Source organism: Megalobrama amblycephala, linkage group LG3 (genome assembly GCF_018812025.1).
Source record: "Megalobrama amblycephala isolate DHTTF-2021 linkage group LG3, ASM1881202v1, whole genome shotgun sequence".
NCBI classification, from domain to species: Eukaryota; Metazoa; Chordata; class Actinopteri; order Cypriniformes; family Xenocyprididae; genus Megalobrama; species Megalobrama amblycephala.
The window spans coordinates 526,847-598,935 of NC_063046.1; the positions used below are offsets into that span (position 1 = coordinate 526,847).

The 72,089-nt window shown below is 37.7% G+C and overlaps 3 protein-coding genes and 1 long non-coding RNA gene across 4 annotated transcripts; 2 read left to right on the plus strand and 2 right to left on the minus strand.

Moving 5' to 3' along the window:
- Positions 1 to 10,490: 10,490 nt before the first annotated feature.
- LOC125264219 lies at positions 10,491 to 22,846 on the plus strand. Its single transcript, XR_007184034.1, has 4 exons — positions 10,491 to 11,174; positions 21,602 to 21,651; positions 22,420 to 22,460; positions 22,564 to 22,846. It is a non-coding gene; the product is annotated as an uncharacterized LOC125264219 (long non-coding RNA).
- Positions 22,847 to 32,993: 10,147 nt separating this feature from the next.
- Positions 32,994 to 39,190, plus strand: LOC125263937 (macrophage mannose receptor 1). Its single transcript, XM_048183137.1, has 6 exons — positions 32,994 to 33,110; positions 33,709 to 33,772; positions 33,936 to 34,310; positions 35,558 to 35,896; positions 38,327 to 38,415; positions 38,789 to 39,190. The coding sequence occupies exons 1-6, from the start codon at positions 32,994 to 32,996 to the stop codon at positions 38,900 to 38,902; spliced, it is 1,098 nt and encodes a 365-aa protein (XP_048039094.1). The 3' UTR covers positions 38,903 to 39,190.
- Positions 39,191 to 55,504: 16,314 nt separating this feature from the next.
- Positions 55,505 to 63,041, minus strand: LOC125264220 (C-type mannose receptor 2-like). Its single transcript, XM_048183427.1, has 5 exons — positions 62,160 to 63,041; positions 61,936 to 61,974; positions 61,489 to 61,845; positions 56,800 to 57,144; positions 55,505 to 56,635 (listed from the first exon to the last, which is right to left on the minus strand). The coding sequence occupies exons 2-5, from the start codon at positions 61,970 to 61,972 to the stop codon at positions 56,280 to 56,282; spliced, it is 1,095 nt and encodes a 364-aa protein (XP_048039384.1). The 5' UTR covers positions 61,973 to 61,974; positions 62,160 to 63,041; the 3' UTR covers positions 55,505 to 56,279.
- Positions 63,042 to 65,332: 2,291 nt separating this feature from the next.
- On the minus strand, positions 65,333 to 70,387 carry LOC125264221 (macrophage mannose receptor 1-like). Its single transcript, XM_048183428.1, has 5 exons — positions 70,283 to 70,387; positions 70,059 to 70,097; positions 69,610 to 69,966; positions 68,366 to 68,707; positions 65,333 to 68,201 (listed from the first exon to the last, which is right to left on the minus strand). The coding sequence occupies exons 2-5, from the start codon at positions 70,093 to 70,095 to the stop codon at positions 67,846 to 67,848; spliced, it is 1,092 nt and encodes a 363-aa protein (XP_048039385.1). The 5' UTR covers positions 70,096 to 70,097; positions 70,283 to 70,387; the 3' UTR covers positions 65,333 to 67,845.
- Between the last annotated feature and the right edge of the window lie 1,702 nt (positions 70,388 to 72,089).

A 72,089-nucleotide genomic window follows, 5' to 3' on the forward strand; every position in this document is an offset into this window, starting at 1 on the left:
CTAAACGTCCAGGTTTATCTGTAAATCTGCTTTCTTTTTTTTTGCCAGTTTTTGTGGGTTTTCATTTTCAGATTCCCCTAATGTTGCACAAAATGAGATCACAAATGAGATCTTTTTAATTGTTTCTCTTCGGTAAATGGAGGGCATAAGACAACATTCTTTACTCAAGAACTCTAACATTTCTCATCAGTTTGTTCCCAGATCTGCTATTCATATTCATTTTAGCTCAATACACAGCAAAATTACTTTCATCCTCAGTTTTTTAGTCTTGTTTTCCAGTACAAATATCAAAATATTCTTAAATTGAGATACATTTTCTAAGGAGCAAAACTACTTTAAGTTGATAAGTTGAAGACTTAATATGAAGTCTTGTTCACTGAAAATTATCAAAATAAATTGAGTTGAAGCTTAAAACAAAAACAAATATCTGCCTATGGGGTTAGAAAAATCAGCTTAATTTAAAGGGAAAACAAGTTTATTTTTCTGACTCCATTGGCAGATATTTGTTCCTGTTTAAAAAATCACTCATTTTGCTTATGTATCTTGATTTAAGAATGTTTAGATATTTGTACTGGAAAACAAGTAATTATTTATTTATTTATTTATTTTTATTTATTTTTTTTTCCCCTGAAGGAATTTTGTAAAGTTGATACTCAATGAATTCCTGAGATATATAAGAGCAATTCTACAGTTCTCTTGGCTCTTTTGTCTTTTTGTGACTTTATTGAAGTACCAAACACCAGCTGTCTTTACCCAGCCTGTCAGTATTTTCCATTGCATGACCTCATTTAATGTGTTTTGAATAATAGGCTTCATGTTTCAAGCAAATTAAGGATGAAAATCAGTCTGTCATTCAGAAGGGTCGTGAAGCAAACAAGAAGACCAGAAAGCAAGAAAAAGCAGAACCAAAGTAGTCAGAGTGCTTTAACAGATCTGAGTTCAGCACAACAGGTGAGTCAGAAACTTTTCTCAATTTTTTATCAACAGTTCACAAGTTGCTTTCTAGAAAAGATATCTGAACATGCTTCAAACAAGACACATTATTATTAAGGCTTGTCTTCATATTTTGATACTGCATTAAAAATCTTTCGATGATTACATTTATTCATTTAGCAGACGCTCTTATCCAAAGTGACTTACAAATGATGAATAAAAATTTCTAAACATTCTTAAATCAAGATGAGATGCAAATTGACAGAAGATAAAAGGTCTTGTTTTCTGAAAAATTTATTTAAAATTGAAGTGAGTTTGTGCTTTAAACCAGAACAAATATCTGCCAGTGAGGTCAGAAAAATCAACTTAAGATTATTTGTCTAACCTTGTTCTCATGAATCCGCTTAATTTATCAACTCACTTAATTTTGATCAATTCTCCAAAGAAATAGTTCTGTGTCATTGTGCTTCTCCAGTAAATATATCTTGATTTAAGAACATTAGGATATTTGTACTGGAAAACAAGACAAAAATACGGAGGAAGAACTTTTGCATGCGTAACCTATTATGTTTAGGCATTATTTGAGTTCTTAGTTTGTCGATATTTGCTGTTGACAGGACAGAGTCATGGAGCAGAGGCTTCTCCCATCCTCATGATCTGTGGCGTATACTGTGTTACAGGTGAGATAAAACTCTTCATGTAAACATACATCTGCTTTATGTTAGTAGCTCAGGGTATTTTATGCATCCTCATGCAGCAGGTATAGGGACCTACATAATATATATAGCATTTGCAATTGCATTTTAAATGGAAATTATAATAAGAAAAAATGCTATATTTTCAAGGCACTTTAAATCCCTCTAAACTCATCTGCTTCGTGAATCAACCCAAGACGTTTGATGAGGCTCAACAGTACTGCCGAGACAATTACATTGATCTGGTGACTCTGTCGGACCGGGCAGAATTGGAGGAGCTCTTTGCTCTTGAAAACTTCACGTACACTGAATACGCCTGGATCGGACTGAAGAAAACGAGTCACTATCAGTGGCGTTGGGCTCTGGCTGATCAAGAGTTTTACAAGGAAGGAGAAACTGAATACAGAAACTGGGGACCAGGAGAACCAACTAACTACGGTGGTGAATATTGTTCAGTAATGGATGATAATGGGAAGTTTCGTGACACACAGTGTGAGCCGTCCAGGACATTTGTGTGCTACAATGGTAATTACTGGCCAGCCGTCACTGGTATTGGATAATTTACATGTATGCATTTCTGTAGATGTGTATTATGGAGCCACTAATGGTGAAGGCAAATAAAAGAGATGGGAGGAAACATTATATCTCAATGCTTCTCTTGAAAAACTTTTGCGTACTCCGAGAAACTGTGTGTTTGCTCACAAAACTTTTTGCGATGGAAATAAAATGAGGTTGGAGGAAAAATTGGTGTAGAAAGAATTGCTAGTAAATTTCACAATTAATTACAAAGAAATAGATTTTTTTTCTTAGTGTGAATTAAACACTGAAATTTTTAAACACGGAGCCTTGCAAAACATTTGCATTTCCCTGAGAAACTTTGTGTTTGTGTTTGCGTTTTGCGTGCGAATGCAAATATTTTGTGGGCGAATGTTCTCGGAGGAATGCAAAATATTTACAAGGAAACGCAAAAGCATTTTTTTCCTCCCATCTGATATTTTTTTTCCATCATGTCCCTTTAGGGGCTCCATAGGCTGCAGTATTTTTGATTAAACTTACTCCAAATATCTATTGGCGCGTCCAAAATTGTATATTGTCTGAGTAGGTACTATATTTGATTTTGAACTCACTTGGCGATCACTAGGAAAGTACACTCTATTTAGTATGAATAAGGGTAGTATGAATGAAATTCAGACATATTATATACTTTATACTGTCATGTGACATACCAGCGTCAGTTGTGTCGCTTGACTGCCATCTTTCCCTCATGAGATACAAATGTTCGTCGAATGCGCACTTCAAAATCTCCTCAGAAGTACTTTTCGCCTACTGTTTTTCGAATATTATGTATTTGGACTTGCTACTCTTTTCACGTATTGTTTTTCGCGTACTATATAGTAGGGAAGTATTCGATTTCAGACGCAGCCTACAACTTCAAAATCATTTTCACAGTCAATCCCACTGCTTTTACAAGGGAACAACATGTTAATCAGGGGTGTTTATTTATGAGTGAACGCAAAAGCATTAAATGAGATATAATTTTTTTCTTCCATATTATTTTCAATCACCATCTCGTAGCTTTTATCCAAAACAACTTATGATAAATTGTGTCACAGACACGTCAGGCTCCACCTCCCGTCAATACCCACGCACCCAATCACCGGAATTCTAATCATCGCCACCTGCACATCATCAGCCACTTAACCCTCTGGAGTCTGAGGCTGATTTGGGGCCTGGAGAAGTTTTGACATGCCCTGACATTTGTGCTTTTTTCAGTTGTTCATAAACATATTAATGACACAAGTGTCATTACACTGTATTCAGCACAAACTAGGCTACCATAATATGTGAGGAATATGTGTGTACATGTTTGTGTTTTTGAAGGAATAACGTTTATGCGTGGTTACTGAAAAAACAAAAAACTTAAGTCACTTATATAAGGCCAATAAAAGTATATTAAATCTGTGTTCACAAGACTTTTGGGTATTGAAGGTTGTAGACTACAGTTTTTGCTTCAAAATTATGTAAAAATTATGCTGACTACTCTTTCATTTATAACAATATACTGATTTAGTTTTTGTAAGACACTTTTTGCCAAGAAACACGGTATGCGTGGAGGCGTGAATCTCCATGAATAATGGCTCATTCTCACCTGTGAAGACAAAAGAATTGAATAGTAATGACCTGAAAAGACTTGCATATTAATGAGGCATTTCAGTCAGGTAGGCTGTGAAAAAAAACTTCTGTGATGTCTCAAGCTCATCATGGTATATGAAACATACAGAAAAATTTTATTACAATATAAAATAATGGTTTTTATATTATACTTTAAAATATAATGTATTTCTGTGATGCAAAGAGTCTGAATATAGGCTTTTAGTTTAAAAGCATGCACATTTGGAGAAATATAGGATTCTCATATGTTTATGTCAATTTTCTATACAGAGGAGTTATTTTTTATTTAATATTCATTGTTATCTCTATGAGCGCTGGTGTTTGCAATTCATACTGCAGCCGGAGGGCGCTCTGTGCATTTTAGTCCACAAATTCACCTAAGAAGAAGACGATATTCCATGAATGGTGTTTACCAATTCATACTACAGCCGGAGGGCGCTAAAGAAACAAAAACTCACTTAAAACTTATCAATAGAAGAAAACAAACAGGAATTTACTGCATGTCTTCCAGAGATCGCTAACCATGGCTTTTTCATCCAGATAAACAATTTTCAAGGCAATAAATACACGATTGAGATGATGAATGCATGTGTTGTCTCTGAATTTGCGTCTGAATAGCGCTGGCTCCGTGGGCGTGGCCGCATTAGCGGATAATGAGCTGAATCACGGACTTCTGACATGGCTCTGTTTTCATACAGATTACATAAACACAGAAGGTTTGTTTTCGATTTGACTTACATGATTTAAAACCTGACATTTCAACGTTTTGTTAGACATAAGTATGATTTTTTTGTGATTAGTATTCACTAAGTTACACTTCATTTTCTGAGAACTATCAGATTGGACTTCGTTCAGAGGGAGATGAGAGATCACGCATCATGTTAGTTTTCTTTATTTTACAAAAAGCACAACATTTTGTTTTTACTCTGAGTGTATACAAATAAAAGGAGATATTCTATAGTTTCAATTGATGTATTACTTATGTCTCTATGACAAAAAATGACAGAGTATTTTAAGTCTGTTTTGCTGCAATGTGAAAAAAAACCTGCAAAACGCGCCGGCGTGTTTTTAGACCTCAGAGTGTTAATCACCAGCACTATTTAGCCCACACTCACACACACACCAGTTGTCCGGTCTCGTATGTAGTACAGACTCATGTATGCGAACCTCAAGGACTCTACCTGCTACTTACCTGCTACCAGCGATCCCTATCGCTCCGTTGTCTCCAGTTCCCCTCCTGTGTTCCTCCTTCCGTGTGTGTGAGTGTTCCTCGTCAGCCATTCTCCATCTCCTTGACTTCTACCTCCATCTGCAATCACAAGGACAGTATCAAACCTCTATCATCTCATTTGAATTCTCAATCTTCCATTTACTTACCTGCTCTTTGCTGTTTCTCAAATAAACCACCATACTTGCTTTTACCTCTGCCTCCGTGCCGTTTGTATCATAACAGAAGACCGGACCCGTAAAACACGGCTAGAGATCAGCATGAGCCAACAAGACCCGTTCCAGGAGCTCGTGAGCGCGCTGCGCCGAGCACTCACTCCACCACAACCACCGTCACCAGCACCTGCCGCCGCTTCCCCAGTCACTTCTTCATTGCACTTTCCAACCCAGCACGCCAGTCCCATGGCCAGGCCGGCGCCCTACTCAGGATCGGCGGAGGATTGCAGCGGATTCCTCCTGCAATGTGAGCTGGTCCTGGAGATGCAATCGCAACTTTACCCCACTGACACCTCTAAAGTCGCATTTATCATCTCGCAGCTACAAGGTAAAGCTCTCCGTTGGGCAGACGCACTCTGGATTCAAAAGAACCCCGTGGTGAAATCCTATTCAGCCTTCGTCTCTCACTTCCGCAAAGTCTTTGGAAAACCCCTTTCGGATTCATCTGTCGGTGAGAAACTCTATAAATTAAAGCAAGGATCTAACGCTGTGAGTGACTATGCTTTGCAGTTCCGTACCCTGGCTTCCAGTAGCGGATGGAATGAACAAGCCCTCATCACTTCCTTCCGCCAGGGGTTAGAACCAAAGTTGCGACTGCATCTCGCTGCATACGAGGACAACATCGGCCTCGAACGCTTCATCCAACTCGCCATCCTTGTGGGCACTCGTATGCAGTCGTGTCTTGAAAAGCACCAGGGCCAGCCACCTCTTCAACCTCTCCTCCGTCGGTCTGAACCCGTCAGCTCCCCAGAACCAGCCAGCGAACCTATGCAAGTTGAAAACTCCCGACTCACCCCTGCAGAACGACAATGCCGGCTGACCCTGAACTTATGCCTCTACTGCGCCTCTCCCGGGCATGTACTCTCCGCATGCCCAACACGCCCTCCAAGACCTCTGATGAGTGCCATCCTTCCCTCTTTAATCCAGATGAAACCACTCACCACCGTTGTAACCCTTACTGCTGCCAATATGTCTGTTCCAGTTGTTGCGCTCCTCGATTCAGGGTCAGCCGGGAACTTCATCTCCGGGTCCCTCTGCCGTCAACTCAAGTTCAAAACCTCGCCTTCGCCTAGTATCTATCAAGCCCACTCCATTACCGGAAAACCCCAAGGCCGCAAAAAGATCACCCGATGTGCTGGTCCTCTACAACTCCGCATAGGCCTCCTTCATGTCGAGGATATCCATCTGCTGGTTCTGGAGGAATCCACCGCTGACGTGGTTCTAGGGCGCCCGTGGCTCGAACTCCACAGCCCAACCATCTCCTGGCGCACGGGCGAGATCCTGAAGTGGGGCGAACACTGTTTCTCGACCTGCCTCTCCGGGTTTCCTGTTCCTCCATCTCCATGTTCCAAAGAAATCTCCATCTGTGCCACTTCCATTGAAAGCCCCATCGAGAAACGATCCATCGACATCCCAGCCTGTTACGCCCCCTTCAGCGATGTCTTTTGCCCACAACGAGCCTCTAAGTTACCTCCACACCGGCCATGGGACTGCGCCATAGATCTGCTACCGGGTGAACCAGTGCCACGGGGAAGGATCTACCCCCTATCTGTGCCGGAGGAGAAGGCCATGGAGGACTACATCGACGAGGCCCTCAAGCAAGGATACATCCGTCCGTCTACTTCCCCTGCTGCTTCCAGCTTCTTCTTCGTGGCCAAAAAGGACGGAGGCTTGCGGCCCTGTATTGATTACCGCTCACTCAACAAGATCACCATAAAGTTCCGTTACCCACTTCCCCTCGTCCCAGCGGCCCTGGAACATCTCCGTGGTGCCACTGTGTTCACTAAGCTGGACCTCCGCAGCGCGTACAACCTCATCCGGATACGCGAGGGGGACGAGTGGAAGACCGCCTTTGTCACGCCCACTGGCCATTATGAATACCTGGTCATGCCCTATGGACTAGTCAATGCCCACTCCGTATTCCAGGATTTCATTCATGAGGTGCTCCGGGAGTTTCTCCATAAGTTTGTGCTGGTGTACATCGATGATATCCTCATCTACTCCCGGAGCCTGGCCGAACATCGCCACTACGTTGCGGAGGTCCTCAAACGCTTACGGCAGTTCCAGCTGTTCCTCAAGGCGGAAAAATGCTCCTTCCACCAGTCGTCCGTCCACTTCCTTGGATACTACATTGACCACAGTGGCATCCGGATGGACGAGGGGAAGGTGGACGCCATCCGGTCCTGGCCCACTCCGACTACCATAAAAGAACTCCAACGCTTCTTAGGCTTCTCCAATTTCTACCGCCGTTTCATCAAGGGCTACAGTTCCATCGTCTACCCACTCACCAACCTTCTACGCCATCAGCCCAAGTCTCTGTCCTGGTCCGAAGAAGCCACACAAGCCTTTGAAGCCTTAAGGAAGCCTTCACCACCGCTCCCCTCCTCGTCCACCCTGATCCCAACCGGCCATTCATCGTAGAGGTAGACGCATCTACCACAGGAGTGGGAGCGGTACTTTCACAGCAGCAGGGGCAACCAAGTAGACTCCATCCATGCGCCTTCTTCTCCCGCAAGCTCAACCCGGCGGAGGTCAACTATGACATCGGTGACCGCGAACTCCTGGCCGTCAAGCTCGCGTTGGAGGAATGGAGGCATTGGCTGGAGGGAGCCAAACACCCCTTCCAAGTTCTAACTGACCATAAAAACCTGGAGTATCTTAAAGCTGCTAAAAGATTAAACCCCCGACAAGCCCGCTGGGCCATGTTCTTTTCAAGATTCGATTTCACCATCTCCTATCGTCCCGGCTCCAAGAACCTCAAGGCTGACGCCTTATCCCGTCTCCATGCTCCTGATGAGAAGTCTGAAGCTCCTGAAACCGTCCTCCCAGAAACCATCTTTGTGAGTCCCATCCAATGGTCTGAAAAGACTCTGCCCTCCTCCAATGCCTCCTCCAACACTCCGCCGGGTTGCCCTCAAGGTCTCCAGTACATCACCAGAGCACGACGCACTCAACTCATCCACGCAGCTCACTCATCACTTGGCACTGGTCACCCGGGGGTCAATGGAACCCTCTTGCTGCTTAAAGCACGCTTCTGGTGGCCCAACTTGGCCAGGGATGTCAGAAGGTACGTGCAGGGCTGCAGGGAGTGCGCCATCTCGAAGAGCTCTCGTCATCTGCCGGCCGGCAAGCTCCATCCTCTGTCCGTTCCTGAGCGACCATGGTCACACCTGGGAGTTGACTTTGTGACGGATCTCCCACCTTCTGATGGTCAAACCTGCATACTCGTGGTAGTGGATAGATTCTCCAAGGCCTGCCGGCTGATCCCTCTCCAAGGTCTACCTACCGCTCTCACTACTGCTGAATTAATGTTCAACCACATCTTCCGCTACTATGGAATCCCCGAGGACATTGTATCTGACAGGGGCCTCCAGTTCATCTCCCGAGTCTGGAAGGCCTTTTTGTCGCTCCTGGGTGTGACCGTCAGCCTATCGTCGGGATACCACCCTCAGACGAACGGGCAGACGGAACGGAAAATCCAAGAGATCGGCCGCTTCCTGCGTACCTTCTGTCACGGCCACCAGGACTCCTGGAACCAGTACCTGGGTTGGGCCGAGTACGCCCAGAACTCTCTCCGTCAACCTTCCACCGGATTAACACCTTTTCAATGCGTACTCGGCTACCAACCCCCATTGTTCCCCTGGGACGGGGAACCCTCCAACGTTCCTGCCGTTCGACTGGTTCCGGGAGAGCGAGAGGGTGTGGGACTCAGCCCACCATCAGTTGCAGAGGGCCCTGCGCAGACGCAGGATGACAGCCGACCTTCGTCGCTCCAACGCTCCCAACTACCAACCTGGGCAGAAGGTCTGGCTGTCGACAAGGGACATCAGACTGCGTCTGCCATGCAAGAAGCTGAGTCCCCGCTTCATTGGCCCGTTCACCATCCTTCAGCAGATCAACCCCGTCACGTATCGTCTTCAGCTTCCTCCTGAATATAAGATTCATCCCACTTACCACGTGTCTCTACTCAAACCTCACCACCCTTCCTTCTCTCCTTCCACAGAGCCTGACGTGACAGCCGCCGAGCCCCCCCTTCCACTTCTTCTGGAGGATGGGACTGCTTACGAGGTTCGGGAAATTCTGGACTCCCGGCGCCGTGGTGGTCTCCTGGAATACCTCGTCGACTGGGAGGGCTACGGGCCAGAGGAGCGGTCGTGGGTCCCGCGGAACGACATCCTTGATCCCAACCTGCTACAAGCCTTCCACTCCAGCCACCCGGACAGACCTGCCCCACGCCCTCGAGGTCGGCCACCACGACGTCGGGGTCCTCGGCCCTCAGGAGCGGGCCGTGGGAGGGGGGGTACTGTCACAGACACGTCAGGCTCCACCTCCCGTCAATACCCAATCACCGGAATTCTAATCATTGCCACCTGCACATCATCAGCCACTTAATCACCAGCACTATTTAGCCCACACTCACACACACACCAGTTGTCCGGTCTCGTTTGTAGTACAGACTCATGTATGCGAACCTCAAGGACTCTACCTGCTACTTACCTGCTACTTACCTGCTACCAGCGATCCCTATCGCTCCGTTGTCTCCAGTTCCCCTCCTGTGTTCCTCCTTCCGTGTGTGTGAGTGTTCCTCGTCAGCCATTCTCCATCTCCTCGATTTCTACCTCCATCTGCAATCACAAGGACAGTATCAAACCTCTATCATCTCATTTGAATTCTCCATCTTCCATTTACTTACCTGCTCTTTGCTGTTTCTCAAATAAACCACCATACTTGCTTTTACCTCTGCCTCCGTGCCGTCTGTATCATAACAAATTGCTTTCCATATTATTTGTTTGAATAAAAGAAGCTTTTGTGTAACTGCTTTGACTAATAACATCTGCTGACTACATTTAAACTTTGAGTTCATGAAATGGTGTTGTTAGCACTATGCAAATTCAACTCTACTCTTTTTTTTATCTTCAAGGTCAGAATTATAATGAACACAAATACAATTACATTAATGAGCCAAAGCCATGGAGAGAAGCTCAGAGATACTGCAGACAGTTTCACACAGATCTGGTCAGCGTGAGGAACCAGGACGAGAACCTTCAGGTCCAGCAGCTCATTCCTGCAGGACAAGTCACATATATCGGCCTGTTCCAAGACGCTTTCGCATGGTCCGATAACAGCACATCTTCCTTCAGAAACTGGGACTCTGCTCAACCGGATGGATCAGGAGAATGTGTGGCACAACATTTACAAGATCACAGACTGTGGGATGATCAGAACTGTGGCAGTCCAAGACTTTTCATCTGCTATGCGAGTGAGTGTGTTTTTCCATGTCTGATGTGTTGTGGCTGGTCTGTTAGGTACCGCGTCCAAACCAGTAGCTGTGCAACACCATACACCAACACCAACAGTAAAATACCACAGTAAAGATAGTTTGTGGTTTAAAATTCAGATATTATTTGGATGTCATACTTCATGATCTGTGAATTCAGGTGATGTGCTCCTCTGGTGAGAAATCTGCTTTATTCATAGCAACTCTTAATTTTTATAATAATAAGATGATATGATAATAATAATTCCTTACATTTATATAGCACTTTTCTGGGTACTCAAAGCGCTTTTACATATGGAAGCTAAACCTTGCTTGGGGTATTCTCCACGTGCCTGCCCATGTTATAGTTCTGTCTATGACTGCCTCCCAGGTTGTCCAATTGCCCCGACATTGCTGACTCACTGCTTTGATCTTATAGTTTTCCTTCTCCATCTTAATAACCTCTGAGATCACCAGGTTTCCCTTCTCCTTTTTTGTGGCTTTGGACCACAACTTGTGAGTCATTCCCCATCCAAGGCCAGCCCTGCCTGTCTGCACCCACCCAACAATCTCCTGATGTTTTAGCTGGTTGATGGCCCGATCTACTACTTTTGCTGCACTGCACTTTTGTCCAAAATGGAATTTAACCTTGGAGTTGTGGACAGTCGGGTCAGGTGAGTCTCTTAGCTTGTAGCCCAGGCTGATAGATTTCAGGGGAAGCTGAAAGGTGTTTCTTCCAAACAGTACTTTCACTTTTAGAACATATCTTCATTTTTATTGAAAATAAATGCCTTTCTGATGTGATATGTGATGGGAAAAGGGAGAAGAGAGAGCTTGCCAAAAGGCGGACTCAAAACCGGGTCACAAGTCAGTTCTATGCACCTTACGCACTACTGCCGTAATCACAAAACATTTTATCTTAGTTCTCCTAAATAGTAATAAAAGTTCTTAAGCTAAGCTAAGGGCAGGGTTGACCTCGTTGCCGTGGATGATGTCAACATGCTTACTAAGTATGCCCACAGTGATGGGCTGATGACTTTGGAAACTAGTATTTCCATTTTTAACTAGGAAACTAGTATTTACAATAATTATGACAGCATGTGAAGGCAGCACAAATCATAGAAACATTGTAGAACAAGGTATCATGTTGCCGTATTTAAATCAATATTTTAATATATAAATGTTGCCATATTTTAATAAAGATTTTAAAATTTAGGCTAAGTGCCACTAATTAAACAAATATATGCTCAGCTAATTGTCAGCCTCTTACATGTCTGCATCTCGAGAGATTGCAGAATTCAAGCAACAAATGATGTCAAATAGAAATAAAGAAAATAAGAACAAATAATCAAACTATAAGCAACAGCACAAATAAACACAATAGAGCAAAGCTTCAAATAAAATAATCAGTGCTTTTTTTTTAGATTTTTCAGGTATCTAACAGTAGTTTTCAGGTATAGAAAATGAAGAAATCAAATATAAAATAACACTGCATATTATCTTCACAGTATAAATTAAGATTAATCATTACTGAAGTTACAAAAACTCTGGGTTCGGGCCAAATACCGAGCTCGGAGCCCTCTCCCCAGACAGCACGCCAAATACGCATACCATTTATTATATCTGACTTATTTGTAAGTGTGAACTCGTGAAATAGGCAATATGTCAAAAAAAATGACCAATCAAGTTGTGAATGTGTCCCTATGCCTTTAGGTTCTGTATCTTTTGGTTCTTTGATAAAATTGCCAATCTTAACGCTAATCGGACCAGGTCTTTGGTCCGAACCAAACGAACCAAACTACAAGTGTGAATGTGCCCTCTTGACTACTTCTCACAGAATTATGAACTGGTTTTACCACTAAAATGCTTTGTGAAATACGCTTAGAGCAAAAATTTAGGAGTCTTAAAATTAGGACTGACACACCCATTATTTTTGAGAGTTTCTTCTAAATTTGCAAGTTAGGAGCTACTTTTATCCTTTAGATGTTTCTCTTCCATTGTAGAAAAGTGAAGCCACCATGTGTCTCAATCTTGCGCTGATTCAGGACCCGAGTCTGCGCAGTAGTGAGTGAAGTGGAGCTATGGTATCAAGGTCCCACCCACACTCCCGCAGAGTCAGCATATTGCAGTCGGGCAACAAGCCAGTACCATGGAGCTAAAGGCATACATCTGCCTTTCTCTTGATTATTAAAATCCCACATATTCCCCATAAATATTTTTAAGGTTGTTGTAATTATTTTTGCTAACAATCTATTAATCCTTTGATTAAGGTCATTCCTTCTTGTAATATAATCCATCCAACATTCATAACTTTATAAACTCTGGGATCTCTGTCTGCCTCATAATGTAATACTCTCCATAAACTCCTGGGGGCGTACATTACTGTTTGATAATCTAAGTCTCCATTCAAGTCATAGGATAATCTGTATTCAGATTTCATGATATTTTTACTATTATGATATTCTGGGATTTCTGTGGGTATCACCCAGAATATTCTTCCCGTTATATTAGGATGTCGTACCCTTACTAATAGGCATTGAGTAATACTCATACAGCCATCTATTTTCATATTGTATCCTCATAACATAATGACTGTCTTTCTTCAAGATGTTTTAACCATAAGTCCTTTTGATTCCCTCATTAATATTATCACTGATATTTCCAAGAATGTCCCACAGTCTAAATTGCAAGACCATCTGATCTGTTAAAATTTGTTTCTATAATTCTGGATTGTTCTCCATAATTTGTGATCTTAATCTTTGCCATGTAAGAATGATAACCAGTGTTTACTTTCTTTTTCCTTATCCCAGGTTAATCCTGCTCTGGCTCTATAATCATCTCCACAAATCCATTTGGACTCATTTCATTACATGGACAAGAAGTTACTTGATATTCTCCTCGACCTTTGATGAATTGTCCTTCATATCTGTTCATGGTTTTGCAATTTTGATCTTTCATAATCTGAAAATAACCATCTAAGGCCTTTTTTCGCTATATAGTGTGCAATTCCCACTTATACTATTCTCCTGTACATTTGTGTATCTTTTGCTCTGGGCATTTCTCCCAGTATTTTGTCATGCTCACACTTATTTGGTATAGGTTTTCTTTTGACCAGAATACATTCCAGGCCTGATAATCACTTTTGCTGTTCTGTTGGTCTTACTATGTCATTTTATCCATGGGAAAGGGTCTATTTTTTTGTAAAATATTTACGACATTCCCCTTCAAAAACTAATACAGGATTTGGAAGGTTTGTCATTAGTTTAATTCCTGTCTCTCTGGTTGTTATGCTCACTTGTGTTGGGTTGATTTGATATTCTTTGTTATCTATTTTTACTTGCTCTTGATGCGTTTGATAGCATCCATGTTTTTCTCCAGGACCTACATATTCTATCCCACTTTTCTTATGCCAAATCCATATTTTTCTTATTTGAGTAATGTTAACTATTTCTTTTCTCAGTCTACATTTTACCATTGTATAATTTCCAACTTTCAAGGTATTTAATATCTCTGAACATTTAGTATTTTTATACTATAGTACAATTTGTGACTTCATGTATGTAAATTTGGTCTACTACTATCAGTTGTGTAGCAAAATCAACTAAGGGCCAAATTCCTGCTAGGACTATGGTCCCTGTTATCAAAATTGCCAGTAATAGAGGTTTGGGCAGGCATGGTTCCTTCCATTTCTTCATTTTTCTTGCCCAGTCTTCACGTTTTTCTCCATCATCCAATTTCATAATTCCTGAAAAATAAAAACAAAACAATTAATGGGAGTTTTCTGGGGGCCCCTTCCATCCTCTTTATTTCCAATGGACATTCCTGACTCAAGAATAATCCTGCACGTTATTCCCGAGCCGGTTCCATTTCAACGGCGCAGGCGAGTACTTCAGGTTCTGATGTTGCGGTCAAATTCACAATCACTTTGATTTCCAAAGTAAATGCCGGTAGATCTTCAGTTTCACCTTCCATAATAGGTTTTCGCTGTGTACCAGCATTCTTTTTCTGAGGGCTTCCCTCCTGACAGAAGTCTATCTGCACACATCCGACCCTGGTAACTTTTTGTATTATTTCGTTCTGCCAACGTTCTTCGTCAATTTGTCCAAACTGGCAACTCATATTACTATTTTCCTCGTTACATTAGCCTCGTCTGGGACAATCAACTCTTGGTGACATTATTTGTTCTCCATCACCATTTTCCATTAGCAATGGTTACAATTGACCAGATAATTCCTTTTCCTTCCCTGGATCCACTAGCATCCATTTGCTTTGAACTTCCTCTATTCCTTGACGACATCTTGGCGTCCAGGAATAATCAATACTGCTGTTGCTTAGCTGTCTTAGATAATTGTCATTATCTAGGCCCACACTTGTTGCATTCCAACTACTGCATACTAAACCACAAGCTTTATGCCATGCCCACACCCTATGCCTTCCTATCACCAGTAATTCTCCTTTTTCCATATCACTAATGCATTTTATGCATTTCAAGCCTGTCCATACACACTCACAGCTATCCTTCGGATTTCCTGTTCTTTGAGTCATTATTACCTCTAGTTTGGATACTTTATTCTGCATTCCTCACATATGACACACAGTGCTCCCTTTATTGCTCCGGGATGCTCCTTATACTGACTGCTCTTAATTTTTGGTTCCTCTAGGGGCTTTTCCTTAAGATCCTTTTTACACCTAGGTTTATCTTTAGCTGGACCGTCCCGCCATATATATTCTCCAAAACATCCACATATTACACAGTTTCCTTCAGCCTGTTACACTTTAAACTCACAGCACTGCCTATTTTCTCTTTTTCATGTTGTGTGTAATATGTGGTTTCATGTTGTGTGTTTGTCACAATGTAATTCGTTCTGCTTTTTGAGACTAGTCATGTCTCTGCTCTTATCACTCCTCTCTGACTGTTGATTGTTATCAAGTATTTAAGCTTCAGTTCCTCTGTATCTTCCAAGTCTTGCTTTCGTAATGTTTTAGTCACCTTTGACCAAAGACCTTTTAGATCAAATTCCATTATTCTGTAATTCTACTGTGTGCTGGTCAATTATTTATACAATTTAATTAAATCTTTAAATGGTTTGATCTTGTCTTTATTCTCTAGTTTTATCCACACAGTGTCTCCTACCTAACACATATGTTCCTGCTTGATCGGACAGTCATTCTTTGTTCCTCTTTTTATATCTGTGATTTTATATCTGTGATATAATGTTTTATATCGTTTGCCTTCAGAACACAATTTAAGATATTTTGATGAAATCCAAGATGGATTTTTTTTATCCTCCATTGACAGCAAAGCAATTAACACTGTCAAGGCCCATAAAGGTAGTAAAAACATTGTTAAAACAGTCCATGTGACTATAGTGGTTCACCCTTTATGTTATGAAGCCACAAGAATTCTTTTTGTGTCCAAAAAAATAAAAGTAAAGAATTTATACAAGAACTTCTTCTCTTCCGTGTGGGACTCCAGCGCGCGTTCACGAGAGCGCCACGACACATGCGTGTGGTGCTGACGCAGGATCCGGCGTTCTGACGTCAAAACCTGGAAGCGCTCTTGTAGACACTTGTAACCAATTATCACGAAGCAATGACATTTTAAAAAAATACGGGGGTTGTATGCTAGATTACAACTGTTTAATACAGAAAGAAAACACTGGACAAATGGACAGAAGTTGCATGAATTGCATAAAAATGACTTGAGCTAGCTGTATTTTCTGTATTTTTCTTACCTCTATAGCACTACTGTCCTCCGCTGCAGCAGCTGAATTTAAACCCTTTGATAAGAGTTCGGTTAATTTTAGGCATTTGGTAGTGTCTGATTTAAGAGCCCTTTTTTTTTGCTTTCTCGAACCTTTTCTGCACCGCCCTTCTTTTTTTTTCTCTAACTTTTACTGACAATTTGCTCGTGTTGCGCTCTCTCTCTGATGACGTGCTTGATTTTGACTGAGTTTGATTGACAGGCGATCTAACCAATCATAACGCCGTATCCACATTTATGTCCGACAAAGAGGTTACATTAACATCGTGGACTTGAATTTGAAAAATGTGTAGTGTCACAGGCTGCATGAACTGAGGCGCTAAAGCAATTTGTCAAGACACATTAAAGAGCCAATAAACGCTATTTACTGTTTAAATTTCTCTTGTTTGGTGTCCTCTTTGCTGGAATGTATTTTTCACTCTGACAGAGCTGATGTGTGGCGTGAGAGCGCCATGGCTTGTCAGACATACATAGCAACAGTAACTAAAGGGGGCAGGTCGGTCGGCCCATCTCGAAACTGACCCGACCATTTAACAATGGTCTTTACCACCTGTAACGACTGGGAGACTCAGGCAGGGGATCCAAATGCAGCGTTTATTAAAGATAAGCGTCGTCGTACAAGCAGGGTAAACCAGGGGCAAACAGGAACAGCAGAGGGTAGACAGAATCGTAATCCAGGTACAGGCAGAGGTCAGAACGGGCAGATAACATTCACAGGTCGGTAAACAAAGCAAGGGTCAGAGGTAGGCAGCACAGGATCATGAAACAGACAACAGGCAGGAACGGTAACACAGGACAGGCAGACAAGGAATAACGCTTAGAAATGACACACTGGGTAATCAAGACTTCGCGATTAGATGGTGTGAGTGAGAGTCCTTTTATAGTCCAGGTAACAAGCTGCAGCTGGGTGTGGTGATTAGTGAGGAGTGTGTGCATGGCTGTATGTGGCGACAGGTGATTGGTGTGGAGTGAACATGTGACTGACAAGGAGAATTGTGGGAAGTGTAGTCCGGGGAGTGACAGGAACAGACGGTGATCATGACACCACCTTTATGGGCCTTGACAGTGTTAATTGCTTTGCTGTCAACGGAGGATAAAAAAAATATCTCGGATTTCATCAAAATATCTTAAATTGTGTTCCGAAGGCGAATGAAGGTCTTACGTGGTTGGAACTACATGAGGGTGAGTAATTAATGTCAGAAATTTCATTTTTGGGGGAACTAATCATTTAACTATTGTTTTTCCACTTGTTTCTTTCAAAGCTTTAGCCCAAATTTTTCCAGTGTAACCATCTGTTGCTACTACGATGTATCTATGTCCTAACTTTGTTTTAGGATTAAGGGGACCAGCTATGTACACTGACCATTCTTCATTAACTCTTTGTGGGGTTATGCATCCATAGTCATTTCTTAATGTTTTCCAGTATCCTTTTCTCATGCAGTTCTCACAATTTTTTCTTACCTCGATATTTTTTTCCTCCAATTTGGAACATGTATTTTATTATCACTTACGATTTTTCCCATTAAGTTTACACTAGGATGTTTCGTTTGATCATGGATTTTTCCTCTTATATTACTACTATTCTTTGAATTCTAAGTAATTTATCTACTTCGTTGTTTTTCCGTGCCGTTTCACTTTCGTCTTTGCTATGTCCCGGTTGATGGATTACAGTAAGATCCATTCCTTCTATATTCTGTTCTATCTCTTTCCAAATATCTGTGTGTTCTATTGGCTTCCCTTTACTCTTTGTATAATCATTTTCTTTCCAAATGTCCAAATTTTGGTTTATTCCTGTTTCAACATATTTACTGTCTGTAATTAATATCGCCTGTTCTATGTTTAGCTCTTTCAATTTTTTCCTTGCCTTTACGTTTTATTATGTAACCCCAAAGTGCCTGCTCATCTTTAAGAGTTTTTGAACCGTCAGTATAAACTACCGTAATTTTCACCAAGTCTAATTTTTTCTTCTGACACTTTTTCTGTTCTTTGTGTCTAAATTTCAGGTCTGAGTCTAACAGCATGTCTCCCCATCTTTCCCATCCCATCTCCCCATCTTTCCCATCTTCCCACCTTACTATCTTTCACTTTATTTTTACTCAAATGTGCCATTACTGGCTCGTCAGTGTTAATATAAATTAACTTCCCTCTGGCTAGGCCATTCAATTCTGGATATCTTTTACTTAAGGCTGTTAACTTCTTTTCAATTGGTGTAAACTTTTGGCCATATGTTAGACTGCGTCCTTCAATTATTTTTTGATCCTACTTCCGTTCTAATGATCTACCTCTCTCTCTGGTTGAGTTTTTATATTTTACTCCTTTGATGTTTACTTCAGGCCAATCGTTCTTTATCTGATGTAAGCTCAAGCTCAAGAGCTCAAGCTCTCCTGCCCTCTAATTATGTAACCTTACTTCTCTAAGATTGTTATCTGATGAGTCCCTACTTTGACTGTCGCTCTCTTCTTCTGTTGTGTCTTGCTCAATAGAGTCTGACAGTCATTCTTGTGACCCTTCTTGTGGGGTCACAAGAAGATCATTCTTGTGATCTTCTTCCTCTTGGGGTTCAAGATCTTCCTCCCAACGTGCAGTAGGTTTCAACTTACTTATGTTTTCTGCTAACCTTGGCTTTACTTTGTATTTCTCTTCTTGCAGTTTAATAATATTTTTATTTTCTCTTGATCTCTCTCTTTAACGAGGAAATTTATGGTTATTGAAATTTTTTGGGACATTTCTATTATTCCAGCTGCGATGTCTGTGTACTACTATCGGTTAGTACTATATGTGCCACACTATTCCATTTTGGAGAACTGCCTGCTGAGGACCTAATCTGATTCTCATATTCTCTCTTTCTTTAAGAGCGTCTTCCCCTAAGCATACAAAAACTGCTCCAACTATTCGTAATCCTTTGATCATATGTGGATTTCCATACACAACTGCCATGCCTTCAGACATTTGTTCCATCCAACGCACATAGATCCTTTGCAATCCATCTCAGCTTGGTAACCATAAAAGTATCTGACCTGGCTCTATCTCCTGAACCGAGGTCTCTGCCCTTAAGGCCTTTTTCTCCCATGCTTTTACCTGGTGGTCTCCCCAGGTGTAGGCTTGAATTAAGATATTACTGGGTTTTCTCTGGGCTTTTTTACCTGCTATACTAGGGTGTCCCCTACTACAGGTTTCTCAACTCAATAGCCCCTCTAGACCCCTCTCTAGGTCTCACGGGTATTGATCCCATTTCCTGGCCCTTCAGTCCTTTCTCTGGACTGGAATATACTAAGTCTCTCTGGACTAGGATCTAACCAAATCCTTTCTGGATTGGTCTATGTGGGTCTTACAGACAGCTCTTCAATGTGGTTTCGACACTTTCAACTTAAAACTCAAACTTTGGGTGCCATGTTAGTCAGTGCAACCTTTTATAGTACACCTTTTAACCCTAGGATTATTCAGGTAGGGTAAGGAAAGTCAAATCTAGTCTAAACCATAAGATACTCAAACACCAGCAGGTTGACGTTCTTCAGGAATGATGTACAAGACTACCTTGTGGTTGTTGTTTATCGAGGCTCAGTTTGTAGTTATAATAAGTAAAGTCTCACGGAAGGCAAATGTAACAATAAAATATCTCTTTTATTGGTTATAATACAAAGCAGTTAATGCAAAATAAAATAAAATAAAACTTAAATCAGCTTAAGCTAAAAAGCTCTATAACCTAGCTTTACCCAGCAATACTGGAGATGCTGTTAAGCGCCCCTCGTTAGGGTATCAGGTGTCCTTCTACGCTTAATGCAGGCAGGCCTTTTACTCCTCAGACTTTTATACTAATTTTTGGAAAATTCTAACTTCATATTACTCATTAATTGATCAATGCATTTGATCCAATCTTCCTGCTGTAGGCGTATCAGTCTCTGTATCTCTTGCTTGCCCTGATGGATGTCCTTCCTCTGTCACCTATGCTGTCATCTTCTTCTAGCACTCTTCCTCTTCTTCACCAAAGTCTTTGTCTGGCTCACCTCCACTTTAGGTTGCAACATACTCTCTTAACCTTTGTGGTTGGTTACAATCATCAAACTCAAAAACCAAACTTTCACAACTGTTGCTTTGTCCTCTTATCTTATAACAAACAAAGGAAGTATTGCAGTTACTTAATTTCATAATCATTCAAGCATTCAAGCATAAATGGCCTTAACTTAAAAGCAAGCAAATAACTACATTGAAACAGGTGAATAGCAATATCAATATTAATTTCCAAAACAAAATCAAGAACAAAGCATTTACTGCTGTATTTATAAACAGCTTATTAATGCTTTATAAATGATGAATTGACTATTTACTAATGTTTAACTAATGCTTCATAGCGTGAGTTATTATAAAGTGTTACACCTTTAGTAGCACTTAAAATAGTCTTTTTGTAACAATTACTAACACCATGTCTATACCGCATCGCAACACAGAGTCCTAGATACGGGTGGGTACCCGTGACGTGACGGTGTAGACATGGTATTAGTAATTGTTGCAAAAAGACTATTTTAGACATTTTTTTTTCGAAAAAACGAAACTGGCATTGCGTCAGTTGAGCTTTTTCCATACGTTGAATAGGGAAGGCATAGGATGAAGCGTAAGCTTTTTGAACTGTGAGAGTTTTACACTTTCTTCATAAGTTGAATATGGATGGTGGTCTGGCAGAAGCTCGATATTTGACTTCATAACTTGTCAAATATGATTTTTTTTTTTTTTTACACAAATGCATCATTTCACTTCAGAAGGCCTTTATTAACCCCCTGGAGCCATGTGGACTATGTTTATGATGGATGGATCATTGATTAAATCACCAACAAAGACTCCTCAATCACTGTGGGCAGAGTTAGTAAGCATGTTGACATCATCCATAGCACCAGATCTTTCTCTTAGCTTAAGAACTATTCCTGCTATTTAGGAGAACTCTTAGTGTTAAGATAAAATGTTTTGTGAATACGGCCACTGGTCTTGAAAGTTTTCAGCAGGAATCTCATAACTTGTGTGATATTTGTGCAAGCATTTTAAAGCTAAAATACAGAGCTACACATTTCTAATGTTAATACTTCATGAACTTTATGTCTATTAAGTATTAATATTATCAATATGATTTTATGTCTTCATTGTTGTGACCAAACTGTCATTCAGTTTTTCATTAGTTTAGTTAAAAACAGTGAAATGTCTTTATTTGTAGCTGTTTTAGCTCATTAATGCTTTTAATTCATTCTAGTGGATCCCAGACCCCTGGACCCCATTATTACTTATCTTTCAATATATATGCATGAGCATTATTTTATTAAATCGTTCACCTCTTTCTGTGTGTATGTGCAGTGTGGAGGCACCTCATGCAGAGACCGGCCATACTGACCATTCAATTGACAGTAAGTCACTCATACTGACACTGACAGATAGTAAGACGTTTTATTTTAAGCATGAATAACACAACTTTGGTTTTGCAAAACCATAACACCACACATGCATTTACACTGGTGTATTCTTAAAGATTATACAAGAGCTTGAAATAATAATTTTGCTTTGAAAAATTGCACATGGAAAAGCATAGTAATTGCCATAATTGAACTGAAAACAGTAATAAACAGCAATAATTTCTCCAATCAAATATGTCAGGAAACATGACAAAAAAATCACTGATAATTTTTCATCACACATTCACTGATTCTGTACACATTAAATGAAACACTCACAAAAATAAATGAAAATCTCCAACCCAAAAGGACTAAAAGCAGTTGTAGATGATAGAAGTGAAGCTAATGAACATTCGTCTTGGATAATGATGCTTATGCTAAACATCCCGTAGAAATAACTTGCTACTATCTTTTCCCTTTTCAACCCTATATTGTACCTAGAAATAGGCCCGCGGCCCGCAGGGCAGATTTCCGGATGGTCGGCTGGTAGTTTGTGTCTGATAGTGAACAGGCAAACACTGGTTGACAACGACATCACAAGCTACAACCACATAATAGTACTGAGACTGAACCTGAGCTCTACACTTTCTATTTGAATCATAATAACTTTGAACAATGTACACTTTCAATGATTTCTTACTGATGCACAAGTTGCCACTGTATCTGACGCCTAGTTCATGGCAGATTCCTTTAACTTTGTCCTTATCTTTTTTGCGGAGGAAGGACTGGCGAGGAGCTCTGCCACAGAGACCAGTTCTTGTTAGGTAACGTTCCCAAGCACTTCGATCGCTTGTGTCAAAATTAGATGAGAGAATATGTTTCTGTTCAAAGTTATGATAAGCGTTGTTACTATTAACTGACTCGCAGGGAAACTCTGCCCATCCTTCGGTGATCATCAGAGTGACGAGGAGTACGAGGAGAACCGCCGATCTCATCCTGAGAACAAGAGAATTAGAGCTTCAATGAGTTGTTAATAAGATAATGAACACAAGCTAATGAACAGCTTCTACAACAAGGTTGCATGATTTTCTGAATATATCTAATAATAATAATATTTTATTAAAGGCCCACTGAAGTGCCTTGGAACACACAGCTTTATTCATTGTGTTGATGTAATTTCCAATGAAACATGTAAATAGGTAGCTTCTAGAGAGCATTTGATTGGACAGAAGATTTGATGAGAAGCTGAAGTGCGATTTCATGTCATGAAAATCTGTGATCCATTTAAACAGCAGTGAGAGACTGTAAGTTTTGAATGCTTATTTTATCATTTAAATGCAAATTTTGTCATTGTTTTGGAACACACCAGTTTATTCATAACCTTAAGGCTAACATATTCATACTAAAAGCTAAAAAACTGAAATTTTGATTTCACTGGGACTTTAAATACTCTTATTTTGCAGTGAAACATTTGCCACATTTATATTTCTTGTTTTGTTTAATATTTTTATTTTATTAATTTTTCAAATGCCTGTTATAACTCTGAGATAACTGGGGCATTCTAAAATGCTTATTATATTTTTTTATAATTGTACATAGATTTACCTGCGTGTCGTTCTTGAGCTCGTGAAAATGAAAGAGTCTTGTTGAGTCTGAGCTGGAGTTCAGAAAGTGTCTGAAATGCTCATTTGACCGATTTTTATTGGGTGTAAAAGAGGGAGGAGCGAAAATGAACCCATTTCTAGGAAATGCATCACAAACACGGTTCTTGCAATTGAGCAAAACTTAGTAGATGTTTTTGCATCTTTGTGATTCTGCCTTGAGGAAATTCAGTAACGCTTTACAATAAGATTCCATTTGTTAACATGAACTAACAATGATAAATACTCTTAAAGCATTTATTAATCTTAATGTTAATTTCAACATTTACTAATATATTAAAATTAAAAGTTGTGTGTGTCAATGTTGAAGGGTCCTGAGATAGAATGTTATTAAATTATTAAAGATTAATAAAAACTGTTACAAATGTATTGTTCATTGTTTTTTATTTTTTATTTATCCTTTATTTTACCAGGAATCCATTGAGATATAAATCTCTTCTACCAGGGAGTGCTGGCCAAAAAAGTTTCACATTACAAACACATAAAACCGAAAATATAAGAAAAAAGTATTTTCCAGCAATCAAATGAAGAACACGACACGTTTCCTTATAGGACTCCAAAATATTCAAAGTTGGGAGTGCTTCTAACATCATAATTCTCTGAATTTCATTCTGGAACCTATATGAGCATAAGAGGAAAAGGCAGTTTTGCCAAACTCAGAATATGCTCTATAGGAACAATTAAAAGATGATCTACTCCTTAAATTACAACTTTAATAAAATAAGAGATGACAGATATAAGTTGGCAATTTGCCTAATAATGGCTTGACAATAAACAGCATATGCATTTTTCTCTTTTGGTACAAGGAGGACCGGTAACACTTTAGAATAACTCACGCTATGAAGCATTAGTTAAGCATTAGTAAATAGTTAATTCATCATTTATAAAACATTAATAGACATTAGTAAGCCATTTATAAATACAGCTATAAATGCTTTGTTCTTGATTTATAAGCATATCTATAATGAGTTTAATAATTGTATTTTCATACTTTATTAATGATCAATTTATCATTTCTAAATTATGTATTACATTATTCACAAACCAGTAATTTAGGAGTTGTCAGTGGTTCATAAGATCATTTAGGAAGTGTAAGTAAATGATTAATAAAATATTTAAATGTACATTTATGCATCTTATTATTTAGACATATAGAATTAGTTACTCAGTGTGTTAATAAATGCTTTATTAACATATTCCTAGTGTCAAAACTACCTCGGTACTAACTTTAAAACATTAGAGAACAGCAGTGCAGAAGATCACTGAACCTTTAAATCTCATTTATAAAAGCTTTACAAAGCATAAATAGTCCTCACTTTAGATGAGCTCACAAAAATAGTTAACTGACTACTTCTAAATGTTTTATAACTACCTGAATTAATCATGAAATGCAGTAGGAATATGTGTTAATAAAACATTTACTAACACACTAAGTAACTATTACTATGTGTCTAAATAATAAGATGTATAAATTAATGTTTAAATAGTTTATTAATCATTTACTTACACTTACTAAATGAACTACTGACAACTCCTTAATAACTGGTTTGTAAATAATGTAATACTTAATTTAGAAATGATAAATTGATCATTAATAAAGTATGAAAATACAATTATTAAACACATTATAGATATGCTTATAAATCAAGAATAAAGCAATTATAGCTGTATTTATAAACTACTTACTAATGTCTATTAATGCTTTATAAGTGATGAAATAACTATTAACTAATGCTTAACTAATGCTTCATAGTGTGCAGTTATTATAAAGTGTTACCGGAGGACCAACCAATTTATACAAATTACAATTATGATGCATTCGTCACAAATCGTATTGCAACATGATATATACAGTCCAACTTCTTCAGTAAAGATAGGTTTGCATGCATATAAATCACATCACCATAATCCAGCACTGACAGGAAACAACTTTAGATCATTCTCTTTTTAGCTTCAAAGGGGAAACATTTCTCTAAATTAACTTATCGCTCATTCACATTCACTTTATCTGAACTGACAACAGATATAAAGCACATGAGATTTTAGATCTTTCTCTTTTCTTCCTTCAACTGCATATTAACGTAACTTATTGTACAAAGAAAATCCTGGGAGAATATACCCACTTAATCACATTAAACAGAGCAATGTCTGACATATTATATATTATATGACTAAATAAAAACGAAATAAAATAACCGAATGTCATACATGCATGTCATCACATACTCTGATTCTCTTTCTTAACAGTATATCCCCATATAGTTGATTAATAATATCAAACTATCACAAATTGGCTCAGTTTGCATGAACTAATGCACATCAAACAACATGTGACGCAGTTGATTTTAACAACTCATATGATTGAACTCCGATTGTTTTTTTTTTTTATGACAAACTATCCTTTATCTCTTTTTCGGCATGCATATTTCAATATTTTCTCATCATCAGTTAGTTATCAATCATATTTCTTACCATAAACCATTAATTGAACAGGTATGACTGATTACAGCGCAATAACGGAAGTAGTTTTTATAAACGTGCTTTAGAAAAAACATTACTGGTGTACATCTGAGTCAAAACAATGGCTCTGACATATTTTAAGATCTGCTTTCAAATAAAACAGCTCAACAATGCATTTTAGTCTGGGACTAACTTAAGCCTCATCTGTGGAACCGGGGGTAAGTCTGACTTTGGAATGTGATTCTTGAGCAGACATACATGGACCTCAGGGGACTTGTGGATATTAAAAAAAAAAAAAAAGTATTTATATAATACACCTATAATAATAATAATAATAATCAAAATATTAACATAATATTATCAATCATCAGCATAATTCATAATTGATTGATTTATTTACCTGTCTAATAATTTAGCCTATTTTATTATAAGCTTTTTTATTTATTTTATCTTAGACATATTTTATTTACATTTCAAGCTTATTTTATTTTAAGATTTTTTATTTTATTTTATGCTTTTTTAAAGCATATTTTATTTATCTTATTTTATTTCAAGCTCTTTCAGTTGTAGTGTCAGTGTTGTCCAGTAGGAGGAGACTATCTATCAGGAGACACTGACCTCTGCTGGACAGCTGCAGGAACAGCATGTGAAAATGAATATAGATCATCAGGATCAAGTCATTTAGAAATACCAAGGGTTCACTCAAAGCAAGGAGAGTCTGCTTTTAGCTGTTACCAGCTTCCAGAAGAGATCCGATGTGCTCCAACAGTATTCACATTCAAATCCAGACTCAAAACACTTCTGTTTAGCTGTGCATTCACTGACTGAGCACTGTGGTATGTCCGAACTCTTTTACTTGTTTTTGCATTTTATATCAATCTTTTATGTATAATCTTTTATATAATTATAATTATTTCTGACTTTTAATGCATTTTAAATCTTGCTGTCTGGTTGAAAGAGCTGGGAGAGTTAGGAAGTAAGGATTTGTTATCCCTGGATGGAGCTCTGACAGAGTTAGTCCAGGAAGATTTGTCTGTAAGCAGAGGCGTAAATCCCGCCATCTGAGTGCTGTCCACCCCAAAACAATATAATGAAAAACTACGTATTGTAAATACATGATACATACTTAAAATAATTGTGTAAGTAGTAAAGCAATACAAACGCAAAAGGGCGTTTTAAGTTTAGAAACATTTTGAGTCACACCTCCCTTGCCTCACAGTGGTTTGGTCACACTTTTGTGTGTGGTGTGTACAAGTCCGGCAGTGTTGCCAAGTCTGCGGTTTTTCCTTTGATTGGGCTACTTTTACACTGTTGCCACGGGTTGTTTTTCATGTCTGCGGGTTGAAGTGACCCCAAATAATATGATATTTAGCCCCTGGAATGCAACTTTCACCTGAGGAACCCCACAAAAAAAACGCCAATTTTAACCCCCGCAACACAAATTTTACCATGGGACCCCCTATAAGAACGCGATTGGGCTAGTTTTGGGCTAGATTTGAGTAGCAATTGGGCGGGTTTTGTTGTGAAAACCTGGCAACCCTGCCGGCGGGAGAGAACAGGGGCATGTTCAAGCTCAAACCGGTGCGCAACATTTTGCTACGGTTTCCGGGTTGAACGTCATGTTTCCTGGAAACGGTGTGTAACGGGTTTGAGATACGTTTTCTCTTGTTTGGTGGTGTGTCAGAAATGTCAGCCCAATCAGCATCAACATGTATATAAACCAAGCAGTATTAAAAAAACAGCTCATAAATGTAATTAAGATTCACAAGAGCAAGTATGTTTACACATGTTTATTTACATTAATGGCAAAATAACTAGAGGTTTAGATGTTGATGATTGGTTGAAAATGTTTGGTTTGGTCACCATTATGGCAATCAATATTTGCTTTAGTTGCGCAGTTTGACTTTTTAAGATTTGTATTAATAGTTAATATTAATAGTTTGAGTTTAAAATGTTTAGTTTACAATATCTTTTTGAAAAACTCTTTAAAACAATGTTAGAGTTCATATTGTAGAATTACAGGCTTGTTATGATTAATAATACAAAGTAATAACATATCAATAGATTAGATTCTAGATGACATCAGTGAATCAGACCACTACATCAGGGGTTCCCAAACTTTTCAGCACACGACCCCCAAAATAATGATGTCAGTGACTCGTGACCCCCACTATCTTCGGAAGTGGTTAAAGTATACAAACGTCGTATATATATATATATATATATATATATATATATATATATATATATATATATATATATATATAATACAGATGACATTTATCATTTATGAGACTAAAAGTCGAATTTATGACTGTCATATAATTTACTTTGTCATAAATGACTTTTCATGTCATAAACATGACTTTTTAAATCACAATTTTGACTTACTATGTCATAATTTTGATGGTTGTGTTTTGGTGTAGTATGTTGTAGCAAATTAACTCAAAGGGGAAATATTAATAATTATTCATAACTCATTATGATTATTAATTATGATTAATTATGAATATGTAAATCTGTTAATCAGATTAACTGGATGTAGTTACATTAAGATTAATATTACAATCAATGAACCTGCTCGTGCAGTGAACGCTCAGTGTTGATTGTTTATTAATTCTAAGAAATGTTAATTTCCAAATTATGGAAAAATAACGTTCTTATTGTACCATACTACTCAGAGCACCTAGTCGGGATCTAAATCACTTAAGAGGCAATTAATTTATTAGCAGACGGAGTCAGAACCACACATGTATTGTGCACAATCTTTATTAACTAACTCACAAACACATAACATACAACAAAGGTCACACACATACGTACTGTAGGTAAGAATGAGTAATGATAGGGTTGAACCGGAAGAGGTACTGTTAGAGGTACTGTAGAGCTACAGCTATAGGAAAAAGTCAAAGACCATCTGGAAAGGAATCATCAGTTTCTTTTAGCAATAGCAAAGGTAAGTCTTACAAATCAATACTAAATCGCTGTTTAGTGTTAAAATGTACGATACTTGCAAGATGCCTTTAGGCTGAGGAGTGTCAGATCGCCAGGTTGAGGAGAGATCTTGAGGATTTCATCTGAAGTTGTTGCCAGTCTTTTCTAATTTGGATGTTGAGCACATGGCTAGTTTGTAGGCCTAGAGAGGCCTGCCACAAGGAGGTCCGTTCGGTCGTCCAGAAGCAAGGAAAGAAAGGGAGTGGCATTGTTCTCTAGCTTTTAACACTCTGAGGTCTGAAAACGCGGCGGCGCGTTTTGCAGGTTTTTTTTCACATTGCAGCAAAACAGACTTAAAATACTCCGTCATTTTTTGTCATAGAGACATAAGTAATATATCAATTGAAACTATAGAATATCTTCTTTTATTTGTATACACTCAGAGTAAAAACACAATGTTGTGCTTTTTGTAAAATAAAGAAAACTAACATGATGCGTGATCTCTCGTCTCCCTCTGAACGAAGTCCAATCTGATAGTTCTCAGAAAATGAACTGTAACTTAGTGAATACTAATCACAGAAAAATTAAACTTATGTCTAAAAAAACGTTAAGATGTCAGGTTTTAAATCATGCAAGTCAAATCGAAAACAAACCTTCTGTGTTTATGTAATCTGTATGAAAAGAGAGCCATGTCAGAAGTCCGTGATTCAGCTCATTATCCGCTAATGCGGCCACGCCCACGGAGCCAGCGCTATTCAGACGCAAATTCAGAGGCAATACATGCATTCATCGTCTCAATCGTGTATTTATTGTCTTGAAAAGTGTTTATCTGGATGTCATGGTTAGCGATCTCTAGAAGACATGCAGTTAGTTCCTGTTTTCTTTTCTTCTATAGATGAATTTTAGATGAGTTTTTGTTTCTTTAGCGCCCTCCGGCTGCAGAATGAATTGGAAACTCCATTCATGGAATAGCCTCTTCTTCTTTTAGATGAATTTGTGGACTAAAAATGCACAGAGAGCGCCCTCCGACTTCAAGGATGAATTGAAAACACCAGCGCTCATAGTAATGACAATGAATATTAAATAAATATAACTCCTCTGTATAGAAAATTGACATAAGCATATGAGAATCCAATATTTCTCCAAATGTGAATGCTTTTATTGGAGTCTCACACACATGATGTACAGATAGTCTATGCAGTGTGTGCATTAATTTGAACCACGACAGCTATTATGGGAGTGGCTTGATGAAGTGCAGGAGATGCAGATAACTTGATCTTGACCCTTAAGAAACTTTAATGCTGTCAAATCTGCTTCAACTGTAAATTATTTGCTAATTACAACAATGATCTAAAAGCCTATATTCAGACTCTTTGCATCACAAAAATACATTATATTTTAAAGTATAATATAAAACCATTACTTTATATTGTAATAATATTTTTCTGTATGTTTCATATATCATGATGAGCTTGAGACATCACAGAAGGTTTTTTTCACAGCCTACCTGACTGAAATGCCTCATTAATATGCAAGTCATTTCAGCTCATTACTATGCAATTCTTTTGTCTTCTCAGGTGAGAATGGCCCATTATTCAGTGGTGATTCACGCCTCCACACATACTGTGTTTCTTGGCAAAAAGTGTCTTACAAAAACTAAATCAATATATTGTTTTATATGAAGGAGTAGGCAGCATAATTTTTACATGATTTTGAAGCAAAAACTTTTAGTTTACAACCTCCAATACCCTAAAGTATTGTGAACACAGATTTACTATACTTTTTTTGGCCTTATTTCAGTGACTTAAGTTTTTTTGTTTTTTCAATAACCACGCATAAATGTTATTTCTTCAAAAACACAAACATGTACATACATGCTCCTCACATATTATTGTAGCCTAGTTTGTGCTGAATACAGTGTAATGACACTTTTTCCATTAATATGTTTATGAACAACTGAAAAAAGCACAAATGTCAGGGCATGTCAAAACTCCAGGCCCCAAATCAGCCTCAGACTCCAGAGGGTTAACCTCTGGTCAAAGTCCAACCTCTTAAGGTTGATGCAGCCAATGAAGGTGTTGTATTTCCGGGTGACAACACACCCCTTGTCCAGGCTTTTATGACCAAGCTGAGTCTTTGAATAAGAACTATTAAAGATTCTTGTAATACTTATGTGTTGCGCAGGGATGGACATACCGCATACACAAGCATTTAAATCTTCCCAATACAAACCCATAGACACTAAACATGGCATGATTGAAGTTACCTTAAATGTATCATAAAACATACACATACATACGTGAAAACAATGATTGTAATACAGCAACAGTAATAATGGATACCATTTCCTGGGATTGTGCATGTTCATTTATAGAACAGTCTGTCTATACATTAATGCAAGAGAGTCTGTGTTATGTGTGGATAATGCAGGAAAGATGCACATTTTTGTGTGTCTCTTCTCTGCTATCCATGCGGCATTTATTGGTGCAATAAAACTTGTAACAGAGAACTTCTCTGGGGATGGAAGCCAGACCCCAGAGTGAGCTTAAAACTATTGGTCAACTAACAAATAACTGTGTCTGATTTGTCTCAGTCATTACAATGTTAACAAATTTTATGCTGCACAAAAAATGGGCTTATAATAAACTTGAACCTTGAACCTTAATTTATATTTATATTCTTTAAGTCATACATTTGACTTTGTCATAACTTTTCATCTCATAAATTATGACTTCATCATAATTATAATTTTAGAAAGCATGATGTGGCAGAAAGAGGCTTTCATACATTAGAGACAGACTTTATAAAAAAAAAAATTGGAATCACTAAAGATTCCTTATAGTGAAAAAGATTCTTAAGATTATTAAAATAATAAAAGGGGGGGAAAAATTATTTTAAGAACTGGTCATTGAAAGGTTCTTTGTGGTTCTTTAATGTGAGCTGACCAGAAGTGGAACATCAAGCAGGTTCACCAACAACCTCCTTGCATTCACACAGTGCACTAAAATAAAGTGGCTGGAGTATTTAATTTTGACATTTAAATACTTACATAACATTAAAAAATTATAAATAAAAAAATAAAAAAATAAGAATAATGCAAGCAGATGTGTCAATGTCTCATGCAGATCCCTTATAGGAAAGATGTTCCAGTCAGGTTCACCAGGTCTTTAGTCAAATGTACACAAAATGTCAGGAAAATCAGTGGATTAGACCAGAAACAAAGCTTTGAGTTGAGCAGAAGATGACAAATTGACCTCAGTGATTCTCTACGACTTCAGATAAATTCTTGATCTTATCAGACAATAAAACGGCACAAACATGTATTTTTATCCACATGTACTGTAACTGAACACATGTTTAATGTCACTTACAACATATCTTTGATCTAGATTAGTTTGTTCATAGTTTTTTAAAGAAGAGGGCATCACACAACCTGTGTGTCGTCACACATGATTCCATAAAGGTGATCTAAACGTCCAGGTTTATCTGTAAATCTGCTTTCTTTTTTTTTGCCAGTTTTTGTGGGTTTTCATTTTCAGATTCCCCTAATGTTGCACAAAATGAGATCACAAATGAGATCTTTTTAATTGTTTCTCTTCGGTAAATGGAGGGCATAAGACAACATTCTTTACTCAAGAACTCTAACATTTCTCATCAGTTTGTTCCCAGATCTGCTATTCATATTCATTTTAGCTCAATACACAGCAAAATTACTTTCATCCTCAGTTTTTTAGTCTTGTTTTCCAGTACAAATATCAAAATATTCTTAAATTGAGATACATTTTCTAAGGAGCAAAACTACTTTAAGTTGATAAGTTGAAGACTTAATATGAAGTCTTGTTCACTGAAAATTATCAAAATAAATTGAGTTGAAGCTTAAAACAAAAACAAATATCTGCCTATGGGGTTAGAAAAATCAGCTTAATTTAAAGGGAAAACAAGTTTATTTTTCTGACTCCATTGGCAGATATTTGTTCCTGTTTAAAAAATCACTCATTTTGCTTATGTATCTTGATTTAAGAATGTTTAGATATTTGTACTGGAAAACAAGTAATTATTTATTTATTTATTTATTTTTATTTATTTTTTTTTCCCCTGAAGGAATTTTGTAAAGTTGATACTCAATGAATTCCTGAGATATATAAGAGCAATTCTACAGTTCTCTTGGCTCTTTTGTCTTTTTGTGACTTTATTGAAGTACCAAACACCAGCTGTCTTTACCCAGCCTGTCAGTATTTTCCATTGCATGACCTCATTTAATGTGTTTTGAATAATAGGCTTCATGTTTCAAGCAAATTAAGGATGAAAATCAGTCTGTCATTCAGAAGGGTCGTGAAGCAAACAAGAAGACCAGAAAGCAAGAAAAAGCAGAACCAAAGTAGTCAGAGTGCTTTAACAGATCTGAGTTCAGCACAACAGGTGAGTCAGAAACTTTTCTCAATTTTTATCAACAGTTCACAAGTTGCTTTCTAGAAAAGATATCTGAACATGCTTCAAACAAGACACATTATTATTAAGGCTTGTCTTCATATTTTGATACTGCATTAAAAATCTTTCGATGATTACATTTATTCATTTAGCAGACGCTCTTATCCAAAGTGACTTACAAATGATGAATAAAAATTTCTAAACATTCTTAAATCAAGATGAGATGCAAATTGACAGAAGATAAAAGGTCTTGTTTTCTGAAAAATTTATTTAAAATTGAAGTGAGTTTGTGCTTTAAACCAGAACAAATATCTGCCAGTGAGGTCAGAAAAATCAACTTAAGATTATTTGTCTAACCTTGTTCTCATGAATCCGCTTAATTTATCAACTCACTTAATTTTGATCAATTCTCCAAAGAAATAGTTCTGTGTCATTGTGCTTCTCCAGTAAATATATCTTGATTTAAGAACATTAGGATATTTGTACTGGAAAACAAGACAAAAATACGGAGGAAGAACTTTTGCATGCGTAACCTATTATGTTTAGGCATTATTTGAGTTCTTAGTTTGTCGATATTTGCTGTTGACAGGACAGAGTCATGGAGCAGAGGCTTCTTCTCATCCTCATGATCTGTGGCGTATACTGTGTTACAGGTGAGATAAAACTCTTCATGTAAACATACATCTGCTTTATGTTAGTAGCTCAGGGTATTTTATGCATCCTCATGCAGCAGGTATAGGGACCTACATAATATATATTGCATTTGCAATTGCATTTTAAATGGAAATTATAATAACCAAAAATCATATTTTCAAGGCACTTTAAATCCCTCTAAACTCATCTGCTTCGTGAATCAACCCAAGACGTTTGATGAGGCTCAACAGTACTGCCGAGACAATTACATTGATCTGGTGACTCTGTCGGACCGGGCAGAATTGGAGGAGCTCTTTGCTCTTGAAAACTTCACGTACACTGAATACGCCTGGATCGGACTGAAGAAAACGAGTCACTATCAGTGGCGTTGGGCTCTGGCTGATCAAGAGTTTTACAAGGAAGGAGAAACTGAATACAGAAACTGGGGACCAGGAGAACCAACTAACTACGGTGGTGAATATTGTTCAGTAATGGATGATAATGGGAAGTTTCGTGACACACAGTGTGAGCCGTCCAGGACATTTGTGTGCTACAATGGTAATTACTGGCCAGCCGTCACTGGTATTGGATAATTTACATGTATGCATTTCTGTAGATGTGTATTATAGAGCCACTAATGGTGAAGGCAAATAAAAGAGATGGGAGGAAACATTATATCTCAATGCTTCTCTTGAAAAACTTTTGCGTACTCCGAGAAACTGTGTGTTTGCTCACAAAACTTTTTGCGATGGAAATAAAATGAGGTTGGAGGAAAAATTGGTGTAGAAAGAATTGCTAGTAAATTTCACAATTAATTACAAAGAAATAGATTTTTTTTCTTAGTGTGAATTAAACACTGAAATTTTGAAACACTGAGCCTTGCAAAACATTTGCATTTCCCTGAGAAACTTTGCGTTTGTGTTTGCGTTTTGCGTGCGAATGCAAAGTTTCAGGGGTGAATGCAAATATTTTGTGGGCGAATGCTAAGATTCTCGGAGGAACGCAAAACATTTACAAGGAAACGCAAAAGCATTTTTTTCCTCCCATCTGATATTTTTTTTCCATCATGTCCCTTTAGGGGCTCCATAGGCTGCAGTATTTTTGGTTAAATTTACTCCAAAAATCTATTGGCGCGTCCAAAATTGTATATTGTCTGAGTAGGTACTATATTTGATTTTGAACTCACTTGGCGATCACTAGAAAAGTACACTCTATTTAGTACGAATAAGGGTAGTATGAATTAAATTCAGACATATTATACACTATATACTGTCATGTGACCTACCAGCGTCAGTTGTGTTGCTTCACTGCCATCTTTCCCTCATGAGATACAAATGTTCGTCAAATGCGCACTTCAAAATCTCGCCAGAAGTACTTTTCGCCTACTGTTCGAATATTATGTATTTGGACTTGCTACTCTTTTCACGTATTGTTTTTCGCGTACAATATAGTAGGAAAGTATTCGATTTCAGACGCAGCCTACAACTTCAAAATCATTTTCAGTCAATCCCACTGCTTTTACAAGGGAACAACATGTTAATCAGGGGTGTTTATTTATGAGTGAACGCAAAAGCATTAAATGAGATATAATTTTTTTCTTCCATATTATTTTCAATCACCATCTCGTAGCTTTTATCCAAAACAACTTATGATAAATTGCTTGCCATATTATTTGTTTGAATAAAAGAAGCTTTTGTGTAACTGCTTTGACTAATAACATCTGCTGACTACATTTAAACTTTGAGTTCATGAAATGGTGTTGTTAGCACTATGCAAATTCAACTCTACTCTTTTTTATCTTCAAGGTCAGAATTATAATGAACACAAATACAATTACATTAATGAGCCAAAGCCATGGAGAGAAGCTCAGAGATACTGCAGACAGTTTCACACAGATCTGGTCAGCGTGAGGAACCAGGACGAGAACCTTCAGGTCCAGCAGCTCATTCCTGCAGGACAAGTCACATATATCGGCCTGTTCCAAGATGCTTTCGCCTGGTACGATAACAGCACATCTTCCTTCAGAAACTGGGACTCTGCTCAACCGGATGGATCAGGAGAATGTGTGGCACAACATTTACAAGATCACAGACTGTGGGATGATCAGAGCTGTGGCAGTCCAAGACCTTTCTTCTGCTATGCGAGTGAGTGTGTTTTTCCATGTCTGATGTGTTGTGGCTGGTCTGTTAGGTACCGCGTCCAAACCAGTAGCTGTGCAATGGCAAACTCAGTAAAAGATGATAGTAAAGATAGTTTGCCATTTAAAATTCAGATTTCTTTTGCTTTGGTTGATTTTGCTCACCTCGTCCATCAGATGAGACACCACAGAGGCATCCATGTGCTTGTTAGATAGCTCAGCAGTTTAGAGCCTTCCAAGACTTCCAAGACTGATAGGCTGTGAGACTTGGCAGGTTTTACCTTCATACAGACCCATTGTAGCCGCTCATCCAGCCTCTGCAATAGCCTGTTGGTGCATACTGCCGTTTGGAAAAGTGTAGTGACATCATCCATGTAGCTCCATATGGCCGGAAGCTGCTGGCCTAATTGCGATCTAATTCCGCAAACCATTTGCCTTCTCAAATGCTAGCGTGAAAAGGATGGGAGAGAAGCTGAAGCTGATGCCAACACGTTGGGGTATCCTGTGTTGTGTAGCAGACATAAAAGTTGTTGAAGTTGTTTGCTGCTAACTTCTGGAAACTTGATGGTATGTGGAAAAAGTTCAATGCAAAGAAAATGATCTGGTGGGGAACAAACCCATAGGCATTTGCAAGGTCCATCCAAATTAGGTGGAGAACTGATTTGTTGCATTTGGCTGTCTGGCAGAATGTCATGGCAATCATGGCAAAATGTTCCACACAGCCAGGAAACCCAGTAGCCGGTGATGCGTTTTGCCACCACAGAGAAGAAAATCTTCCCTTCTTCATTTAGCAGGGCAATTCCTCTGAATTGGGTGATGCTACAGGAGGCTTTTTCCTTTGGAATGAAGGTGGTGGCCGCAATGCTCCATGCTGGTGGGATGGATTGGGTTTTCCAGGCAATGCGCATTATCTCCTATAGCTGCTTCAGGAGCCTGGGGCAGTTCATGAAAACCCTATAGGGTACACCATTTGGTCCAGGTGCTGAAGCAGCTCTTGCTCGCTCTACCACCTGCTTGACTTCTGCCCATTTAGGGCTGGTGTCAAACTGAGAGGAAGGTTCTGGTGGTTAAGGTACATGCCCTGGTGATCCAAGCGGGTTCTCCTTTTAACTGTGACTGAGTTGGTCATTGCAGTACTTGAAGGGATCCCAGATGAAGCTAGCCCTTGCTTTCTCCCTCCAATTTCTGTGTTTCCTAATTATTTCTGCTCATCTCCAGTGTTTGAGCCATGTTTTTATCTGGCTCCACAGGCTCTGCAGGCCCCCTTTTCCCTGTTGCTGGCTGTGCCATGATTTCCGAAGCAGTCGTCTTGCTTTTACCAGTTGGAGGATTTCCCCTTCTCATCTCACAGTCTGTTTGGGAGTGCCTCTCCTCTGGGGCAACTCTCCAAATCTGATTTTGCCCTCATTGTAAATGATGAGGCCAAAGGTGTTTAACTTAGAGGCTATACTGCCTCTTAGAGTGGACTGGAGAGTGATGTATAGGCTCTGGTCAAAGCTTGCCCATGTGTCTTTATCACTTGATTTTTGGCTTGACTGGTGGTTAACTTAAAAGTTCCCTGCTTGATATTTCATCGGGATGCTCTTGTTGAAGGCTGACCTGGTTCTGGCCCTGATGGGAAGACTGACCTCAACCTGGCTGTGATTCCCCTTGTTTGACCTGCTGTCTCAGTGCAAGCTTGTGTCTGGTTACCGCCACACTTTGTCTTTCCTTGGTGGATTCATACGCTCACATAAGTTGTCACTTTGGACAACCCACAGCTGCATTTTCTCAGGATCCTTTGTTTGTTTTCCTTTAACGTGCTAGTCATTGCCATGTAGGCCGTCCTAGTTGGTCCATCTTCCATTCCGCCTCTCGATGGACTGCCTGGCTGATTTCCTGTTCTGTTTGTTGTTGGCTTGGGAGTCCTTGGAGCTCATACTCTAGGGACATGTGGAAAGGAGTAACTAGCCCCTCCACCCCTAATGCAGTCTTTCCTCCCACCAATCAGCCCTCTAGTCTTTCCTGGATGCCAGCTGCCCTGTTCGCAGTAGTCACTGTAGAACCAGCTTAATTAGTTGGAAGCACAGGTGGGTACACCTGCACAGCATTCCTGCCAGACGCACCTCCACTGGTGCCAGTGTGTTGCCTGCAAGGAGCCACCCTTCTCTGATGTTTCTCTCCTTTAATCCCAGAATATCTCGAGGTGGTGGAGCAGTGCCAGGAATGTCTCCCTACCGCCCCCTGTAGCCATTTCTAGGGTCCATCTTTTTCATTTTCTGCCTCCTCTGCTAAGTCAGAACATTATTAAAGCTTAGATAACTTAACTTCTATTTGTGTTACTGGAAGAATGTTTGTTCATAACTTTGAGAGAACCTCAGATGGTCCCTGTTAGCAGGGTTCGTTGATCATAGAGAAAATGTAAAATGTATTTTTTTTTTAATTGTGTGTCCCACAGTCCCAGTGTTTAAACAGGTTCTGAAACTGGAGGTGGAATCGGATCAAAATGTGAATGATCCTGATGTGAAGGCGACCATCCTAGAAGAGGTGAGTGACACTCAGAAATCTTTATTCTTGAACTTATCAAGAACAACATTCACAAAAAATGAAGACTAATAATTCTGTTCAGGAACTCAAGTGAATCTATGATTCTTTTATTTTATTGATATATGAATATGAACCATCTACATGAACTGATTCTCTAAAATGAATCAGACTTCCCAACTTTTTCCCTACTAATTGAGAGAGAATTTAAACTGATTAATTACAGAGTAAAATGTTGCTATTTTCAAAACTAATGGCAGGTTTGTTTGTGAAACCAGTTTGGTCCCATATCTCATGAGTGCAGTATTTTCTTCTATAGGCTGCATTCGGACAGCATGTTTAAGCACAAACACAAGTTTGTATTTGTTTCCTTCAGATTCAGCAGAGACTGATCTCTCATGGGATGCCTGAGCAGGCAAATCTGCAATGGAGGCAGCAAGCGAATGGAAACGTCTTTCAGAGGACAGAGAAAGTGAGAGAGTTGATATAATATCTCTGTCATGAGACAGCGGCCCATCAGAGCTTCTGATTCTGTCTGTCCAAAGGAATAAATACTGATGACGTGACTGAAAACAAAGCAGAATATACAGCTCTGCTTGTGAGAGTTTAGACTATTTGCCACTGAGTGCTTCAAATGAAATCTGAACCTGAATCTTTCAACCTAAATCTTTTTCTTCCATCAGTACAATAACCTTGGTGTATCTGGGCCTTTTTTCTTTCTTTCTTTATTTCTTTCTTTCTTTAAATATGTAAAATGTTGTACTCTATTTAACTATTTGTTTATTGGCCAAAATAATAAATAAATAAAGAGTAGAAATAATAATATTAAGTGTTTGACTTTGCAATGTTATTCTTAAGCAGATATACACATATGCATATCAAAAAAATTGCATTTATATAATACACCTATATTAATAATAATAATAGTCCAAATATTCATAATTTATTATCAATCAACATAATTCATAATTATTTATTGACCTAATTATTTAGCCTATTTGATTTTGAACTTATTTTAAACTTGTTTTGCTTATTTTATTTAATTTAAGCTTATTTATTTTAAGATTATTTTATTTTAAGCATATTTATTTTATTTAAGCATATTTTAGCTTAATTTATTCTAAGCTACTTATTTTATTTTAATCATATTTTATTTATTTTATTTTTAGCTTATTTTATTTTAATTTATTCTTATTTTATATTATTTTAACTTAATCTTATTGTATTTTATTTTAAGTTAATTATCATTTTATTTTATGCATACTTAGTTTATTTTAAGCATATTTTAGCTTACTTTATTTTCAGCTACATATATTTTTAAAGCATTTTTTTTTTTTAGCTTCTATTTCTTATTTTATTTTATATTATTTAAAGCTTATTTTCTTTTAACTTAATCTTATTTTATTATAAGCTTGTTTTATTTAATTTTAAGCCATTCCCCATCCAAGGCCAGCCCTGCCTGTCTGCAGCCACCCAATCTCCAGAAATAAGATTAAGTTAAAAGAAAACAAGCTTTAAATAATATAAAATAAAATAGGAAATAGAAGCTAAAAATAAAAAATTAAATAAAATATGTTTTAAAAATATATGTAGCTGAAAATAAATTAATCTAAAATATGTGTTTAGCTCCAACACACCTGCCTGGAAGTTTCTAATGAGACTGAAGAGCTTGATTATCTGGTCCAGGTGTGTTTAATAAGAGTCAGCGGCAGGTTTCCATTAGCAGGTTTGGACAGCCCTGCTGTAGATGCTAAACGAACAACAAACTAAACCTTTACAAATACTTTTGTGTTCCACAGGATAAAGAAACAAAGGTTTGGGCTGACATTATGGAGAGTACAAGGTGACAGAATGTGAATTTTTTGGGTGACCTTTAGTAGCATTTAAAATAGTCTTTTTGTAACAGTTACTAACACCATGTCTTGCACGTGGGTTGGTACCTGTGGGTGATCCGCTAATATGTGATGTAATGAGTGGAGTTACATAAAAAATTAGCGGGTCGGGTTATTTTAGACGTATTCAGTTTACGTGAAAAATGGAACTGGCCTCACATCAGTTAAGCTTTTTTCCGTAAGTTCAATAGGGAAGGCGTAGGACGTAGCGTAAGTTTTTTTGAACACTTTCTTCGTATGTTGAATACAGAAGGTGGTCTGGCAGAAGCTAGATATTTTACTTCATAACTTAGAGTACGTTTATGATGGATGGATATTGATGGAGACACTTTCTTCAGCTCATACTCGTTGATCCCCTTCACTGCTTGGATGCGTCAGGATATTTATTAATATAATGTTCATTAGAAAGAAGAAAGTCATATACACCTAGGATGGCTTGAGGATGAATATAGCTTGAGCTAATTTTGATTTGAAAGTGAACTAATCAGTTAAATGGTAACACCGGCATGCACTGCTTCAAGTCTCGTTCTACAATATTTCTATGAATAAATCACTGACAGAGACTTCTCCTCCATCAGCCAATCACTGTGTGCAGAGTTAGTAAGTGTGTTGACATCATCCATAGGTCAACTGGCCCTTTCTCTTAGCTTAAGACTTCTCTCTATTCCTCAGTAAAAGTTGGTCTTTGTGAACAGGTTTTAAGAGAAAACTCTTAGCTGGACAGTAAAGTCACTCACACTGACAGACAGCAAGATGTTTTATTTTTTGCATGAATAACACAACTTTGGTTTTGCAAAACCATAACACCAAACATGCATTTACACCGTTGTATTTTTAAAGAATGTAAAAGAGCTTGAAAAAATAATTTTGTTCTGAAAAATTGCACATGGAAAAGCATAGTAATTGCCATTATTGAATTAATGCTTTTCATAACAGAGTCAAACCTGATGAAATTATAAACCATAACAAAACAAAACAACCAAAACAACAAACACACTCACCAATGAGAAGAAGAATGAAATATAGAGTTTGCTCCATTTCTGAGGAAGAAACACATTGAAAAACTCAGATATCAAACATTCACAGATTCTTTTTGGAGTATCTCAAAGTCTAGTTGTGTTTGAAGAATGAACATGTGAGTTGTTCTTACTTTAGAGGTCGTGTGTTTCTGTCCTGAGTCTGATGTTTCTGTCTGTGGCTTTAAACAGTGTGATCATTATATCTGCTCTCATCCCTCATTCATCATCACATCATTTGTGTATTTCTCTGAAAACCCCTATTTCATATTCACTTCCTCTATATTTGTGTATTTGTCCAACTCTCTCCCTTTATTTGCATCTTGACGTCTGTGTCAGTCAGTGTCAGTCTATATGAATATGGACCTTAATAAAAATATCATGTATGTTTGTGTTTCTCTGTTTTGGGCCACTTTTTATCTGGTGCTGGTGACAGAGAGGGAGAAACATTTATTTTTTGCTCTCATGGGCTTTCTTTTATAAAATATGAACACTTTTGCATGTAAACACGTCCTCATCACTCATTTTCTTATGTCCACATCACATGTAGACATTCAGTCTGGACAGTATTTACATCTCTGACGTGAAACAGGAGAAACAGTGAGTGTTATTGTTCAAGTCATATTTCATATTTCATCCAGTCTTATTCATCTGTTAGTTTTATTGCAGCTACAGGAATGTTACACTATAACTGTGTTTCAAATCAGAGCTGCATCCTTCAAAGTCCATGAAGGTTGAAGTGAGAGTTGTTAAATGAGGAGACAGGGGTCACTGCAGGTCAGAGTAATGGGCGTCCCGAAAGGTAAATTGCTACAACAGAAACTAACTCTAACCCTACCCCACACCCTGGCAGACAGTTTTAGTGACCAATGATGAAGACCTTTCTGCAGGCCTTTCGGCACACCCATCACTCCAACCTGCAGACACTCTAATACAGATAATAATAATAATACAGATCTACTCGGATACAGCTAATATATATTTTTTTTTAATTCTAAAAACGTTTTCCAAACATTCTGTTTTGGTTAAGGAAATATTAAAATGTCCAGTCTCTTAATGTTAGAGGAACGTCATTTAAAGGTTAGTTTGACGTTCCTGAAACATTTGAACACCTGCTGTTAACAAGCAGAATCACTGAAGGAAAGAGAAACAACAAGAACAGAAACTACAACTGACTTCAGCCTTAGATGAAATCAACTGAAGATAAAAGACATTAAATCTCTCCAGATCTCAGAACCAGATTGACTTTATTTCTATCAGACGTCTACAGAGGTTTAGATGTTGATGTTTGGTTGAAAATTAGTTTTGATATAATCACCATCATGGTGATCAACGTTTGCTTTAGTTGGGCTCTTGCTGTTTGCTAGTTTATTTCTCTTTCAGCAATTGCAGGTATTTTCAGAAAAGGATTCTGCATTGATAGAGAGACTTAGAAGGCAGATCAATATGTCTGTTTTAAAACATCAAAGTGATTTAAACCAGTGTTTGCCAAACTGACTAGAATGAATCACTCTTTTGAGTCGATTCTGTTCAAAGACTTGATCAAACAAGTTGGTAAAGCTGTCTAAATTGATTCGCGAATCAGTTTGAATGATTTGTTCAGTTCCTGCACGCGCTGAATCGTTTGAAGCGGTTTCTCACTCGGAGCGGATGAAGTGGCAGTGGACCTCCAGTCAATCAAAAGCAAATCTGCAAATGCATCCAATTGTTTGCCAGCGATGAAGACCTTTATTAGTTGAGCTGCGTATGCTGTCTGTGAATATACCTCCAGATTCTAGCTGAACTGGTGCATTGATATAAAGCCTAATAATCCCGCCTAAGAAGCGATAGAAGTATTACATTAACGATTGAAGATTCGTTCAGATCAGGTCTTATGAAGTGCATTTATTGCTAGAAACTTGGGATATCATCATATCTTTAAAAACTCATTCTTTCCTCACTTCCTTTCTTTCTGCAACTGGTATGAATGTGTGTGTGCATGTGTTTGTGTTAGATTTTAGTTTATGTGTTAGAATAATCAATAAAGTCTCATTTCTTTATTTTTAAAGAGAAGCGTCTTGTGTTGTGCTTACGAATTTAATGTCTTAAACTGCCGATCTATGTTACCTTGCTAATAAACAGTGTTTTCACTATAGTTTGGACATTCATATCCACTATAGAGCTGATAGTTACGGCCCGTTCAAATAAACACTGGACGATCCATTTGCTCGGTCATAAAATAAATGACCTTTTTAAAAGCTAAATTGAGCTAAATTGACCTGTGTCCTTTATATCAGTTCTATTAAAATCTATAGCTGCGCATCTGAAAAACTACAGTTTTACAGTTTTACTTCCCCACTGCTAATGAAAACTTTGACTGCATCTGTGACCATTTTAACCCACTCTCATCAGAATCGGCAAAGATGTTGCCAATCAAAGTGCAAGAAGAACTGGCAGAACTCTGTATGGATCGCACTTTAAAACTAAAACTGAAAACTAGTATCAAGAGGCTATGCTCGCAAAAGCAGGCACATGTATGCCATTAAAATGCCTGTGACACAGTTATAAGGTCAGGTTTGAACAAAGCAAATGAGAAACTAAAGAAAAAAAAAAAAAAATTGAGTTGAGTATTATTTAAAAGAGCTAAGTATCAATCTTTAAATGTGTTTTGTTCCAATGATTTCCACATACAGTAAATGGTTCAAATCAGTCTGTTGTCATCCAGTTGTAAAAGACAGATGGTTTCTTTGAATGGGTTATTTCATCTCATATTATGTCTGTTGTGATGCATTCATAATAAATTCATGCTGCTGTTTATGCTTCATTTGTTGTTTGCTCATCTGGATTTAACTTTATATAAATATGCACGCATGTTTACTTGGGTTGGGGTGCCGCGGACACTACAAAGGTGTGCCATGCTTTCAAAAAGTTTGGGAATCACTGATTTAAACCACGTTTTGCCTCACATTATCTAACAAATGCAGCCGAGCAATCTTGGGATAGGCTGGGCTGTGAAGGATCCACTCGTTCTGTCCTTCACGGCCCGGGGAAAGAAGAACGCATTTGTAGGCCGTATTCGAAGAAGCCTTTGAAATAGGAAAGCCTTCGTTGTGCCGCTGTGAGGCTTTGGTTTTTCGAATACAACCTGTAGGGTCTGCACAGTCTCAAGGATGAGCAGGTCCCACCATAAACTGTGTTTAAGTCTCAATTCACGGAAACTTTGGTTTATAAATCTTACGTCGATTCCGGCCCGGCAGACACTAATGGATCACAAGACTCTTTTTATGACTATTTCGATAAGTCCCAAACCTCTCCTCTGCGACTTCAAAGGAGATGCAAACACCACGGATCGGGTTTCTAGGAGACAGGCCCGAATTCCAAACGGTCATAAAAAGGAAAATACAAGCACGCACCCACAGACACACACACACATACAAAAGACCTACATAAAGACTGTATGCACAAATATTATACCTGCAAATATGAATGTATCTGCCATTGTAGTGCTTGTTGCATGTATGTGTTACTAGTGTAGAATCGTAGAATTGACTGTAGTAGGTTAGTTTTCATGTTAACACTCTGAGGTCTGAAGGTATCGCCGGCGATACCGCCGCGTTTTTTTCTTACCAGTGTGAAAGAGACTCAAAATACTCCGTCAATGTTGCACATACAATTAAGAGTTATACACCATTTTAATCTGTTGAATATCTTCTTTCATTTGTGTACACTCAGAGTAAAAACAAAATGCTGTGCTTTTTGTAAAATAAAGAAAACTAACATGATGCGTGATCTCTCCTCTCCCTCTGAACAAAGTCCAATCTGATAGTTCTCAGAAAATGAACTGTAACTTATTGAATACGAATGACAAAAAAATTAAACTTATGTCTAAAGAAACGTTGAAATGTCAGGTTTTAAATCGTGCAAGTCAAATCGAAAACAAACATTTTGTGTTTATGTAATCTGTATGAAAAGAGAGCCATGTCAGAAGTCTGTGATTCAGCTCATTATCTGCTAATGCGGCCACGCCCACGGAGCCAGCGCTATTCAGATGCAAATTCAGAGGCAATACATGCATTCATTGTCTCAATCGTGTATTTATTGTCTTGAAAAGTGTTTATCTGGATGTTAAAGCCATGGTTAGCGAACTCTAGAAGACATGCCGTTAGTTCCTGGTTCCTGTTTTTCTTTATATGAATTTGTGGCCTAAAGGTGTACAAAGCGCCCTCCGGCTGCAAGTATGAATTGTATCCAGCACTCGTAGTGATGATATATAGAATAAATATAGAATAAATATTACTCCTCTGTATAGAAATTTGACATAAACATATAAGAATCCATCAATATTTCTCCAAATGTGCATGCTTTAAGCTAAAAGCCTCTATGAAATGCCATAGAGGTAACATAATTGTTCAGACACTTTGCATCACAGAAATACATTATATTTTAAAGAATATAATAGAATACCATTATTTTAAATTGAGCTGAGACATTATTACAGAGGGTTTTTTCACACCCTACCTGACTCAAAGGCCTCATTAATATGCAAGTCATTTCAGGTCATTATTATTTGATTCTTTTGTCTTCTCAGGTGTAAATGGCCCATTATTCATGATCATTCACGCCTCCATGCATACTGTGTTTCTTGACAAAAAGTGACTTACAAAAACGGAATCAATATATTGTTTTATATGAAGGAGTAGGCAGCATAATTTTTACATAATTTTGAAGCAAAAACTCTAGTTTACAACCTCCAATACCCAGAAGTCTTATGAACACAGATTTAATATACTTTTTTGGCCTTATTTCAGTGACTTAAGTTTTTTGTTTTTTCAATAACCACGCATAAACGTTATTCCTTCAAAAACACAAACATGTACATACATGTTCCTCACATATTATTGTAGCCTAGTTTGTGCTGAATACAGTGTAATGAGACTTGTGTCATTAATGTGTTTATGAACAAATGAAAAAAGCACAAATGTCAGGGCATGTCAAAACTTCTCCAGGCCCCAAATCAGCCTCAGACTCCAGAGGGTTAAACGATAGTAGTAGAGTATAAAGTGTATCTTCTTTAGATGATGGGCGACACCTGTCGAGTTTGATCTCTCCGTAAAGCTGTGAGTCCGAGCTATTCACTCATGTACATTACATTTCTGTCAAATGCATCGTTCAATGTTTAATAGTGCTATGAAGAAAATGCACCGATTGGACATACCATAAATTAATCCGGGAGACAGGACAAAGGGATGTGGAAAACCGCCAAATTGCAATGCTATCATTGGAGGACGTTATCAAAAAGGCGTTCTGGTCTGTTGTCTTTAAAACACCATGACACGCGTCTTTTGGGAGCACAAGTTTTCCTGCACAAGTTCCTGCCGTCGAGACGGACTCTCTTCTTTATCTTCCGGTCATCTTACTTCCAGTTAAACCTCGTTTGAAAACCCCGCCGGAGAAGCCCTCTCGGAAAGGACCAACCAAGCCAGGCACATTGAAACTCTGCTGCACCCCGACTTGAACCATAAGCAAGTATTATAATTGCTCTGAAATTTGTTTAAATACTGGGTTTCCTTGCTGGCTCTTCAAGGTTAACTGTTGGAATTGGCCATTCTTTGATCATCTCTCTTTCTGACTTTTACTTTCACTTTGTATGTATCTATGTCTACTTGTGTACATGTATCCGTATAACCTTTGTATTACCCGTTCCGTATATTAAACACATCATATCCATGCTTTTTGTTCACTTACTCATTCAACAACAACCGAGTCACTTTAACGTTGTGATCCTAATATCCTTGCTTTACGTTTGGATGCTATCATAGAAATTTATCCTCGTGGCCAGAGGATAACATTTCTGTCGTAATAGTCTGTGGATAACTTACCGGTTTGCTGGACGGACCGATAGCTTTCCACATAATTATTAAACCAGAACTAATCATATATGTGATTGATTATAATTTTGTTGTAATTAATTCACCATATATGGTTAATTCCCCCTTGGGTTGGTATGTGCATATGATTATTCATAAAACTTTATGAATTATTATATTCATATGCCACCCATAAATTGATTAATAACTGTACGAACCGTCACAAACCTTCAAAGGATGCAGTATCTGAATTGAGACACAGCTTATGTATCCTCAATATGTTTGAATTATGATTTAAATCAGTGGTCTCAAACTCAATTCATGGAGAGCCATAGCTCTGCACAGTTTTGCTCATTTATAAATTTTATAAATGATATATATATATTTTTAAAGCATTTTTTTTTTTAGCTTCTATTTCTTATTTTATTTTATATTATTTAAAGCTTATTTTCTTTTAACTTAATCTTATTTTATTATAAGCTTGTTTTATTTTATTTTAAGCCATTCCCCATCCAAGGCCAGCCCTGCCTGTCTGCAGCCACCCAATCTCCAGAAATAAGATTAAGTTAAAAGAAAACAAGCTTTAAATAATATAAAATAAAATAGGAAATAGAAGCTAAAAATAAAAAATTAAATAAAATATGTTTTAAAAATATATGTAGCTGAAAATAAATTAATCTAAAATATGTGTTTAGCTCCAACACACCTGCCTGGAAGTTTCTAATGAGACTGAAGAGCTTGATTATCTGGTCCAGGTGTGTTTAATAAGAGTCAGCGGCAGGTTTCCATTAGCAGGTTTGGACAGCCCTGCTGTAGATGCTAAACGAACAACAAACTAAACCTTTACAAATACTTTTGTGTTCCACAGGATAAAGAAACAAAGGTTTGGGCTGACATTATGGAGAGTACAAGGTGACAGAATGTGAATTTTTTGGGTGACCTTTAGTAGCATTTAAAATAGTCTTTTTGTAACAGTTACTAACACCATGTCTTGCACGTGGGTTGGTACCTGTGGGTGATCCGCTAATATGTGATGTAATGAGTGGAGTTACATAAAAAATTAGCGGGTCGGGTTATTTTAGACGTATTCAGTTTACGTGAAAAATGGAACTGGCCTCACATCAGTTAAGCTTTTTTCCGTAAGTTCAATAGGGAAGGCGTAGGACGTAGCGTAAGTTTTTTTGAACACTTTCTTCGTATGTTGAATACAGAAGGTGGTCTGGCAGAAGCTAGATATTTTACTTCATAACTTAGAGTACGTTTATGATGGATGGATATTGATGGAGACACTTTCTTCAGCTCATACTCGTTGATCCCCTTCACTGCTTGGATGCGTCAGGATATTTATTAATATAATGTTCATTAGAAAGAAGAAAGTCATATACACCTAGGATGGCTTGAGGATGAATATAGCTTGAGCTAATTTTGATTTGAAAGTGAACTAATCAGTTAAATGGTAACACCGGCATGCACTGCTTCAAGTCTCGTTCTACAATATTTCTATGAATAAATCACTGACAGAGACTTCTCCTCCATCAGCCAATCACTGTGTGCAGAGTTAGTAAGTGTGTTGACATCATCCATAGGTCAACTGGCCCTTTCTCTTAGCTTAAGACTTCTCTCTATTCCTCAGTAAAAGTTGGTCTTTGTGAACAGGTTTTAAGAGAAAACTCTTAGCTGGACAGTAAAGTCACTCACACTGACAGACAGCAAGATGTTTTATTTTTTGCATGAATAACACAACTTTGGTTTTGCAAAACCATAACACCAAACATGCATTTACACCGTTGTATTTTTAAAGAATGTAAAAGAGCTTGAAAAAATAATTTTGTTCTGAAAAATTGCACATGGAAAAGCATAGTAATTGCCATTATTGAATTAATGCTTTTCATAACAGAGTCAAACCTGATGAAATTATAAACCATAACAAAACAAAACAACCAAAACAACAAACACACTCACCAATGAGAAGAAGAATGAAATATAGAGTTTGCTCCATTTCTGAGGAAGAAACACATTGAAAAACTCAGATATCAAACATTCACAGATTCTTTTTGGAGTATCTCAAAGTCTAGTTGTGTTTGAAGAATGAACATGTGAGTTGTTCTTACTTTAGAGGTCGTGTGTTTCTGTCCTGAGTCTGATGTTTCTGTCTGTGGCTTTAAACAGTGTGATCATTATATCTGCTCTCATCCCTCATTCATCATCACATCATTTGTGTATTTCTCTGAAAACCCCTATTTCATATTCACTTCCTCTATATTTGTGTATTTGTCCAACTCCTTCCCTTTATTTGCATCTTGACGTCTGTGTCAGTCAGTGTCAGTCTATATGAATATGGACCTTAATAAAAATATCATGTATGTTTGTGTTTCTCTGTTTTGGGCCACTTTTTATCTGGTGCTGGTGACAGAGAGGGAGAAACATTTATTTTTTGCTCTCATGGGCTTTCTTTTATAAAATATGAACACTTTTGCATGTAAACACGTCCTCATCACTCATTTTCTTATGTCCACATCACATGTAGACATTCAGTCTGGACAGTATTTACATCTCTGACGTGAAACAGGAGAAACAGTGAGTGTTATTGTTCAAGTCATATTTCATATTTCATCCAGTCTTATTCATCTGTTAGTTTTATTGCAGCTACAGGAATGTTACACTATAACTGTGTTTCAAATCAGAGCTGCATCCTTCAAAGTCCATGAAGGTTGAAGTGAGAGTTGTTAAATGAGGAGACAGGGGTCACTGCAGGTCAGAGTAATGGGCGTCCCGAAAGGTAAATTGCTACAACAGAAACTAACTCTAACCCTACCCCACACCCTGGCAGACAGTTTTAGTGACCAATGATGAAGACCTTTCTGCAGGCCTTTCGGCACACCCATCACTCCAACCTGCAGACACTCTAATACAGATAATAATAATAATACAGATCTACTCGGATACAGCTAATATATATTTTTTTTTAATTCTAAAAACGTTTTCCAAACATTCTGTTTTGGTTAAGGAAATATTAAAATGTCCAGTCTCTTAATGTTAGAGGAACGTCATTTAAAGGTTAGTTTGACGTTCCTGAAACATTTGAACACCTGCTGTTAACAAGCAGAATCACTGAAGGAAAGAGAAACAACAAGAACAGAAACTACAACTGACTTCAGCCTTAGATGAAATCAACTGAAGATAAAAGACATTAAATCTCTCCAGATCTCAGAACCAGATTGACTTTATTTCTATCAGACGTCTACAGAGGTTTAGATGTTGATGTTTGGTTGAAAATTAGTTTTGATATAATCACCATCATGGTGATCAACGTTTGCTTTAGTTGGGCTCTTGCTGTTTGCTAGTTTATTTCTCTTTCAGCAATTGCAGGTATTTTCAGAAAAGGATTCTGCATTGATAGAGAGACTTAGAAGGCAGATCAATATGTCTGTTTTAAAACATCAAAGTGATTTAAACCAGTGTTTGCCAAACTGACTAGAATGAATCACTCTTTTGAGTCGATTCTGTTCAAAGACTTGATCAAACAAGTTGGTAAAGCTGTCTAAATTGATTCGCGAATCAGTTTGAATGATTTGTTCAGTTCCTGCACGCGCTGAATCGTTTGAAGCGGTTTCTCACTCGGAGCGGATGAAGTGGCAGTGGACCTCCAGTCAATCAAAAGCAAATCTGCAAATGCATCCAATTGTTTGCCAGCGATGAAGACCTTTATTAGTTGAGCTGCGTATGCTGTCTGTGAATATACCTCCAGATTCTAGCTGAACTGGTGCATTGATATAAAGCCTAATAATCCCGCCTAAGAAGCGATAGAAGTATTACATTAACGATTGAAGATTCGTTCAGATCAGGTCTTATGAAGTGCATTTATTGCTAGAAACTTGGGATATCATCATATCTTTAAAAACTCATTCTTTCCTCACTTCCTTTCTTTCTGCAACTGGTATGAATGTGTGTGTGCATGTGTTTGTGTTAGATTTTAGTTTATGTGTTAGAATAATCAATAAAGTCTCATTTCTTTATTTTTAAAGAGAAGCGTCTTGTGTTGTGCTTACGAATTTAATGTCTTAAACTGCCGATCTATGTTACCTTGCTAATAAACAGTGTTTTCACTATAGTTTGGACATTCATATCCACTATAGAGCTGATAGTTACGGCCCGTTCAAATAAACACTGGACGATCCATTTGCTCGGTCATAAAATAAATGACCTTTTTAAAAGCTAAATTGAGCTAAATTGACCTGTGTCCTTTATATCAGTTCTATTAAAATCTATAGCTGCGCATCTGAAAAACTACAGTTTTACAGTTTTACTTCCCCACTGCTAATGAAAACTTTGACTGCATCTGTGACCATTTTAACCCACTCTCATCAGAATCGGCAAAGATGTTGCCAATCAAAGTGCAAGAAGAACTGGCAGAACTCTGTATGGATCGCACTTTAAAACTAAAACTGAAAACTAGTATCAAGAGGCTATGCTCGCAAAAGCAGGCACATGTATGCCATTAAAATGCCTGTGACACAGTTATAAGGTCAGGTTTGAACAAAGCAAATGAGAAACTAAAGAAAAAAAAAAAAAATTGAGTTGAGTATTATTTAAAAGAGCTAAGTATCAATCTTTAAATGTGTTTTGTTCCAATGATTTCCACATACAGTAAATGGTTCAAATCAGTCTGTTGTCATCCAGTTGTAAAAGACAGATGGTTTCTTTGAATGGGTTATTTCATCTCATATTATGTCTGTTGTGATGCATTCATAATAAATTCATGCTGCTGTTTATGCTTCATTTGTTGTTTGCTCATCTGGATTTAACTTTATATAAATATGCACGCATGTTTACTTGGGTTGGGGTGCCGCGGACACTACAAAGGTGTGCCATGCTTTCAAAAAGTTTGGGAATCACTGATTTAAACCACGTTTTGCCTCACATTATCTAACAAATGCAGCCGAGCAATCTTGGGATAGGCTGGGCTGTGAAGAATCCACTCGTTCTGTCCTTCACGGCCCGGGGAAAGAAGAACGTATTTGTAGGCCGTATTCGAAGAAGCCTTTGAAATAGGAAAGCCTTCGTTGTGCCGCTGTGAGGCTTTGGTTTTTTGAATACAACCTGTAGGGTCTGCACAGTCTCAAGGATGAGCAGGTCCCACCATAAACTGTGTTTAAGTCTCAATTCACGGAAACTTTGGTTTATAAATCTTACGTCGATTCCGGCCCGGCAGACACTAATGGATCACAAGACTCTTTTTATGACTATTTCGATAAGTCCCAAACCTCTCCTCTGCGACTTCAAAGGAGATGCAAACACCACGGATCGGGTTTCTAGGAGACAGGCCCGAATTCCAAACGGTCATAAAAAGGAAAATACAAGCACGCACCCACAGACACACACACACATACAAAAGACCTACATAAAGACTGTATGCACAAATATTATACCTGCAAATATGAATGTATCTGCCATTGTAGTGCTTGTTGCATGTATGTGTTACTAGTGTAGAATCGTAGAATTGACTGTAGTAGGTTAGTTTTCATGTTAACACTCTGAGGTCTGAAGGTATCGCCGGCGATACCGCCGCGTTTTTTTCTTACCAGTGTGAAAGAGACTCAAAATACTCCGTCAATGTTGCACATACAATTAAGAGTTATACACCATTTTAATCTGTTGAATATCTTCTTTCATTTGTGTACACTCAGAGTAAAAACAAAATGCTGTGCTTTTTGTAAAATAAAGAAAACTAACATGATGCGTGATCTCTCCTCTCCCTCTGAACAAAGTCCAATCTGATAGTTCTCAGAAAATGAACTGTAACTTATTGAATACGAATGACAAAAAAATTAAACTTATGTCTAAAGAAACGTTGAAATGTCAGGTTTTAAATCGTGCAAGTCAAATCGAAAACAAACATTTTGTGTTTATGTAATCTGTATGAAAAGAGAGCCATGTCAGAAGTCTGTGATTCAGCTCATTATCTGCTAATGCGTCCACGCCCACGGAGCCAGCGCTATTCAGATGCAAATTCAGAGGCAATACATGCATTCATTGTCTCAATCGTGTATTTATTGTCTTGAAAAGTGTTTATCTGGATGTTAAAGCCATGGTTAGCGAACTCTAGAAGACATGCCGTTAGTTCCTGGTTCCTGTTTTTCTTTATATGAATTTGTGGCCTAAAGGTGTACAAAGCGCCCTCCGGCTGCAAGTATGAATTGTATCCAGCACTCGTAGTGATGATATATAGAATAAATATAGAATAAATATTACTCCTCTGTATAGAAATTTGACATAAACATATAAGAATCCATCAATATTTCTCCAAATGTGCATGCTTTAAGCTAAAAGCCTCTATGAAATGCCATAGAGGTAACATAATTGTTCAGACACTTTGCATCACAGAAATACATTATATTTTAAAGAATATAATAGAATACCATTATTTTAAATTGAGCTGAGACATTATAACAGAGGGTTTTTTCACACCCTACCTGACTCAAAGGCCTCATTAATATGCAAGTCATTTCAGGTCATTATTATTTGATTCTTTTGTCTTCTCAGGTGTAAATGGCCCATTATTCATGATCATTCACGCCTCCATGCATACTGTGTTTCTTGACAAAAAGTGACTTACAAAAACGGAATCAATATATTGTTTTATATGAAGGAGTAGGCAGCATAATTTTTACATAATTTTGAAGCAAAAACTCTAGTTTACAACCTCCAATACCCAGAAGTCTTATGAACACAGATTTAATATACTTTTTTGGCCTTATTTCAGTGACTTAAGTTTTTTGTTTTTTCAATAACCACGCATAAACGTTATTCCTTCAAAAACACAAACATGTACATACATGTTCCTCACATATTATTGTAGCCTAGTTTGTGCTGAATACAGTGTAATGAGACTTGTGTCATTAATGTGTTTATGAACAAATGAAAAAAGCACAAATGTCAGGGCATGTCAAAACTTCTCCAGGCCCCAAATCAGCCTCAGACTCCAGAGGGTTAAACGATAGTAGTAGAGTATAAAGTGTATCTTCTTTAGATGATGGGCGACACCTGTCGAGTTTGATCTCTCCGTAAAGCTGTGAGTCCGAGCTATTCACTCATGTACATTACATTTCTGTCAAATGCATCGTTCAATGTTTAATAGTGCTATGAAGAAAATGCACCGATTGGACATACCATAAATTAATCCGGGAGACAGGACAAAGGGATGTGGAAAACCGCCAAATTGCAATGCTATCATTGGAGGACGTTATCAAAAAGGCGTTCTGGTCTGTTGTCTTTAAAACACCATGACACGCGTCTTTTGGGAGCACAAGTTTTCCTGCACAAGTTCCTGCCGTCGAGACGGACTCTCTTCTTTATCTTCCGGTCATCTTACTTCCAGTTAAACCTCGTTTGAAAACCCCGCCGGAGAAGCCCTCTCGGAAAGGACCAACCAAGCCAGGCACATTGAAACTCTGCTGCACCCCGACTTGAACCATAAGCAAGTATTATAATTGCTCTGAAATTTGTTTAAATACTGGGTTTCCTTGCTGGCTCTTCAAGGTTAACTGTTGGAATTGGCCATTCTTTGATCATCTCTCTTTCTGACTTTTACTTTCACTTTGTATGTATCTATGTCTACTTGTGTACATGTATCCGTATAACCTTTGTATTACCCGTTCCGTATATTAAACACATCATATCCATGCTTTTTGTTCACTTACTCATTCAACAACAACCGAGTCACTTTAACGTTGTGATCCTAATATCCTTGCTTTACGTTTGGATGCTATCATAGAAATTTATCCTCGTGGCCAGAGGATAACATTTCTGTCGTAATAGTCTGTGGATAACTTACCGGTTTGCTGGACGGACCGATAGCTTTCCACATAATTATTAAACCAGAACTAATCATATATGTGATTGATTATAATTTTGTTGTAATTAATTCACCATATATGGTTAATTCCCCCTTGGGTTGGTATGTGCATATGATTATTCATAAAACTTTATGAATTATTATATTCATATGCCACCCATAAATTGATTAATAACTGTACGAACCGTCACAAACCTTCAAAGGATGCAGTATCTGAATTGAGACACAGCTTATGTATCCTCAATATGTTTGAATTATGATTTAAATCAGTGGTCTCAAACTCAATTCATGGAGAGCTATAGCTCTGCACAGTTTTGCTCAAACCCTAATCAAACACACCTGGTGTGAGATGGAGCTGGTTGGAGATAAACTCTGCAGAGCTGTGGCCCTCCAGGAATTGAGTTTGAGACCACTGATTTAAACCATGTTGGATTTTGTGATATAATTATCATTCTGATGTTGAGAAACAGTCAAGAGATGAGATTGCTGGTTGTATGTGAGTTTATTTGAGCTGCTGTTGTTTAGCACAAAAGAATTAGATATTTTATACCCAACCTTCACTCCGTCATGAATAAACAGTATTTCATTTAGCTGAGGCACATAATGTTCTCATTGATTCACATTCATCCAGTCTTTTCTAATATAAAGTCATGATTAATACATGAAATTCAAGAGAGAGAGAGAGAGAGAGAGAGAGAGAAGTACCACAGAGATCCTTAAAACACAAATGAGGAACTTAAAAAACTCACACCATCTTCAGTTACATGAATTATATCATGATAAAACACAAAGAAAACAGTATAAACATATAATGATGAGTATATGATGCCCTTTGACCCCTCACAAAATTCAATTAATTCTGAAGTTAGTAAATAACACAAAAAGAGACAGAAAGAGTTTATAAAAGCAAACAGCGTTTCTGGATGTCAAATCTCGTAACAATTAACAATTGAACAATAAACGTCAATATTTGAAACTGTTCATTTAGTCTTACATGATACCCTACTGTGTAAGTCTCTTTTATTTTATTGTGTAACCATATAGACACTGGTTCACAGAGAGATCATAGCGGCAAACCATTAAAACTTCTAAATGTTTAAAAAAGTAACAAAGCCTTGTTTACTGAAATCATGTGACTTTGGCAGTTTGATAAATGTGCTGAATGATTCACAACAAACCATGTGATGAATTAAACTGAAGTTAAAGGAAGTGAACACACAAGCATTTGCTATCTTACATGAAATGTATGTGTATCCATTCACTCATAATTTCTGCAGATGAAGTTGAGTCTGTCAGTCTCAGGACGGCTGATCCAGCGCTGATCTCCTCCAGACTGAACTGCTCCAGATCTCACTGCAGAATCACAGTTCTCTGAATCATCAATCGCCCAGTTCTGATAGCACACGGTCTGTCCGCTCACCCAGAACCAGAGGCCCACAGTGCAGGAGTGACGTAAACCCAACCACACCGCCTCAGTAGACGCCTGTTTAACCACATTCATCACCTCACGCTGAATCTCTTCTGAATGAACCGAGACCAGATCCACATGATTCTGTCTGCAGTATCTCAGAGCTTCAGACCACGTCAGCTTCTCTTTGATCAGAATCAGTTTATCTGGACACAAAACAAACCACAAGCAGAAACTAGAGAGGGACTGATCAAAAACAACATGCAGAACAAACACTGTGGAGGAATTTGTCATGTCAGACATGTAGTGTGAAATTTAAGATATCTGGAGGTGATGGATGGATTGTGTGTGTTTGTGAGGATCTGCTCACCTTCATGACACACAAAAGGAAACTCTCTGTTGCAAGAGACGTCATTCCATTGTCCCTGAGCGTTCTGTTCAATCGCTGTACAGTTTTCATCACCTCCAACATTATTAGGTTCACCAGTATTCCAGTATCTGAATGAGGAGTTACTCTGATCTGACCACTGCCATGAGTCTCTGAACAGACCGATCCAGACATCACCAGATATGTGATTATCAGTGATGAACTTCTGAAGCTGTTGATTCTCATTCTGGTTCCTCACACTGACCAGATCAATGTGATTCTGTCTGCAGTAACTCTGAGCTTCTCTCCATTTCTTCGTCTGGTTGACAAAGACGAGTCCTGTGTTCACTTTAAGAAAAACAAATGGAAACAGATTCATGAATCAGTTTGTTCATTATTCTTATGCTGCTTTATGGTTTGATGTGAATAAGAGCAGCAGTGGAAACATCAGAAACACGTGTCATTCAAAGACTGTTTCTACAGCTGATGATATATTAAATATTCACTATATATTCATGATGATTTTGCTGATATAACATTAAGTAACATTTGTGATGATTTTAATATAACTTTATATTTCTTCATTATGTTTTTGTTACACATTTCTCTAGAATACTTGATTCAGACACAAAGATCTGAAAGAGAGAAACATCAAACAGATGAAAATGTTTCACTGCAGCTGAATATATTTGTTAGCTAGCTCTTAGAAATATGTCTGTAAAAAATTCATTCAAAATGTTGGATTGTAGACTATTAATATATACAAATTAATATTGTTGCAATATGTCAATGTCAATTTTATTTCTATAGCACAACTACACACAACACCAGTTGACCAGTGTGCTTAACATCAATGAAAAAGACAATAAAAAAGAAAAGAAAATTATATATATATAATTGTTTGACTAGGAGAGTTAGATGAACCAAAAACTATGATTTCAGTTTTATTTTCATTAAAACTGAGAAAATGTAAAGATAACCAAGCTTTCACATCAGATAGGCAGGCCCGAAGTGTTTCCAGGCCATCATTATTGGGTTTTAGGGGTAAATATACTTGAGTGTCGTCCGCATAGCAATGGAACGGCAACCCATGTTTCCTAAAGTTCGACCCTAATGGGAGCATATACAATGTAAAAAGAAAGGGAGCTAAAATGGATCCCTGAGGAACACCACAAGATAGAACAGCAGCCTCTGACGAATATTCCCCAATATTAACTTCCTATTTGTAAGATAAGACTTAAACCATTCAAGGGCAGCTCCTTTGATACCAGCACAAAGCTCCAAGCGAGCAAGAAGAATGGAATGATCTACCGTATCAAAAGCCGCACTCAGATCTAGCAGTACAAGTACGGTACAAACCCCAGAATCAGCAGCTATTAACACATCATTTAATACCTTCAGTAGTGCAGTCTCTGTTGAAATACCTTATTTTTATCCAGGAAACTCTGCAACTGTTGCAACACTGTCTTCTCTAAAATCTTTGAAATAAAAAGCAAATTAGAAACAGGTCTGAAATTAGCCAAAATATTTAAGTCTAAGTTTGGTTTCTTTAACAGTGGCCAAACTATAGCATGTTTTAGCACTTCTGGTACCGTGCATGTTTCCAGACATTGATTTATAATATTTAAAAGATACGGTCCCACTGCATCGAAAACTTGTTTCAAAAGAAATGGAGGGATGGCATCCATAGAGGAGCCCGATGGCTTTAATAGACCCACTATTTCTTGAAGATGAGAAAGAGAAATGCTTGAACTCTGCCATACAAGCCACAGAGATCGAAGGATCAAACGAAGGACAAGATATCCCCGATCGAATGTCACTGATCTTTTTCACAAAAAAATGTAAGAAAATCATCACAAAAAGTCTTTGATACTGCAGGGTACTCATAAACAGGTGGATTCATAACAGAGTTAAAAACAGTAAAGAGTTCTTGGTCTATGGTAATTTTTAGTAATGAGTTTAGTAAAATAACTGGATTTTGCTGCTCTCAAAGCCTTTTGGTATTTTAACAATGACTCCCTTAATATTTCAAACGAAACATGAAGCTCATCTTTCTTCCATCTATGCTCTGCTCTTCTGCAGAACTGCCTCAAAGAGCGTATATTGTCATCAATCCATGGGTCAGCTCTTGGATTAGATTTTAAGGTCTTTAGAGGAGCCACTGTGTTTAAAACATTCACACATGTAGAATTAAACTCAGACAAAAGCTCATCTGCACTTAATTCATACTGGTTTGCATCCATAGCTTGCATAGTATCACAGAAAGCTGATGAGAAAACTGTACTAGTAGCAGAGTTAATTAAACGTGATTTACGGACAGGCCTTTTGAGTTGCAAGGAGTTTGATGTAGGAATAGAAAACATAACAAATTTATGATCAGATAACCCATTATCCACTATGTCCAGATCATAAAGAGAAATTCCATATGACAACACAAGATCAAGAGTGTGTCCACCTTGATGGGTAGGAACATTTACATGATGATCTAGATTGAAGGCATTTATCAATGTAATAAACTCTTTAGCTAAAGAGTCTGCTGTACAACACACATGTACGTTAAAATCTCCAAGAATTAACAATTTATCATACTTAGGTACAAATTCACCCAACAAATCTGCAAACTCATTTAAGAAGTCTGCGTTGTGTTTAGGAGGGCGATACAACAAGGCAATCAATAGTGGACTATTCAATTCAAGTGTAAACAGCTGCAGCTTGAAACTTCTGTAGTCATTATGTACTATTTGGTGGTGAGAAAGTTTGTCTTTAAAAATAGAGAGTAATCCGCCACCCCTGCCAGTTAATTTAAAAACAAACAGTTTGAAGGTACAAGTTCAGAGAGAGGGCTTGAATCACCGGCAGACAGCCAGGTTTCTGTAATAAATAAGCAGTCCAACTCATGCACAGTAAAAAAAAGTCATTTATAATAAAAAGTCTTATTTACTACCGATCTCGAATTAAAGGTGCTAAAGAGGATGTTTTGTTTTATACATTTTTGCAATATTACTTGAAACTGTCTTTACTAACTGATAAAAGACTATTTATTAGGTGCACTGAAAGTAATAATATTAATATACATCATCTGTGCACGAGGTAGGGCCTTAAAAACATCAGCCAATCGTTTACGCGGTCATCGCGTAAACGATTGGCCCTCTGGCTTGTCAATCACTGCCGTGATGTTCCTTGTGAGAGACGTGCGCGGCTGCGCGCTCCAGTAACTTTCCACACTACACAGGCGATAGATATCATCACTAACAGCACTACAGTAGGCCTACTATGCGCTCCTCGATCATTTTTACTTTGCATTGTGGATCTATTTCAAAAATGTAAAACAAACCCGCTTTTCAACACAGTCTACGCTTGAATTCGACCGATTTGACTTTGGAATTTCAGAATGATCATAGCATCATTTCAGATGCGATGAGTCCGAAGATTATTCCTGTTATGAATGAATTATTCTGTCACAGACTATTTTAATGCACATGTTTTATTCACTCAATTCACTCTCGCATGGGCTGTTTTCAGTACACACACTGTCCGTGCCATCACAAAAATTGGGCTGCACGCGGACGGGGAGTGCGGACGTCCGTGAACCCTCCTGATGATGAAAATTTCGCGATGCGGACGGTGCGCGAACGCCCGATGTATACTTTGGGGTTAAGCCCGTAATAGTGGGCCCCCAATCCTCCCGAGCCCATATGCACGTGCATACCTTGCATGCCCAGACGCTACGCCATTGGCCACACCGTTTTCTGCGTTTCTTCCTCTGTCTCTTCACCGGTAGCGAGCAGGGCCATCGCCGTAAGAAACCAGGTATCGACGATAGGAAAGGAGGAGGTTAATTTTATTTTATTAATGTTAGTGTGTCTTGTTCATTTAAAGTTCATCTAAGAATGACGTTTTTACAGGTTTGTGTTGAGATCCCGAAAGATGAATGAATCAAGCTATCTCTTATTGAAATAGAATATATTTCCATATATTTATGATCAATATATTAATGGTTTAATTATACTGAAAAAAATACAGAACAATATATTGCAATAATATATTATAATATATTGAATAATACGTAAGGGACTGCTGCTTTTCCTAAATTGAAAATCTATGACAATATATTTCCGTATATTTTTTTTTGTAATGGTTTATCCCACTAATGATCACAAATTCATGTCTAAAATGTTTTGTTCCTTTCCAACATCTAGTTAAAAAGGTTACTTTTTTGAGAATTACAATCTCCAAAACAAAATTACTATTATTTATGTATGTAGTAGCCTATGTACGTAAAAAGTGAACAATCAGACTGGCGTAATAAGACAAGAACTGAACTTTGGTCTCAGGACAAAAGTTTTGTTCATAAACATCAAGATGTGACAGGTTGTCATATATCAATTGCATATTGAAATTTTATCCATTCATCAGAACAATGGTTTGATATTTTTGTATTTTATGTAATTATGCTGTAAATTCTTTAGGCTCTCTAATTGTAGATTCCCACAGTTATCCCAAGTGACAACCAAAGATCAACATGCGTGTGAATTAGAAATTGACTTTAGCTGAAAGTGTGAAAATATCCACAGTCTCTTTATGACCACATTAAAAAGTAGAAGCATTTAGTATTGCATTGCAATTTTGTACAACATACAGTGCATCTTTCTATAAATAATGTTTGTTGTCATTGTAGAGAGCTGAACTTACTGTTGTTAGATGAACTGCAGATGAATATCCAGCTGTCACTACATGACCCATCATGCCATTGTCCATCTCTCATAAAAGCACACTCATCTGTGCCATCAGGTTGTCCAGATCCCCAGTTCAGATTGAGCGCAGGATCACCTGAAGACCATTGCCATTTATTATGACCCGTCTTCTCCAACCCAATCCAGACACGTCCATCATTCACACTCTTCTTCAGCTCGTTCATGTCGTTCATGTTGTCAACGGTGGCCAGATCTGTGTAATTCTCTCTGCAGTATCTCTGAGCTTCAGTCCAGGTCTTCCTCACGTTTATAAAGTGATACTGACGCTGAACACATTCAGATACGGAGCAGAGAGCTGTGAAAGAGAGGGTTTGATTTAATGCTTTTCATAACAGTCAAACCTGATGAAACTATAAACCATCAATAAAACAACAAACACACTCACCAATGAGAAGAAGAATGAAATATAGAGTTTGCTCCATTTCTGAGGAAGAAACACATTGAAAAACTCAGATATCAAACATTCACAGATTCTTTTTGGAGTAAAATATGACAGTTTCAGTTAGTATCTGAACAGCAGCATGAATTCACTGTACATAATCATTCAGACAATATTAACATCTCAAAGTCTAGTTGTGTTTAAAGAATGAACATGTGAGTTGTTCTTACTTTAGAGGTCGTGTGTTTCTGTCCTGAGTCTGATGTTTCTGTCTGTGGCTTTAAACAGTGTGATCATTATATCTGCTCTCATCCCTCATTCGTCATCACATCATTTGTGTATTTCTCTGAAACACCTATTTCATATTCACTTCCTCTATATTTGTGTATTTGTCCAACTCTTTCTCCTTATTTGCATCTTGACGTCTGTGTCAGTCAGTGTCAGTCTATATGAATATGGACCTTAATTAAATATTATGTATGTTTGTGCTTCTCTGTTTTGGGCCACTTTTTATCTGGTGCTGGTGACAAAGACGGAGAAACGTTTTTCTGCTCTCATGGGCTTTCTTCTTTTCCCTCTTCTGAGAGCAGAGACCCCTGGTGTTGAGGAGGAGACATTCACAACAGAGACAAGATAAGTGACGTTCACAACGTAATTTTGGGAGGAGGGAACCCTAATCTTTCAATTAGGACCCGAGCATATAAGCAGATACTCACCCTGCTCTGGCATCAGTTGTTTCGATATCCCTCCACCTCCCCAACTCCACCGCATAATTTAGGCATGTCATCTATCGTACTCCTCTTCCAGGCACTAGTAGTCCCTGGGGGGTATATCCAAGCTCGAGTTGAAGCTGCTTCCTCGAGCCCCTCCACAGCAGACAGCAAGCCAAATACGCTTAACTTATTAGCTTAAAGATTTTATGAGGAAACAAACTTGTGAAAGACGTTAAAGTGCTCATATTGTGCTTTCATTCCCCTGAAGTTCATTTATAATGTTAGTAAAGGTTGTTGGACTCTCATTATCCCACTGAAATAATAACATTATCTTCTGCGGCTGTTGTTTCAGTCTTATTTCCTCTAAATACTTGATTGTGCTTGGCTGGAATACAGATATTATATATATATATATATATATATATATATATATATATATATATATATATATTTGTTTTTCATGAGAATGTTTTAAATTTTTTGCTGCTGTTTACCGTTTATTTTCACTTTAAAAAAATATGAACTCATTTGCATGTAAACACGTCCTCATCACTCATTTTCTTATGTCCACACCACATTTAGACATTCAAGATGGACAATATTTACATCTCTGACGTGAAACAGGAGAAACAGTGAGTGTTATTGTTCTAGTCATATTCCATTACGTTTCATCCAGTTTTATTCATCTATTAGTTTTATTGTAGCTACAGGAATGTTACACTATAACTGTGTTTCAAATCAGAGCTGCATCCTTCAAAGTCCATGAAGCTCAAAGTGAGAGTTGTTAAATGAGGAGACAGGGGTCACTGCAGGTCAGAGTAATGGCTGTGCCGAAAGGTAAATTGCTACAACAGAAACTAACTCTAACCCTACCCCACACCCTGGCAGACAGTTTTAGTGACCAATGATGAAGACCTTTCTGTAGGCCTTTCAGCACACCCATTACTCCAACCTGCAGATACTCTAATACAGATAATAATAATAATACAGATCTACTCGGATACAGCTAACATTTTATTCTATAAACATTTTCCAAACATTCTGTTTTAGTTAACCCTCTGGTGTCTGAGGATTTTTGGGGCCCTGGAGAAGTTTTGACATGCCCAGCCTTTTTTCAGCTGTTCATAAACATATAAATGACAAAAGTGTCATTACTGTTACAGCACAGAAGGGACGGAGACAGGAAATCACAGGTATTGATGTTTATTGATACCAGTATGGTGAAACAGTAGTGCAGGTAAGTGATAAGTGTTGCAATGTGGATAGTTGAAGTGCAGAGTGGTTATAATGTCCTTTGTTGATTGTAGATGCTATGGGTCTTAGACAGATCCAAGTAGATCGCTTGGAGTCCTTGAGGTAAGCATAAAGGTAAGTCTAGATGCAAACGAGACCGGACATTGGAGTGATTTGTGTGAGTGCTCTTTATACTGGTGTTGATGAGGTGCTTGATGAGGTGCAGGTGTCGTTGATCAGTACTCGAGTGATTGAGTGTGCTGTGATTGGTGGATGGTGGAGCCTGACGTGTCTGTGACAATTACACTGTATTCAGCACAAACTAGGCTACAATAATATAAAAATAACGTTTATGCGTGGTTATTGAAAAAACAAAAAACTTAAATCAATGAAAAAAGGCCAAAAAAAAATCTCTGTTCACAAGACTTCTGGGTATTGTGGGTTGTAGACTAGAGTTTTTGCTTCAAAATGATGTAAAATTATCCTGCCTACTCGTTCATATAAAACAATAGAGAGATTTACATTTTCTAAGACATTTTTGGTCAAGAAACACAGTATGCGTGGAGGCGTGAATAATTATGAATAATGAGGTAATTCACACCTGAGAAGACAAAAGAATTGCATAATGAGCTGTAATGACCTGCATATTAATGAGCTCTTTCAGTCAGGTAAGCTATGAAAAAACCCTCTGTGATCATGCTAATAACAGGATTAATGTCCACTCTTGACAAAAAAACATGATTTTTGTGATCTTATGCATGCACGTATTATTGCACATGATGTGAAGAAAATGTTGTATAGGCCCATGTTAAATTACAGTACCAGTCAAAAGATTGGACACATTTTTTTAAAAGAAGTCTTAAGTCTCTGGATTCTCATATGTTTATGTCAATTTTCTATACAGAAGAGTCCACAAATGCCTCCTAAAGAAGAACAGGCCATGTGATATTCCAGGAACTAACAGAGGCTTCCAGAGATCACTATAATATGCAGATAAACACTTTTGAAGACAATAAATACACAATTGCGACAATGTATACATGTATTGCCTCAGAATTTGCATCTGAAAAGTGCTCGCTCGCTCTGTGGCCGTGGCCGCATTAGCGGAAAATGAGCTGAATCACAGGCGTCTGACGTGTCTCTTTTCATACAGATTACATAAACAGAATTTTTGTTTTCGATTTGACTTACATGATTTGAAAACTGACATTTCAATGTTTCTTTAGACATAAGTCTAATTTTTTTGTGATTAGTATTCACTAAGTTACAGTTGATTTTCTGAGAACTATCAGATTAGGGAGACGAGAGATCACACATCATGTTCGTTTTCTTTATTTTACAAAAAGCACAACATTTTGTTTTTACTCTGAGTGTACACAAATAAAAGATATTCAACAGATTAAAATGGTGTATAACTCTTAATTGAATGTGCAACATTGACTGAGTACTTTGAGTCTCTTTCACACTGGTAAGAAAAAAACTGAGGTGGTATCGCTGGCGATACCTCAGACTCCAGAGTGTTAAGGAAATATTAAAATGTCCAGTTTCTTAATGTTAGAGGAACATCATTTAAAGGATAGTTTGATGTTCATGAAACATTTGAACACCTGCTGTTAACAAGCAGAATCACTGAAGGAAAGAGAAACAACAAGAACAGAAACTACAACTGACTTCAGCCACAGCCTTAGATGAATGATGTTTGCTTTAGTCGGACTCTTGACGTTTGCTAGTGTATTTCTCTTTCAGCAATTGCAGGTATTTTCAGAAAATGATTCTGCATTGATAGAGAGACTGAGAAGACAGATCAATATGTCTGTTTTATGTCTGGCAGTCAAATGATTTAAACAACAGTTTTTTTCTCTAGTTTCATTATTTTTGTTTTGTTTTATTAACTTTTCAGCATTATCACAAGTTCACTAAACAACACTAAAGAAATCTACAAACTAAAATGAAATGCATGCAATATTTAAAAAAACAAAACAAAAAAACAACTCTAACCATCAAACCATCCCATATTATAAGAATAATTTCATAAAATTCACCATCATTAAAAATTCTAAACATAATACAAAAATATATTCTATAATCATTTAAAAGTCTGCACATATAAGGAATTGGTGATCTCTGGTATCTTTCCGTTTCGGCATCTTGGAATTGTCCACTTATTTGAATTCCTCATCTGGCGATCTGTAAGTAGCCAGTCTCTGAAACTAGACTTATATAACTTTTAGCAAAAAGACACAGTTGAGTTTGTCTTTCCATAAGGGTACACAGTGCAAGGTGGCCAAGAGCATCAGAATACCCCAGGTACCTTTGACCGAGTATAACTTTACAGACCCTGTTTCTTACAGGCACACTTTCCAGTCTTTTGGCTTAAACTGCGGTCAAGGAACTATGACAGACTGGAACCGCATACTCCAGCACTCAGCACACATACCCTTTATAGATGGTAACCAAATAAGGAACAGAGACACCAAATTTGTTTAAACGACAGGACAAAAAGCTTTCTGTTAGCCGAGGACAATATGTGGTCCACTAGACAATCCCATTTCAAATCACTCTGAATAATGACCCACAAAACTTTAGTACTGTCACAAATTTCCAAAGTGTTCTGATCAGTGGTGAATAAAGGCTTCACCAGTTCCCGCCTCGCGCTAGTGACATGCAAGACCTTGCATTTCTTTGGGTTGAGTTTCAGTTTCACCATTGTTGAGGTTTGTATGATGAGAGTTGTTGTATATGTGTCAACTATTACACAAGATGTTGTCAGTTGTCAGTGGCTGGATTTGTTTATTTCTTTTTTCATTAATGTTTCAATGGCATTGATTTAATTAAAGATGCTTGTGAAACATGTTTACAAAGGGATGCAAATTTATGAAGATTAGAAAAAATAACACAGCAGGACAAATCACCCAGAAATCATATTATTAGATGCCCAAAATTGGTTTAAACATGATCAGACAAAACTTGCATGACAGCAAAAACACAACAAAGTGAAAGAATATCACATCATCTATTGGATGACGTATTGTTGAGATCTTTGTAAAAGGTGAGGGTTAATTTTACTTATGTACAAGATGGTGAAATAGAGATATTATAAAAGGGTTGTTGCCTTTATCTTCAAGCCATGACACGTTTACGATGATCAAATCAGATATTTTTGAATAATCATCTATGGGCTGGAAATATTCCTTTATTTAAACAACTTCAATTTGATCTGATTGTTGATGATTGCATCGTAAAATAAGTGCATTAAAAATATTTAATCATTATTGTTTAATACAGTAAGTTTACCAAATGTTTAATTAAATCTCTCCAAAATAGACTTCAGTAGTAATTAATATTGTAAGCTTTGTCTAATTCTGTTGTTTATATTGTATTCTTGAGTTCTGTAATAAAATAAGGTGATCAGACTCTGAAGTACACATACAGTATTGTTTTCCCCCTTTAAATTATGAACTATGCGTCAGAATATCTTGACCCCTTTTTTTCTGAGTTTCACAATACTCAATTAAAGACTGTAAACTGAGGTTGGTGTCTTTAGAAGAAGTTTCTGTGCTGAATTTGACACAAATCACAACAATCGCTTACTATGAGCACAGCCACTGATTCAGGCGACAGCAGAATCTTACGCTCATATTTGAAGCTTACGCTTTTCAATGGAAGTGTGATAAAGGCCTATTGAAAAGGTAATCTTCACAGAGATGATAGCGGCAAACCGTTAAAATTTCGAAATGTAACAAAGCCTTGTTTACTGAAATCAGCAGTTTGATACGTGTGCTGAATGATTCACAACAAAAGATTCTCAAAGCTTCATGAAACAGTGTTTTGAAAGCAACCATCACCCTCAGATACAACTGCCTACTGAGGGTGAAATTATTACTTTACAACCATGTGATGAATGAAATGAAGTTAAAGGAAGTGAACACACAATCATTTGTTATCTTACATGAAATGTATGTGTATCCATTCACTCATAATTTCTGCAGATGAAGTTGAGTCTGTCAGTCTCAGGGCGGCTGATCCAGCGCTGATCTCCTCCAGACTGAACTGCTCCAGATCTCACAGCAGAATCACAGTTCTCTGAATCATCAATCGCCCAGTTCTGATAGCACACGGTGTCTCCACTCACCCAGTACCAGATGCCCAAAATGTGGGAGTGACGTAAACCCAACCACACCTCCTCAGTAGACGCCTGTTTAACCACATTCATCACCTCACGCTGAATCTCTTCTGAATGAACCGAGACCAGATCCACATGATTCTGTCTGCAGTATCTCAGAGCTTCAGACCACGTCAGCTTCTCTTTGATCAGAATCAGTTTATCTGGACACAAAACAAACCACAAGCAGAAACTAGAGAGAGACTGATCAAAAACAACATGCAGAACAAACACTGTGGAGGAATTTGTCATGTCAGACATGTAGTGTGAAATTTAAGATATCTGGAGGTGATGGATGGATTGTGTGTGTTTGTGAGGATCTGCTCACCTTCATGACACACAAAAGGAAACTCTCTGTTGCAAGAGACGTCATTCCATTGTCCCTGAGCGTTCATAATCTCTGTACAGTTTTCATTCCTTCCATCATTATTAGGTTCACCAGTATTCCAGTATCTGAATGAGGAGTTACTCTGATCTGACCACTGCCATGAGTCTCTGAACAGACCGATCCAGACATCACCAGATATGTGACTATCATTGATGAACTTCTGAAGCTGTTGATTCTCATTCTGGTTCCTCACACTGACCAGATCAATGTGATTCTGTCTGCAGTAACTCTGAGCTTCTCTCCATTTCTTCGTCTGGTTGACAAAGACGAGTCCTGTGTTCACTTTAAGAAAAACAAATGGAAACAGATTCATGAATCAGTTTGTTCATTATTCTTATGCTGCTTTATGGTTTGATGTGAATAAGAGCAGCAGTGGAAACATCAGAAACACGTGTCATTCAAAGACTGTTTCTACAGCTGATGATATATTAAATATTCACTATATATTCATGATGATTTTGATGATAAAACATTACGTATCATTTGTGATGATTTTAATATAACTTTATATTTCTTCATTATGTTTTGTTACACATTTCTCTAGAATACTTGATTCAGACACAAAGATCTGAATGAGAGAAACATCAAACAGATGAAGATGTTTCACTGCTGCTGAAAATATTTGTTAGCTAGACCTAGAAATATATCATTAAAAAGTTAATTCATAATGTTGAAGATTATTAATATATACAAATGAATATTGTTGCAATATTAATATTAATGTTAGTGTTTGTCTTGTTCATTTAAAGTTCATCTAAGAATGACGTTTTTACAGGTTTGTGTTGAGATCCTGAAAGATGAATGAATCAAGCTCTCTCTTATGTAAATAAAATATGTCAACAACATCTCATCTTCAAACATCTACTTAAACAAGGTTACTTTTGAGAATTAAAATCTTCACAACAAAATTACTATTATCTATTTATGTAAAAAGTGAACACATTAAAATCACACTCAGGTGTATTAAGACAATAATTGAAGTTTTGTTCATAAATATCAAGATGTGACAGGTTGTCTATTGCATATTGAAATTTTATCCATTCATTAATTACTTACGATATATGTTAGTCAAAACAATGGTTTGATATTTTTGTATTTTATGTAATTATGCTCTAAATTCTCTAGTCTCTCTAATGGCAGATTCACACAGTTATCCCAAGTGACAACAAAAGAGCTGAACTTACTGTTGTTAGATAAACTGCAGATGAAAGTCAGGCTGGTACTACATGGGAAATCATGCCATTGTCCATTTCTCATCATAGCACAATAATCTGTGCCATCAGGTTGTCCAGATCCCCAGTTCTGATAGAGCGCAGGATCACCTGAAGACCATTGCCATTTATCAACACCCGTCTTCTGCAGCCCAATCCAGACACGTCCATCATTCACACTCTTCTTCAGCTCGTTCATGTCGTTCATGTTGTCAACGGTGGCCAGATCTGTGTAATTCTCTCTGCAGTATCTCTGAGCTTCAGTCCAGGTCTTCCTCACGTTTATAAAGTGATACTGACGCTGAACACATTCAGATACGGAGCAGAGAGCTGTGAAAGAGAGGGTTTGATTTAATGCTTTTCATAACAGAGTCAAACCTGATGAAACTATAAACCATCAATAAAACAACAAACACACTCACCAATGAGAAGAAGAATGAAATATAGAGTTTGCTCCATTTCTGAGGAAGAAACACATTGAAAAACTCAGATATCAAACATTCACAGATTCTTTTTGGAGTAAAATATGACAGTTTCAGTTAGTATCTGAACAGCAGCATGAATTCACTGTACATCATCATTCAGACAATATTAACATCTCAAAGTCTAGTTGTGTTTGAAGAATGAACATGTGAGTTGTTCTTACTTTAGAGGTCGTGTGTTTCTGTCCTGAGTCTGATGTTTCTGTCTGCAGCTTTAAACAGTGTGATCATTATATCTGCTCTCATCCCTCATTCAGAACATCATTTGTGTATTGTTCTGAACTAATTTTCATATTCACTTCCTCTATATTTGTGTATTTGTCCAACTCCTTCCCTTTATTTGCATCTTGATGTCTGTGTCAGTCAGTGTCAGTCTATATGAATATGGACCTTAATTAAATATTATGTATGTTTGTGTTTCTCTGTTTTGGGCCACTTTTTATCTGGTGCTGGTGACAAAGAGGGAGAAACGTTTTTCTGCTCTCATGGGCTTTCTTCTTTTCCCTCTTCTGAGAGCAGAGATCCCTGGTGTTGAGGAGGAGACATTCACAACAGAGACGAGATAAAGACGTTAAAGTGCTCATATTGTGCTTTCATTCCCCTGAAGTTCATTTATAATGTTAGTAAAGGTTGTTGGACTCTCATTATCCCACTGAAATAATATCATCATCTTCTGCTGCTGCTGTTTCAGTCTTATTTCCTCTAAATACTGGATTGTGATTGGCTGGAATGCGGATATTAAAACATTGTTAATATATATATATTTTTTTCAGTATTCATTTTTTCATGAGATTTACATTTATTTTAATTATTTTGTTTTGTTTCATATTCCTGATGTTTATAAAATATGAACACTTTTGCACTTAAACACATCCACATCATTTTCTTATGTCCACATCACATGTAGACATTCAGTCTGGACAATATTTACATCTCTGACGTGAAACAGGATAACAGTGAGAGTTATTGTTCTAGTCATATTTCATATTTAATCCAGTTTTATTCATCTATTAGTTTTATTGCAGCTACAGGAATGTTACACTATAACTGTGTTTCAAATCAGAAGAACAGAAACTACAACTGACTTCAGCCACAGCCTTAGATGAAATCAAATGAAGATAAAAGACATTAAATCTCTCCAGATCTCAGCAGAGGAGGATCAACTCCACAAACAGCATTACCAGCTTATTACTAACCAGATTGACTTTATTTCTGTCAGACGTCTACAGAAGTTGCTATTGATAATCAACAGAGGTTTAGATGTTAATGTTTGGTTGAAAATAAGTTTTGATATAAAATACCATCATGGTGATCAATGTTTGCTTTAGTTGGGCTCTTGCTGTTTGCTAGTTTATTTCTCTTTCAGCAATTGCAGGTATTTTCAGAAAATGATTATGCATTGACAGAGATTGAGAAGGCAGATTAATATGTCTGTTTTAAAGACAGTTACTGCACTAAAATTTAAACCAGTGTTTGCCAAACTGACTAGTGGTGCCACAGAATCTCAGCTTTTTTTCCAATTTAAACAGCCTAAAACAAATATCGTACCATATAATAACCTTTTACAGCATGTATTTTTAAAAATATATCGAAACACCAACATTTGAGCATGACCAAACGAAAATAACCAAGCAAAAAACACTGATATATTTCATACATATTTAAAGTTTAAATATTTATTTACCGCCAACTGGACTGTTCTCAGGAGAGAATCGCAGAAATGTCACAGTCCAGAAGACAGACAGACATCAACCCGGAACCACCACCACCCAAAAAATAAAATCAGGCAGTTCAGTGACAGCTACCTGGCTTACAGGGAAAGGCTATCAAATGCAGCAAAGAACTACCCAATTGTGCAACAGGTGAAGAAATGATTATTGTCATCGATATGTACTTGAAAGAACGCAGTCTCGACTGGGGCATGTGTCATTGTATCTGCACAGATGGAGCGGCATCTATGACTGGAAAAGT

What these genes read in the sequence shown, in the direction of transcription:
- LOC125264221 (XM_048183428.1), bottom strand. Translation starts at nt 70,095, where the DNA reads ATGGAGCAAACTCTATATTTCATTCTTCTTCTCATTG. An exon ending in TTTCATTCTTCTTCTCATTG is followed by an intron (nt 69,967 to 70,058) that starts GTGAGTGTGTTT and finishes TCTCTTTCACAG; the next exon opens with CTCTCTGCTCCGTATCTGAA. An exon ending in CTGCAGTTTATCTAACAACA is followed by an intron (nt 68,708 to 69,609) that starts GTAAGTTCAGCT and finishes TTTTTCTTAAAG; the next exon opens with TGAACACAGGACTCGTCTTT.
- LOC125263937 (XM_048183137.1), top strand. Translation starts at nt 32,994, where the DNA reads ATGAAAATCAGTCTGTCATTCAGAAGGGTCGTGAAGCAAACAAGAAGA. An exon ending in ATCTGAGTTCAGCACAACAG is followed by an intron (nt 33,111 to 33,708) that starts GTGAGTCAGAAA and finishes TGCTGTTGACAG; the next exon opens with GACAGAGTCATGGAGCAGAG. An exon ending in AGGCGACCATCCTAGAAGAG is followed by an intron (nt 38,416 to 38,788) that starts GTGAGTGACACT and finishes TGTTTCCTTCAG; the next exon opens with ATTCAGCAGAGACTGATCTC.
- LOC125264220 (XM_048183427.1), bottom strand. Translation starts at nt 61,972, where the DNA reads ATGGAGCAAACTCTATATTTCATTCTTCTTCTCATTG. An exon ending in CTGCAGTTCATCTAACAACA is followed by an intron (nt 57,145 to 61,488) that starts GTAAGTTCAGCT and finishes TTTTTCTTAAAG; the next exon opens with TGAACACAGGACTCGTCTTT. An exon ending in TCCTTTTGTGTGTCATGAAG is followed by an intron (nt 56,636 to 56,799) that starts GTGAGCAGATCC and finishes TTTTGTGTCCAG; the next exon opens with ATAAACTGATTCTGATCAAA.